Here is a 72,089-nt window from a genome sequence, read left to right as displayed (position 1 = left end):
CAGCACACACAAATGTCATTCAACTGCAGGAAGAATAAACAAATTACGGTATATCCATACAATGAAATACAACCCAGTAGCAAAAAGAAACGTACTTCTGATACATGCAACAATATAAATGAATCTCTACAGCATTGTTAAGCAGAGGAAGCCAGGCTCAAAAGTAAACATACTGTATGATTCCAATTATATGACATTCTGGAAAGGGAAAAAAATAATAAAGCAACTAGAGGAAAAGCAAAACATAACAGTGAGTGCCAAAAGCTAAGGATAGAAAGAGGACATAAGAGAACTGTTTTTGAGTGATGGAAATAGTCTATATTTGGGGTATAATGGGAGCTACATGACTATACACATTTGTCAAAATTCATAAAAGGAACACAAAACGTTAATTTTATTGTTTGTAAATTATAGCTCAATAAACCTGACTGGAAAAGGAAAAAAACAATACAACCTTGGTGATTAGGAAAAAGGAGCTGGAGATACACAAGGAAACACTGTTCATTTGGCTCTGGGAAGAAAGGTGAATGTGCCTCATCGCAATTATTTCTGAATTGGTAAGCTCTGGTGAAGGTCATTGATTTCTAAATATATGCATATTGTTTCCTTCAAATTTGTACAAACTCAGATCCTAGGTTCCTGATGTAGGGTGGGGTTACTTCCCAGTGGAAGCACAGGCATTAGGGCTTAATTCAACATGGTCGTCGCTGCCATCCACAACCTCCTTGAAGTTATTGCTTGAGACTACCAAACTCCATGGAGCACAGTTTGAAAGCGCCAGGCCTAGCTGGGACTATCCCAGAGTGTGTTCTGTACGATACCAGGCCCTTGGAATGCTCCATGGATGAGAGGGTTCTGTAATGCTAAGTAACATGTGACAACTCTACCTATCACATCCCTGTCCTGGAGATACGCAATGCACACTAGCATCTAAGAGCTCTGAAAAGGACTGCAGGAAAGAAACCTGCTTCTGCTTCCTTTAATCTACTGTCCCCCTCACTTATTTGACTTTGTTACATAAAAACTATAACACTCAGGTTAACCTCTGGGAAACTGCTTATGACTCACTTTGTAGAAGGGAATAGAGTAGCATCTCAGGTGGATCTGCTGTAAAGTCAAGCCTGCTTAGGTACTTTCTATTTATTATCCTATTCCATCTTTTCCATGATGAGATGAGGTGGATACAACTATTTTTGAAGAAGATATTGAGACTTAGAGACACGAAGTAATGTGTTCAAGACTACACAGCTAGTGAGTCATCTGTCTCCAATATCTGAACTTCAAGGTTTTGTGCATGGTCAAATAGGATGAACTTAGCAAAAACAGGACTGCAAGTGGCTCAGGAGAGCACAGGGGATTTCTGGGACATGCACTTCTTCCTGGTCCTGCGTTTTCAAATTGTACTCTTCTACTGGTGGATCTCACTTATCATGCAATTGGTGTCTTAGGCATCTTTTGGTTGCAGAAAGAAAAACCCACCTAATCTAGAAAATATAAAGAAATATATGGAGACACATAGAACATATAAAAAAATAAGGAGTATTTCATGAACCTATGAGTAGAGCAGGTGACTGGGCCTCATGAGGATCAGGAACCAGGAATGGAAAGAAAGCTTTCAGGATCTAAGGAGATCTCTCTAGATCTCTCTCCTTCTCTCCTCCTTCTCCTTCCCTGTTTCTTTTCATGGCATCTTCTCTCCCCTCAGTGGGTCTGCTCCAGGTTTTCATTCCCTTTTTGTCCCAGTGTCACCATGCAACGGGATAAACATGGCCATCCCGAATCTACTTTACATGTTCTTTTTACAAAGGATACCACCTGCTGCCAACTGGCTCCCCTTCCAATACCCCAGGTGGGAGAATGAGATTGGTCGGGCAAGATTAGGTAGGTGTCTGCCACTGCGCATGGGGGAATGAGTTTCAACTGACCACTCTTGCGAGAAATTGACCAGCCTTTCAGAAACAGTGCTTGATCCAGCCCCTAGACTATAGCCCAATATTTCCAAAATCTCTCCATGATGGTGAGGATCACCCAGAGCACTTGCATACATTCCCCACAGCCCCAAAGCAGACCTGCTGAATTACAATCCTGACGTGGTACTCAAGCCTGACTGCACACAGGAATCACCCAGGGAGCTTTAAAGCTACTGATGCCTGGATCCCACACCCCAAGCTTCTCATAGAATTGGTCTGGAAGACAGCTTGGTCATCAGCAGTTTTAAGAGTTCCCCAGATGAATCTAATGTGCAACCGAGGTTTAGATCCACACAAAGGACCTGGGAGGCTGTGTGCTTAGTAAGCATCCCAGGTGATTCTTATGATCAGAGGAGTTTGAAAACTCTGTAGGGGTAAGGTGGGGGGGGAGCACGCTGACAGGTTCTTTAAGAAGATGTGGAGAGAAGCCAGTGTTAGCCTAGTGGTTGCCTAAAACCAGGCTCACCTGTGTCACTTGAGTATTTTCTAGGAAATGGAATTTTGAGTGGTGGGATGAAGAGAGAAAGAAATAGCCAGAATCTTGGAACCACTTACCGCTAATTCTGTCATCCCCTTATGTAATCAGTTCTTTATCCTTTTCCACACTTATTGGTCATCTATTACATACCAGGAGCCATACTAGTACAGGGCCTGGGGACCCCGTGATGAATAATAATATGGACACACTAGGATCTTGTAATATTTAAAATGCCTTTGGCAGGCTTAAACAACTAGGGGAGGTTTTGACTGAACTGAAATAAAATAAACAAGACAGGATATTTGCATCTTGGCCCTTTTCATCCTACTTATTCTTTCTCAAGAGAAAGCTCACATATAATGGTAGCAATATTCATTGAAATCCTGATTTAGAAACATTTCGCTACACTTGTCAACCAGCCGCATGCTATTTTTAGCATCTTACAAGAATAAAAACAAACAAACAAACAAGCAAAATCTCACAATGGGGCAATCTTTCCCGAGGGAAAATTATAGCTTTCTGACCAAATTGTATGGATGGATTTCTAACTGCCCATTGGCTGCAGGAACATAAGTTCCAAATCACCCCTGGAAAAGAGGAGTTTGGTGGATTTAGAAGGTGGCCTTCCATTCCAGCTCCTGGAAATGGAATAACACTTTCCTCCCACCTCTGGCTTTCCTTTCTCCCTTTGGCCCCACCTTCCTCTGTCCTCCGAAGGTTCAGTGCTCTTACTTTGCTCCTTAGTCCTTCTAGACGCTTCGCCTTGGTCCTTATGGAGATTTGTGTAACCTCGTAGGGCAGCATCCCTGTGTTCTCCAGGAGACTGGAAGCTTCCTGAAGTCATCACTTGCTCCAAACATAGAGTGATGTTCAACCTCAGCATGTCCAGCTTCTGATCCTTTCTGGTGGTGCTTTTATGTCGTGCAAATGGAAAAACTAAGCAGCACTTTTCCAAACCAAGCTTTTCTTTTTTTTTTTTTTTAAGACTTTATTTATTTGACAGAGAGAGACACAGCGAGAGAGGAAACACAAGCAGGGGGAGTGGGAGAGGCAGAAGCAGGCTTCTTGCAGAGCGGGGAGCCCGATGTGGGGCTTGATCCCAGGACCCTGGGATCATGACCGGAGCCGAAGGCAGATTTTTAACGACTGAGCCACCCAGGTGCCCCCCAAACCAAGCTTTTCTTTACCAGATAATTCCTGAGCTCCTGGTTTCACCTCAAATGCAGGCGATTTAATTTTCTCCCTTGACATCACCCAAGTCCAGACCTTAACAATTTCCCAGATGGCCAAACTCTGTTCTACCCAAAAAACGCTGCCGGACCGGGGTTGTGCAGCCTCCAGAGCACAGGGGAGGCCCACACTCTGCGCTAGCCAGAACTCCAGGCGTCCTGCAAGATTCAACTCTGTTCGTGTCTTTCAACCTCCCACCGTTCTGTGAGCTGGTATTATGCCTCCATTTTATAGATGCGGAAACGGAATCTTCAGGGATTTTCATCTCAGGGCTTGGGAGAGAGTTTTGGATGACAGGAGGCAGCTAACCTAAGTAATCAGTTTTACTTACATTTGTAAGAGGATTGTTGGGGTTTGCTTTCAGGTTTGTGTGATTTGGTGGGCAGGGTACAAACCAAACCGAAGCTCCTCGCAGACCCCTTAACATCTCTGCCGTCTGGAACTGCTTGGTGTGGGGCACATAAAAGACTTGTTTCACAGCAGAGCTTTGCCTTTCCTTTTTCCTAAGTGTCCTGTAGGGACAGATATGCCTGCTCCACGTCTTGGAAAGAGAAGCAAGTGTGACAAGACTGGCGGCTGCCGGACGCGGCTAGTTGCACAGAACTAACGGACACTGATCGTCCCCAGCAAGCTTGGGCATCTTTGCAGTACCCTGTTCACAAGGGCCTGTGCACTGTTTGCGGGTGTCTCATTCAGCAGGCATGGTCTGGGTTCGGAAAAGGACGTTATGTTTCTAGGAAGAAGCTAAAACAGGTCATTCAGATGCAGAGGGAGAGGGCTGCTACTACCTTTACTGGAGGGAGCATTTCAAACCAGGAGCTGTGTTTTACTGCATGTGTGTGGGGACAGGGAGGTGTGAAAACCCAACAGCACCATATTCAACCATATCACAAGAAATTGTCTCATTCCTCACAGGCCCTCCTCCCCTTCTTGGAAAAACAGTTGTTCCAACACTTTCTCTAAAAGGAAACCACTTTTTTTTTAGGGAGGTAGCATATGTATGATTTACAAAATTTCCACTAAAGTGGGTATTCCAAAGCTCCTTTCATGAGTGCTGATTTTATAGATATATATTATATATATATTTATGTGTGTTCATACACCTATATGGATATATACCCATATATATGACATTCCTATATATATATATATGATTGAATGAATTTCAGTCTTTGTTCTTCTTCATACTTCAAATTAAGCAGGAGGAGCTGTAATTTGCAGAACAGTAATAACAAATGGAAGTTTTGCACCTTGTGAATTTTGCGAATGTCCTTCGTGGTCCTCATCTCTCTCCTCCGCTCTCTCCCTCTTTTGTTTCTCCCCAAGCAGCGCCCCCATGGCCTATTCCGGCCCTTTCCTTCCTCGCTCTGCCCACACCAACTTGGACTTGAAGAGTCAATTTCTTTCCTTGCCTTTACTCCAACACCATAAACTTAAAACAAAACACATGGCCCAGGACAGGGTGCTGTGTTCAGTTTCCATTGCTTTCTTCTGATACTTTCTTGTTGGTTTTGGATTCTGTCCTCCAAAACCCCAAGAGCACACTTTCTAGGTATGGAGCAAAATAAGTTTTTTTTTTTTTAATTCCTCCACTCAGCAGAATCTTGCTGAGTGTGTGGGATGCACCAACTCAGTGGTGCCAGATTTGATTGGAAGCAGCTGACAAGCCCCAGCCATCTGGTAAGTGCACTCACCAAAGAGGCTGTCCCTTGTGGTTGCTTAACAAAAACATTTGTAGTCTCTGGGTCACCATTGCTTCTCCTTTGTTCTCCTAAATGCTGAACTGAGGCTTGCTTTTTCCCCATCGGCCTGGGATGAGGCATCTGAAGAAGGGCTGTGGGCTCCTGGGAGGGACCCCAGACCTATGTACCAGAATGACCCCAAATGGGAACCCCGGCCTTCTAGACCCTTCTCCTTGGTCCTTATGGGGATCTATATTTTCCCCCTGCCCTTCTCTGCTTAGTCTCTTGGTCCCCCTTATAGATTAAGACTTTGGTGTTACCTAGTACTGGGGCAGCCTCCCTGTCTTCTCCAGGAGCTTGGAAGCTTCCTGAAGTCGCTATTTACTCCACATATAGAGCCCAGCACAGAGTAACCACTTAACAACTATTGTTATAATACTTCATAGATGAGCATGGCCTCTTTCCTCTGCCTCTCTAACCCAGTGCTGGAGTCAAGAGGCATGGCAGAAGGACACACACTTGAAGAGAGGGTTGACTCTTTTCTTCCTAAAGAGCCCAGATTTGCTCTGGGGACCCTAAAGCTATGGATGTTTCCACTGTCCAAATGGGCTCCAGGGGGTAGAATGTGGACAGACCGAGGGAACGAACATGCAGAGGACCATCAGCTCGAATGCTCATCTTCTTGTGTTTGCGTGAATGTGGTCCCCCTTGGTCTGGGCATGATGGTGAGAACTTGTCACATACTCAGCAAGGCAGGCCTCTATTTGTTATATGCATTTTCAATATTTATTTTAAATTTATTTTTATAAATCTTTACTAATATAGTAGACTCTAAGAACCACTTTAGAAAAATAGAACAATTAAGCAGATATACAGTTTCCAAATGACCTGCATGCAGTTTCCCTATTAACATTGTACATCAGAATAACACATCTGTTACAATCAATGAACTGATATCTATGCATTATTATTAAGTAAAGTCCGTAATATATTCACATTTCCTTAGTTTTTACCTAATCTTTTTCTGTTCCAGGATCCCACATTATATTTAGGTGTCACTCTCCTTGGGCTCTTCTTGGCTATGGACCGTTTCTCAGACCTTTCTTTGTTTTTGATGACCTGAACAGTTTTTAGGAGGGCTGGTCAGGTATTTTGTAGAATATCCCTTGGTTGGGATTAGTCTGATGTTTTGTTTTTTTTTTTCATGATTACTTTGGGGTCATGGATTTGGGGGAGGAAGACCCCAGAGATAAAGTGCCATTTTCAGCATGTCGTATCACACCAAAGGCACATGACTTATGGCTGCTCACGTTGCCCTTGATGACCTGGCTGACGTTGTGTTTGTCAGCTTTCTGCATTGTACAGTTCCCCTACAGTTGACTTGTGCCCTTCTTTCCATACTGTACTCTTCAGAAGAGCATCCCTTGGGCATCTCTATTCTTGTTTTCCAACGTGAGTGTGGTGAAGCCCTTTCTCGAGGTTGTATACGGCAACAATAGTTCTGTGGTCCTAGGGGTATACATCTCCACACACAGAGAATAGATTCCCTGTATAACTACCTGGATGCTCTGTAAATTTTGTAAAACACAGAGAACATTACAAGAAGGATTTTGAAGTGTGTGTGTGTGTGTGTGTGTGTGTGTGTGTGTGTGTGTTGGGAGGTCAGAATTTTATGCAAGGAAAACTTAATAGATTTATTTCTGTAACATAAAAAAAGTGTAATCACCATATACAGGCCTTTTTTTTTTCTTTTTTCTTTCTTTTTCTTTTCTTTCTTCTTTTTTTTAGGAAGAGAGAGTATTTAGCTAAAGACAAGCTGGCTAAATTGGCAGGCGCCATATAACAATAACAGCACCCACTAGCACATATCAGGTATTCAGTAGGACCTGTCCCATACCAAGGATTTTACCGACATCTTATGTGATTTCCTATCAACCTCTGAGATAGCCATGTGGCCTCGGATAATTTACTTAACCTCTGTGTGCCTCCTTTTTCTCCTCTATTGTATGGAGAAATACCTATGTCATCAAATAGTACATGGAAGAAATGAGATCATATGTGTGTGGGTCTACGCGAGCTTCAGGACTTGCCCACGGTTACTCAGCTAATAAATGGCAGGGCCATGGCATGAATCCATGTGCAAGTCATGCCAAATCCATGTGTGCGACCACTAAACTATATGCTCTAAGTCTTCCCAGATAAGTGTCATCTGGTTTGAATTATTCTGGGGGGGGGGGGGAGGAGACGATGAGATGACAGCCAGAGGTGTGGCTTCCGGTCTCCTGTGGCCAGCTAATTTGCAGGTAGGGTTCCTTAGAGCATTAGAAGCCCCTGCTGAAAAGGCTTTTCATGCACTTTTTATCACTTCCCCAAGGAACACTGTAGAACATTCCAAGACACTGGCAATGAAGGTGCTTCAGTTTCGTCTCTACTAAAGGCTGGATGAACAGAGCTATGTGAGAGGACACTCATGTCTTGCTTCTCTTGCTTGATGAGCTGTTGGTCAACCTTCAAGGAGCCCACCATCCCTGCCTGTGCGGTGCGCCTCTCTCACTACTTTGCTTTTGGGAACTGCAACCACTGAGCATAAACATTCAGCAGATGTACTCTGAAATTAAAATTTTCAATAGAAGTTCCAAACTCCCACCACTGCTGCCTGGTTTGTGGAGTTATCATGTTGACTTATTTCAATTCCACTAAACTCCCTAGAGAGGGGGAAGAAACTCATTCTTTACCTTCTGCTGCTCAAAAGTATGCCACAGATTGTTTGAAGCTATAGCAAAAGAAAAGTATTTTGAGTAATTAGCTGAAAGGAGGGAAAATGCAAATGGTTAAGTTTGGGGTGAGCAGAAACAACAGTGATTATTGCAGAAGACTCTGGGAACGAAATTCCCCCTCAGAAGCCCCAAGGAGTAGGAGGCCTGACTCCTTCTGAGATGATGTCAAGGTGTCTTGAACTGTAAAAATAAACTGGTTTTAAATGGCCTCCTGAGTGGCCTGGCAACCCAAGACCAGAACTAGTCAAAGATCTGCATTCTGCCCGACCACAGGGAGGGAAACAAAGGCACGATCACTTGGGGCTTCGTCAGCAGGCAAAGCCAAGCCTTTTGTCTGCTGTATACCACAGTCAACAGAAAGTTATTGCTTAATTAACCCCTCTGAATGAATACCTGATAATTAATAAACCCATGAAGTATACCCTAAGGCTTTAAGTTGAAGACAACTCCTCTCTTCAAGTGGAAAAGAGAGAGAGAAGAAAACACACATACACACAGCCATGCTGAACTACTGGGAAAAAAACTCTGGTAGAAGGCAAAGCAATTAGGATTAGTGAATTCCATTTCATTTAAAGTTCCAAGATATAGAAGCCATTTATCTAACAAATTCATAATGGGAGTGACTTGCCTAATATAGTAACAAGTTCTTATATTTTATTAGTGGAAATCCAAACTGAGTAATTTAATGATAGACAAGCTTCCATATATATAATTTTTTTGTTATGCTTTTTAAAAAATATCACTGCACCAAGATAGTTTGAGATTTATGCATCCCTTCTAAATTAGTGCCCACTTCAGTTTGGAATGATACATTTAATATTATGGCTCTGTAGAAAGATCAATATTTTTTAGTGTTTTCTTTCATTTTAAAGAGCTTTATCATCTGGCTAATTGTGCCACCATAGAAAAGAGAGGGGTTGATAAGGTGCTTCGTGTTTCACAGGTATTATTAAATTTGCCGTAGACTATAAATGGCAAATAAATGGGGGGCTGTCGAATGGACCAAGGACAGTGTTAACTTTGGGCCACAAAACTGATCTTTCTCTCTAAATTGAGAAGAAATATGAGATACCTCCTCAAAAGTACTTATGGTAGTGATACCATGACAAAGATCCACTGTGCTGGTTTCTTATGGAGCCTCTGGGAGTTTGTGTGGGGACCGAGGAATGTGACCAGGCCTTAAGACTCTGTCCCCCTGACATTGTCTCTGAGGAAGGATCCATCCACCCATTCAGGAGACACTTAGTGAGTCCCTGCTCTATGCTGGTGTAGGATGCTAGTTCCTGCCATTTCCTCAAACCGATGGGGAAGCAACTAGAGTAGTCCTCACATGGGCCTTCGTGCTCAGAATTCTCTCTCTCACTTTGATTCTAGAGAAAAAGATGTGCCAAGGTGGTAAGGGACAGAAGCGACTAGCTGAGTTGACATGTGGTCTAAAAAAAGCAAAAACTTTAGAGAAAAGCAGACTGGCACCCCAGTTCCACCAGCCATGACCTTGTAGAGGTCTAAGCCTCAGTTTCAATGACTGGCAAATGGGAATGTAAATACGTTTTACATAGGCTAGTTATTGCATTGTAGGTTAAACTTCCGGCATATGGTGAACATCTAGGAATGCTAACAGCTTCTTCCATTTTTCTGCCTGTATGCCAAGTCTCAGAGGGATCCTAGAACATCAAATAATAATCATAATCATAGCCTACAGCAACACTAAGAATAAATACCATGCCAGGAATCCTGCACAGATTTTTCTACAATATTCCCAACAACCCTAAGAGAGCAATATCATTTAGTCCGTTTTAGAGATGCAGACACTAGGTTTTCTTCTCTCTCTCTGATATAATCTATTACTAAAAGTCTTGTTACTAATAATGAATGTGTATTGAGTATTTATGACCATATGCCAGGCACTTGACATTTTTATTTCGTTTATGCCTCATTCATTCATTCAACAAACATTTACTGAGTGCTAGGTATTCACGGTGGTCCAATCACTATATACCAGTCAAAAGGAGAGACATCACAAACCCAGTCAGGAGATAATATACAACAACCACGAAGCTGATACTGTTGTTATCTTTAGTTTATAGCTAAGGGAAAGGAGGGACCAAGATGTGGCTCATGAATGGCAAAGACTGGATTCAAATTCAGATATTTTTCACTTTTAACCTTGACACCATATTGCCTCTAAGAAAATCATGTGGGCTCAGAGGAATTGAGACATTGGGGAGGCGGTGGCCTAGATGAGCTGCCCTCCTCCAAGACTGTGAGTACTTGGCATAGATAGTCAGTGTGACTACAGGTCATTCCTTAACATCAGTCAGATAGCTACCAAGCCAGAGGACCCAGGTAAGTCCCAGGCTCTGATCCAGCAGCCTTGGTTTTTCTGTTTGCCACTAATAACCATGCTACCTTAGTAAAGCACTATCAGTCAAATGGAGAGAGCCACACTTGACTCGGGAGGAGCCCTAGAGAATAAAATGAAACTGTAATGCAAATGTGTTTTGAAAGCCAAAATACACAACATCCATTTAAGATACTCTTAATTTTAGCAAACAGTGGGAGAAATTTATTGTTTGGAATGAAATTGAAATGTATTTATTCATTTGCTAGTTACTCTACCTTGACATGCTCACTTTTGATTTTGCCCAGAGACTATTGATGACGAATATATAAAGGAAAAGTGCCAACTGAAATGGAAAATGGGAACTTTTGACAGGCACAATATGAAAGTTGTGGATTGTTCTGGGTGATCCTACATATCTTTGCCTGTTTATGCTGGCAATTAAACTAGTCCTCTACTGCTAAACTTTTCGGTGAAAACATCTTAGCCGACACATTCTTACCCCTGCCTAGTACATAAGCCTTCCTGCATGGGATGTCTCTGATATTTGTAAAAAGGAATCAAATGCATTTACCTAAATGCAAGCGTACTCAAAGATCAATTGTATTCAATAATATAATGAGTGTGTTTTTCATCTTTAAAATTCCTGCAAGAGTAGTTTTCCTTTGCAGGGTGAATTAGCCAAGTAGGAACAGATGAAGTCAGTTGTCAGTTGTTCAAATGCAGGTACATATTACAGAGACAGATCACAACCTTGGGGGCTGCTAATGTGGAAAGATAAATCCCTCCTCATAAAACGGGTATTAGTAGCAATCTGCACCAATGCATTTAATTTCGCATATCCTTGTAAATCTTCAGAGCTCGAATGAGGTCCTTACTTCCTATTACCTCTCTCAGATCAGAAGGCTCAGGATCATCCTAAGAAATCCCTCTTTATTTTCAAAAACGGCTTTGCTTCATTCTAAAGACTGTAGTGTCAACATTTAAGAGAACTAGTTAACAAGGGTTTTTAGAAAATGAAAGGCGCAGCCAAGTCTAGACATCCCCAAATAAGTGGATGGGGCATACATGCCTTTGGTCCAGTTGTTCTGGCCACCTTCTTAATGGACAATTTGGATCGCTGCACGGTCAATCCGTTTAATTGCCTCTGTGTTGGCCATTAAAACAAATTGAATGCGCTATGGCCAATTTGGTCATGTCATAAAGAAATGGCCTATAGGGCCCATCAAGAAGCAGAATTTCAGCCATTATTCGATTATATCTGATCAATGGAGACAGCCTGTATGGGGAATCCAGGAGCCAGAGTAGATCATATAGGAGCCCCCAGCCTACTCTGCTGACCACATTATTAGGATCAACTGTCAACAGCAATGAAATTAGCCAGGTGGTTGACAAAGCATCACCTTACTCCATCCCGGGAAGAGAAAAGTCAGTGCCTCATGACTTTGCCTAAAGTATCCAGTCAGCAAACCAACAGGTCATCTTTTCCACTTTGAGTCCTGAGTAATTTGAGGAGGAGAAAAAATCCTCTAATGTTGGTATAAAAATAGACCAGATGCTGCATTCATTGTGATTAATGCTGGGTAAAGGTAATTTAAACGGGCCTAATTTTCTTATTTTTCTAGATCTCATCTCATGTACTGTACCTTTCCCTGTCTTTGCTTATCAGAGAGGCCTCAGGATCTTTGTTTGGGGCCTCCACTGTTGGGGCTGTCATCTGAAGTCACCTTGGCCTTCAGCATCTTTGTGAAATTAGACAAGAGGAATGACCTTTAATGAGGTATTGCTGGATTATACTTTCAATTTTTAAGCCAAGGAGAAATAACTGTGGGCAATATTTACCGGACATTTGTTATCTGCTAGGTGCTAACCTCAGCATTTTAAATATATTGTCTCATTTAATTTTCAACTGACCCTGAGAGGTAGGTTCTGGTATCTCTACCATATAGATGAGGCAACTGTTATTTGGAGTTTAATAACTATCAAGGTCAAGGTCATCCAATAGTGTCAGGATCAGAATGTAACTCTTGGCCTGACTTCAAAGCTTGTACTCTCACATACCATATTGTTCTAAATACCACTGGCTGCTCTCAGCCAGGGGTTCCAGGTTCATGGGTTGCTTATCAATGTGATAGAAACCAAAACTAAATGACTGCCATAGCAGAGAGTGATTGTCACTATTCTAGTTGGGCTAGAGACCCCATGGGAATGTAAAATGCTGGACACTGGCCCATACCAGTAAGCAGTGGGTCATGGTGCATTGTGAGAAACCATACGGGCATAACTGGAACTACCTCTTTCTCACCAGCTATCTCCTAAGGGTCAGTGGCATGATTTAATTGGAAATGAAAAGAGCCATAGTGGCTCTAAAAGAGGAAAAGGAGAAGAAAAATTGGTGACACATGGCGAGAAATGGAGCCACTAGTATGGTGTCTGGGCTTAGTGGGGCAGGTGGAATAGGTCCGGGGTTGGAGAACTCACTTTGGGAAGAGGAAAAGGCAGAAAGGGAGATGGCAAGATAGACATATTAGGTGAATAGACATATGTAGACACCAAGAAAAGAACGATGGTTAGAGATTGAGTGGATCTAGAGACTAATGGGAGAGTGGATGTTGAATCAAGGATAGTGAACACAAATGTCTTAGTTCCAAGGCTGTCACAGTAACAACTTCTGCCACAATGACTACCACCATCACCACCATCATCACCACCACCATGAGCATCATCATCACCACCATGACTATCATCATCACCCTCACCCTCATCACCACCACCATCACCATCATCATCCCACCACCACCATGACCATCATCATCACCACCATGACTATCTTCATCACCCTCACCCTCATCACCACCACCATCACCACCACCACCATCACCACCATCATCATCACCACCATGACCATCATCATCACCCTCACCATCATCACCACCACTGCCACCACTGCCATCAGCACCATCACCATCATCACCATCACTACCATTACCATCATTATCACCACCACCATTAGCACCATCAGCACCACTCTCAGCACTACTACAACAGAAACCACAAGGGCATCCAAATTATGGTGTGCTTTCTGTGGACCAGAGGTAGTGCTTGATGTGTACTTATTTAATCCTCATACCAACCATTTGCTTTTTTTAAAGATGAGAGAAGGGAGGCTTAGAGAATTCTAGAGATTTTCTGAAGGAAACATAGTTACTAAAGTACAGAGTTATCCTTTTACCATTAATTTTAACTATTTCAGAGAAGACAGAGACAGAAAAATTGGGCAGAGCTAAAGAACTGAATAAAACTCAAGCCTTCACTATCTGGGTCAGTCCTTGGTGGAGCTGATCAGTCTTTGGAGTCCCATCCAGCAATCCTAACCAAATCTGACACTTCATGTGTTTTTCCCAGTGTTTGGGTCCTGGTGGCAAGCTACCAGCATCTGGGAAGTCAGTTGTCAGTGTGGAGTCAGCTTGTAAGCCAACACTCTACTGGGCATGGCCTGGGTCTGTCTTTGGGAAGACCACTCTTTCCTCCCCCAGAAGCAGCTCCTCCAAGTTGTCCATCACCTCCATCTGGAGTCAGGTCAAGTGTAGAAAGGGGATTATCTTTTAATGGCTGCTCTTTGCATGGATTCGTTGTTCCTCCCTGGGTATAGCTGAAGTCCTCAGTGAGGACTCCAATGAATGACATGCATATAGCTTGACATACTGGTCTGTGTAATAAACATTTTATAATGTCTTCAGTAATGTTTATTTTCTTTTCTCTTTCCTGGCTAGAATTCATTGTTTTCATGTGTTTGGAAAGGGGGACTCTCTTTGTCATTTTTAGATCAATGTTAGACTTCCACATATCCACAAACTCTGTCTTAGACAGCCTGGGGGATGGGAGAGCGTTTGATTTTCAGAAGCAGAAGCTAATGCATAGAGCTTTGTTTATATGAGAAAACTGAGACCCAAACATTTGGAATGCATAGACCTAACATTTGGAATGCAAGACCTGGAGATGAATTTTTTATTTATTTTTTATTTTTTTAAGATTTTATTTATTTACCTGAGCGAGAACGTGTGCATGTGTGAGAGAGGAGCATAAGAGAGAGAACATGAGCTGGGGGTGGGTAGCAGAGGAAGAGGGGGAGGGAGAAGCAGACTCCCCGCTGAGCCAGGAGTCTGACCCAGGGCTCGATCCCAGGACCCCCAGACCATGACATGAGCTGAAGGCAGAGGCTTAACCAACTGAGCCACTCAGGCGCCCCATGGAGGTGAATTTTTTAAAGAGTTTATGTTAAATATTTGATAGAGATTTAGAATCTTTACATCTCTTAATGTTTGGGGATTGATAAACCTCAAGTCAGAGATGCATCTGAGGAGGGGAAGGAAAAAAGAAATGGTCAACCCCTTTTAGTAGATGGGTGGTCACAACTTCCTTACAACTGAGGTTTAAAAAATTATAATTTGTAAATGGGTAAGTTACAAACAGACTATTCATTATATAAACCAAGATGCTGCAGAACTACTTTCTTTTTCTTTTTTTTTCATGATTTTATTTATTTGAGAGAGAGAGAGAGAGCAAGCACATGAGAGAGCACAAGCTGGAGGGAGGAGCAGAGGGAGAAGGAGAAGCAGACTCCCTACTGAGCAGGGAGCCTCATGCAGGGTGCTGGCTCCCAGGATGTCGAGATCATGACCCGAGCCGAAGGCAGACACTTAACCAACTGAGCCACCCAGGCGTCCCCAGAATTACTTTCAAGAGAAGTTCTGCTAATGAATTTTAAATCACATGGGATTTACCAATAACAATTACATGCAACTTTTCAGAAAAGTAATCACTATATAGAGCGAGAGATACCTGCAGGGTCACTACCTAGCACATCTTAGAAAGATTCTACCAACCGTATTTTCTTTGACCAAAACATTAAAAGATCAGCAATCTTCATTTCAAGCTGTGTCTGAGGCCCTTTTCAAGGGCAAGGATGTTATTATGGGCTCAGCTGTGTGTGTTTGTGTGTGTATGTGTGTTGTGTGTTTGGCATAGGTGGGGGTCAGAGGACCAGGATATTTTGAGAGGGATTCCTCCCTCTCTAAGCCAATACATGAACAGAGTATGGGCCTGTTCTTTTATTGTCCTGGAAAAAAAAAGGACATCATTCACCTTTCGATTTTTGGGAAGAGTAACACGGTCACAAAACAGGGATTGGAATCAAGAGACTGGTATTGGAGGCCTGTGCTCCATCCAACCAGCTAGTTGACCTTTCAGGGGTCCTTTGCCTTCACTGGGCCTTAAGTTTCCTTATCTGAAAATTAGGGATCATAAAACTGGATGCTGTTAGGATTAAATAAGATACAAATGTTCAAAATGATGTGAAAGTCTAACACAGTGCCCAACAAAATAAATACTTCATAAAATGACATAAAATAGACACTTAATAAGCATGCTGAAAAACATGGAGGTTTAACTACTTACATTAATTGGTGTAAGCCTTAAATCCAGAAAAAATCAGAAATGCAACATGTAATGAGGAATGCAGTTTATTTGCTAAGTGAATATTAAGACTTTAGAGAACCCCAAAGATTTTTTTTTTTTTATGCAAGCAAAATGGTTCTTCATTCCTGAAACCCACTACCCAGAGGCTCCCCCAGGCGGGGGTGTGGTTTCTCCTTGGTCGGATTTTTCTTGCCAAATGAGATGATGGAGCACATTATCAAAATGACCTGTGTTGGTGCTTAGGTGGTGTCATTTCCCTCAAGAGAAGGGCGGATAGACATATCAAGACTTGGGGACCCACAGGCTTGGCTATATGACAGTGGATCCCCAGCACCCAGACTGGCTAGACCGGTTTCAGAGGAATTAACTGATCTGAGAAAGCCAATGCCCACATGGGAGTCTGGGCACAGCTGTGGGCTGCTTGAGCTCCTCTCCTGCTGGATTAGTTGTTCAGAACCAGCTTGGGCACCCTGCCTGTCAGTCCTCTCTGCAAAACCTGCCATGGGCTACCAGAACCCCCACAAAACTACTCACCCTGCAGTTCAAGGCCTTCCTGCAGAGGCTCAAGGCTTCACCTTCTTGCCAATGCATGGCTTCTGCACCCAGCTAGCCTTTCTCTTCAGTGTCCTCTGACCTCCCCAGTGTGAACATCACTGCTAGAGATCCTTATTTGGAACTGTTCCTCAGTTGCCACCCCTTCCTCTCCCTGCCACAATCCCATATAGCCATCACACACTGCTTTGAACACCCCCTTATTCTAAGAAGATGTTAGGCATCCAAGTTCCATTGATCTACTTTACGACTCCATCTCCATTCTTAGGGACCTCATCCGTACATTGGGGATAATAATGCCAATGTCATTGGATCGTTGCTCCCCAAGGCAGGGACCATGGCTGACTCATCTCTGAATCCCGGGCACCTGGTAGAATACGTGGCGTGGAGGAAACATTCAGTCCCTGAGGAGCAACTGGAGGCAGGGAGGGACTTCCCCCCCCTTCTCCCATCCCCGTTGTGTGTTTCCCATTTATCTTTGGAATTCTTTGAAACGTGTTGGGATTCCTGCACAGAGTATTCCCCTTTATCACTTTAGGTGAAGGCTATCCAGCCACGTGAAGGTGTCCAAACCATATCAACCCTTTGTATTAGTCTCCCTGAGGCTGCCCTAACAAATTCCCACAAAGTCGCTTAAAACAACTAAAACTTATTCCCTCACAGTTCTGGGGGCTGAAAGTCCAAGTCAGGCTGTTGGCAGAGCCCTGCTCTCGCTGAAGGCTTGAGGGGAGGATCTGTCCCATGCCTTTCTCGTAGCTTCTACTGTTGCTGGCAAGGCATTCCTTGGTTTTCCTTGTAATTTCTGCCTCCACGGTCACATGGCATTCTCCCTGCGTGTCTTCACATCGTCTCCCCTCTGTGGGAGTCTGTGTCTTCAGGTGGCATGTGTTTGTCTGTCTGTCTCTGTGTCTCTTCTCCTTTTTCTTATGAGGACACCAGTCATATTAGATTAAGGGCCAACTCCACTCCATCATCTTACCTTGCATCTTAATTACATTTGCAAAGATCCTTTTTCCAAATAAGGTCACATTCACAGGTACTGGAGTCAGGACTTCCACATCCCTTTTGGAGACACAGCTCAACCCACAACAGCCTTGGACTAGCTACTCCCCCTTCCGAGGCTCAATTTCCGCATCCGTAAAAGGGGGATAATCTTGCCCACCTCACTGAGGTCCAGTGGGGATGAGATGAGATAAGGCTTAGTGCCTTGTACACGGGAAGGCTTACCTATGACCTGTCTTCCTCTTCCTTCTAGCCCAGTCGCCTCCAGTATCATGTATGGACAATAAAGGAAGTTCTAGTAGGTGGATTTGGGTCCACAGGGCAAACAGAAGCACAACACTCTATCCATTCTGGCAGAACCACTTCCTCCTAACTAGGGGACTTTTCTTTGTGGTTAGATTATCTGCTAAACTTACTCTTCTCTATGTAGGACACAGGGGCCAGACTTGGTCAACTGACTCTAATAAAAGTTTCGGGTGATCCTAGGACACAAGGCCGAGATGTGTGTGTTTGGCTGGCTACCCCTGTCATGAGTGGTTATTTTTTCATGATCAAAACAAATAAATACATAAAAAGTGCCTAAAACCTATAGGGAATCAAGTTTCTAAACTATGTTCTTGCGGCTGACTTCTGAATCACAGTTTAGTAATTAAAAGAAGAAAACACCAAGTTGCACTTGGCAATGAAACATAAATTGTACCTTTGTAAAGGTCAAATACTAGTTGTGATTAACCAGACGAGTCACACTTTATCCTGGTTAAAACATACTGAATTTTGAGACTATTTATAGGATTCCACACCCCTTATCCGACCCTCTCCCTCGCAGAAGTTCACCGTTGGAATCTGAAGTGGGGTTTTATTATTTTTTTTCTTTCAGTTTGTGGGATGATTTCCATATACTGTGGTTTGGCAGTCTGCACTTGAGCGATACTGTAGCATTATCAGGGTGCCGACAGCTGCTCTAGAATAAACAAGCAGTGATGCATTGAGCTGGCAAGTCCATATGGTTTGGAAAATAAAATAAAAACATTTGTTATCATTTTTGGAGTTTTTGAACACAACCAGCTTCAGCACCACGCTAGTGCCTCGCATGACTTTCTTAAAAAAAATAAATAAAATAAATAAATAAATAATTATAAACGGGAACATTTTGTTTTGCTAGGAAGAGTGGTTTACTGTGTGGATGGGGCGAGAAGCCTCGATTTCTAGCAGATGTTGCTCATCTCTGGTTCAGGGTCCCGTGATAGCTCTGATTTGGCTAAAGCCCAATGGCTGGATTGGGGGAGCCAATGAGATCTCCTCCTGCTTATCATCCCAGCCGCTGCAGAGCAGTGATACTCCCTGAAAACCCTGGCTCTCCAACCCCCTGGAGTAGGAAATCCCCTCCCCGCCCCCGCTGCCCTGGGAGACTGTCCTAAGCGTGGAGAGGGGCCGGGGACACCTGAAAAGTTACAGGAGCTCTTTCTCCCAGAAAGGGAAGTCCAGGATTGTGTTTGGTATTATAAGGTCATATGCTTTCATTTTTAAATGGAGTAGTAATAGTAACACTAAAGACTAACAATCCTGGCAATTAAGGCCGGCTTTTGTAAAGCCCTTCCCTATTTACAAAGCACCTGGGACTACATAGTCCCATTTGGGGTCCCTGGCATCAAGGTCTACTCTTATCCCATTTCCTAAAGCTGTAACCTTGCCTCTGCCAGTTCACCTCTGGGCTTTCTCAAACATAACGGGGGAACCAGAACTCCTACTCCAGGTGTTTACTTAAGATGCTTTCTGATAATCAGTGATACAAATGGAAATCAAACCTACAATAAGATGCTTCCTCCTCCCAGTGCCACATACAATGGCTTTGCTTTTGGGGAGAGGACATTAGTTCACTGTAACCACACTTCTTATTTCAACTGATCTGAAGCTCCGATACACTGGTTCACATGCCTTGAAATCTTTTATAAAAGTGGGAAATGAATAATCATATAATACACGCAGATTTAAAAGTGGAAGGAATGTAAACTCGGTGAGGGCAGAGACTTGGCTGTCTATTGCTCCCCCATCCCCAGCGCTGGGCAGAGGGCTGGTACTGAGTGTTTCTGCATAAATCAGCTCACTTCTCTGACTTTCAGTTTTCACACAGATAAAATGGAAACTGGATTTCCTACTCCAGAGTGCTGGCACATAATAAGAGCTCAATAAATATGGGTTGGATGAATAAATAAATAAATGGGTATGCAATCTGGGGAGAGAGAATGGATAATAGTGTGGTATTCGGCATCAGTGTGCTGACAAATTAAAAAAAAAAAATGAAGTCCTGATTTGTAGCAATTAGCAGTTTTCCTGGTGAAAATGTTCCCGCCATGGCTGATTTCACGCTGAGTTGGGAAGAAATGTGTCCCATCAGCCCCAGGGAGCGGGGCCCTCCAGCTCCAGTGTACCTTTGGCTCCGGGGTAAAATGGCTGGAAACCAGTCTCATTTCCTGTTTGTTTTCAGGAAGCTTCTTGCAACTGGGCAGGAAGGTTTGGGGACTTCCAGATTGCTTAAGTTTACACAATCCTAATTCTCCAGGCTACGTCCAGACATTTCCCTTTATTTTGGCAGAGGAGGGAGAAGGGCATGAGCTGCCAGGTAGTAGGTGTGGTTGGAAGACCTGGTGGGCCCATTGGTTGACCAATGGTTGTAGTTATCCTGCAGAAAAAGTGCGTCCTATTACAGTTCACTGCTGTTGTAGGTGTGGGAAACCCTCCTTCCTTGCTCCCTGATGTCTGCAGTGATTAACCCAGGCCCTTCTGAGTGGGCCACCCCAGGTGGCACCTTTGTGATTCCTGGCATTTCCTAGGCTTTACAAAGGCCCCAGATGTTTTGTTTTCTTCCCAAGAATCATTTCCTACCACTTAGAGCTACTGCTTCCCATCCTCTCGTGCAAAATTGCAAGGAGAGGCATCAGCACATCTCTGTACAGCAGGCGAATATATTTGGAATGCTTATTTCTGAGGGCTGTTGAAGACGAGGACAAATTTTACACCACGCAGAAGGACCGACAATAAATTCAGGAGTGGCAAATGGAACCACTGTTCTGTTTCCCTCTCGGTAAATAAATAGCTGCAAAACCTGTACTCCACTACCGGAGCGTCAAATCCATGGCGCCCCGTTGATTAACAATGAAAACGTCTTTGTGAAAACAATACATCTAGAAGAGTCCTAGGGCTCGCACCAGAAGCTGACTCGGAAGGTTTATTTTAATGTAGCACAAATCAGAGCGAACTATGTGAAAAGAGTTCTGTTTCTCCCGAAGACGCCACTTGTTTCTCCACTCGGGGAAGCGTTTTCCAATTCACCAAATGTGCAAGCTGAGCCAGATCCACTGTGGCTGGGATGCCCACCTGAAGACCCCAGGGCCCACCAGGAGCCCATGGAGGGCTTGGGTGCTGTGCAAGGGCGGGGCCGTGGAGCCTGTTCTTAAGTGATTTGCAACATAGTGAGGAGTCCCCCGGGGCTTTTTCTTTTCTTTCACACCACTGAACCCCCCTGTCTAGAGACGGAAGTTTGGAAGGAAAGCATACAGCACTTAGGGGATTTGGGAGCCCATTTCTAGCCTGGGGAATGGTAGCTATTCAATATGAGCAGCACATAGATTGATACACACAGTAACCACACTAGAAGGAAAACAAGAAGAGTATTAGAAGGAGACGAAGAAGGGGAGAAAAAGACTGGGGGAGGAAGGGAAGAGACTGAGAAAGGGAAGAGAAGAAAGGTTATGCTAGAAAGTTTTGCTGCCCTTTGTAAACATGTGTTTGCACATGCTGTTCCCTTGTTTAAGAATGCCATTCCTCCCTTTCTCCATCTGGCTAACTCCAACTCAACCTTTGGACCTTCAGGGATACCTTCCATGAACCACAAGACCGGGCCAGGTCCCCGTGTTATGGGGTCTGACAAAGCCCTCTTCTTTTCTTTGTGAGCTCTCTCATGACTGTAATGATTGTAATTCTATCCTCGTTACATGCCTGACTCCCCCCACATACCTGAAGTTCTAAACTAGTGAGATCCCAAAAGCCTGTGGCCATCCTTACCTCTGAACGGGGGGGGGGGGGGGTCAAGATACCCATTGAGTAGATGAGTGATGAATGGACAGATATTTATGATAAAAATATATTTTATTATCTGAACCTTGCTGCCTCTGCTTTGCATAGCCCTGTCCACAGGCAGGCACTTCAGGCCAGCCCAATAAGATAACCAGGAAAGGGGTTCGGTACCCCCCCAACTTTACATGCCGTTTCTCGGGTCCTAAGAGTATCACCAACTTGCCAAGGAGTGTCACCAACAGATGGGAGGCAGACATTGGACAAGATGTCAGAATCCAGTCTTTCACCATCGGGGTCCCTCCTACAGCCCCCACCGCCCAGTGGGTAGGTCTCTCTGCAGAAGGGGAAGGGGATGGTTGTGAGTTTCAGGAGAGGGCAATAGAAAGGCAGAAAGAGTAATCATGACGGAAAAGACTTACTCCTGCCTCCTTCTCCTTTCTTCTTGCATTAAGGACAAGCATCGCCTGAACATGTAAGCACAAATGGGAACATGATGAGGCATCACTTTTTCCAGGGCTGTGACTAACTCCTCAGGGGAGCGGGAGAAGCTGTCCCTCTGAGTTAGCCCTTGACGATTCCCTCAAATTCCCAGCTGCAGGAAAGCCCTGCCAATCAACCCTGGGCTTCCGCTGTGAGCTGTGTTCATTCATTCACTCCACAAATATTTTTCAAGGGTCGACCATGTGCCAGGCATCGAGCTAGGAATGATACATGTGGATTGAGTGAGGCTTGTAGGCTCATCAGCTGTCCCAAGTTCCAGGGGTGAGGGACTCTCTGTGTGCAAACCCAGATAGCTGGCCACCCTATTTTGGATGTGAGCTTAGGATGTAGAGTAACTTATTGTATAGAGTGTAGTTCCCAAGAACCACTTACATCGAGCTGGACATGTTAGCTAAAATGCAAATTCCTAGGCCCTGTTCCACACCAGTGGTTCAGAACCTTCTGGGGGCAGGTCTAAGAATTTGCATTTGATGGACCCCCCCAGTTTTTATTATGCCTATTTAAGTTTGAGAATAGCTGAGCTAGTGCATAAGGGCATAGACTTTGAAGTCACTCGGACTTGAATTCAAACCCCTCTTCTGCCAATGAAGACCTATGTGAATTTTCATGAATAATATAATCAATATGGGTTTCAGTTTCCTTACTTGTAGAATGGGTCTGATAATACTATCTTTATAGTGTTCTTAAGGGGACTGAATGTTAAAAATGGATTAAAGTCTAATATGATATCTGCAATAGAATTAACGGTGCATCAAATTATCATTATCAAGGCTGAGACCATTGCCCTGGTAGCTGGAGTCACGGGCTTCCTGCCCCTGGATTTGGGATGGTTCTATCCTTTTTGACACCACAGGCAAAAACAAGACTTCGCTGGGCTCGTTACAGAAATGCACTTGCTACAGAAATACCTCTTTCCTTTCTGCCATCCTTCCAAGTGCACCAAGAGCTTCTTCCGGCTCCTAGCAGAGGTCATGCTCTTTCACACATTTAGACCCTCATTTAATGTTGTTTGTGTCTGAAATGTGTTCTTTCCTTAGCCTGGTGATTTATTACTCATTCTTCAAAACTCAGCTAAAGTTTGTCCTCTTTTAAGAAGCTGTCACAGCTCTTCCTGCTTCTTCCTGCTTCTTCACTCTCTCTTTTATCTACTTAGGACACAACAAATGATGGCCAGAAAATATGATGTTGTCCCCAATTAATATGGGCTCTAGCCAACTCATGTACACCAGGGATTGCAAATTATGGCCCGAGGCCGAATCCAGTTTGCTATGTATATTTATAAATAAAGCTTTATTGGAACAGTCACCTTCATCTGTTCGAGTATCCTCTATGCCTGCTTTTGCACTACAAAATGACAAAATGACAATGACAGAATTGAGGAGTTGTGACGGAGATCTTACGGCCCACAGTTTAAACTACTCATTTTCCAGACTTTTACTGAAAATATTTGCGGATCACTGACCTATGCAATGGCTTCAGAGTCCAGCATATGACCTACCAAAGAGTAGATGCTCAATAAGTATTTTGGATAGACGGATCAGTACATCAGTGGGTAGATTATGACTCTGTCACTGGCAGGACAGATTGTCTTCTCTAAATGCATTCTTATTAAATCAAGGAGAGTTATAGTCACACCTGGCCCCTTGTGTTTCAGTCCACAAAATGGCAGAGAACACCCAGGCCAAAGGGGCGTCAAGGAGGCTCAGCTACTTTTACCTGCTTCCTTTCCCCCATTTTATTTTCTAAGCAAATATCAACAGGTAGCTGCAATCAGGCCTCCAAGAAATTTTTCTCAGGCTTACCCACCCAGCCCCTGCCTTCCCAGTGTGCCTTGTCTAGGAGGGTGGTGAAGCGCATGGCAAGAGCAACTATAGTGACTGCTTTTCAACTTGACCTTCACCTTCACAGGGTCCCTCTCTCTTTCACTAGATCACTCTGCTTATTTTAGAGTGTCTGGGACAATTCTGTATACAGAGTGGACAATCTACCAACTCCTAATGATTGAGAAGCAGCGAATCCACAGGAGATGGTGAGGGGATGAGGGTATAAATCATTTTTCAACTAAAAGTAAAATAGAAAGTCCAAGGTGCATGTGGCACTTGCCAGAAGAATCACTTGTCAGCCATCAGAGAGCACTGAGCTTGGTCCAGGAACGAATGTGCTGTTGTTTCCTCACAGCAGCTCAGAGACCTGCGCCTGAGCTCAGACTGGGGGCCACAAGTGGACTCAAGTCTCAGCATAATATCTGGAATAGAATTCATTGGGCACTAAATTATCATGATCAAGGCTGAGACTGTTCCTGGTAGCCGGTTCCATCCCTGGTTCCTGCCTCTTGTTGACGTCTGGCTAAGGCCGGGCAAGTGAAGGGTGGGACAGTGGGGGTGATTACATTGTAATAAAGAATCATCTTAAATATAGAGAAAGTCAATATCCTACTGAAAAGCAAAGTTCTCTATCAAAGTGACCATGAGTTTCTTTGGATACTGAGATGTCTGCAGGGAAGAGAAGAGCAAAGAAGAAAGGCCTGTGGCCAGCAGGGCCAGACAGAATTGGGAACCAGTTTTCATTCTGAGACACCAGATCGCTTCCTGTTGGAGATAACACAGCCGTGAGAGGGTGGGGAGCAACAGCAGGTTGGAGCTGGGCCAGACCACAGGAAAACTCTTCTCTAAGCCCCTGGTTTTTACCTGAGGACATGGAGACCCAGAGACCTGGAAGAATTTGCATCACACCTCAGTGACAGCCCCAAGCCTGGCGCCCAGATGGCCTGTCCCAAATAGCATATTTACTTCTTTGTTGGTTTGCTTACCCTTTTTTTCCTTTCCTTTTTTTTTTTTTTTTTTTGCCATGGTGCTACTCACACAGACTTTCAAGGGCTCATCCCCAATTAGAGAATTTCTGGAAAACATAAATTTTGTGCTAGGCCTATGGGGGATGTAGAGGAAATGTTTGTTGGCAATAGCGCTGGAAAAAGAGGGGGCAGGCTTTGAGCTGTGTAAAGAAAATGCTTTATAGGTAAGCATTTCACAGTCTTACACAGTCAACCAAATGTTGATCAAATATTTAGCATTGGTTTACTTGCAACAGGCCCCAAAGAACTGTGGTGTATGGCTTTTACCCCCCACAAAGGCTCAGAGCATGGATGTCAAAGGCACGCGGACCTGAGCTCAAGTGCTGATGGCCACTCATTAGATGTGTGAGCAGGGGCGAGTCCCACAGCATCGCTGAGCCCTCGCTCCCTCTCCTCTGCAGAGCAGGTGTAGCAACAACACTCACCCCACGCATTTATCATGAGCACCCAGTGAGATAATACACGGACACAGTGAGGACAAGGGGTATCCAGGTGCTCCACTTACTATTTCAATATTCCTTTTCCTACTGAGTGATCAGTTCCTCCCTTAGCCCATCACCACGGCCCTCAGTAACTTCTGCCGCAGGCTCCCAAGTGGTTGTGTGCTGAATATGGATGTTCCCCCCACATTCATGTCCACCTGGAACCTCAGAATATGACCTTACTTGAAAACAGGGTCTTTGCAGATGTAATTCGTTTAGGGTCTTGAGATGAGATCATACTTGATAAGAATGGGCCCTATGTCCAATGAAGGTGTCCTTATCAAAGAAGAGAGGACACAGAGGACACACACAGGGAGGAACCCATGTAAAGATGGGGGCAGAGAATGAAGTTATATGGCCACAAGCCAAAAGATGCCAGGAGCACCAGAAGAGGCAAGGAAGGACCCTCCCCTAGAACCTTCCGAAGGAGCACGGCCTGCTGACCCTTTAATGCCAGCTCATGTCATAAGGTCCCCAGTTGGTGGTAATTTGTCATGGCAGCCCTAGGAAATGAATGCACGAGTCCAGCCCTGACTTCATCACCCACTGCTCCATACACACCCTTGCAGACTCCTGACAGGTCGCAAGTACCCATTTTTTCAGGCCTGCATGTCAAGACCTTGTGTACTGTAAGTAATGGAGAGGCTGACCTATCCTTGAAAATCTTGTAGGCCCAGATAATAGCAAAGTTCTGTTAAAAGAAAAAAACCCACACAACTAAACCAGACATGCAAGAGAAAAATGAAGCAACCAAAATGCATAGCTGTTTCTACTTTTCCCCAAAGGTATGGCCAGCATTTTGTAGGTAGTTCAGTGGCATTTTGCGGCCATGTTTTACAAGTCTGTTTTGGCGGCAATCGGGTCCCTTCCTTTTGTATGTGATTGTTGGGGCTCAGGGCTGCTTCTGTGCTCTTCTTTCTCTGTCTGGCACAAGTCCCAGCCCCTTGGCCTGTTTTCTTTCCTCTCCGGGGCGGCCACCACCGACTCTACATCTCAGGGTCCCTCTTCCCCTCAGTTGGGAGGCCTCTGTATTCATTGCCTTGGAATAAGATAATTTCACTGTCTAAGGGCTTCAGTGTTCATCAGTATGAGAAGACAAGAGAATCAGAAAAGTAGCAGAGATCTAATGGCCAACATTTATGGAAGGCTTCTAACAGATCCAGGGTTTACATCTATAGTCTCATTTCATCCTCACGAGATTCACACAGGCAGATGCTACTGTTATTATTATATTGTCCTCACTTTAAAGATCAAGATTGTGAGGCTGTAGGAAGTGAAGAGAGTTGCCTAACATCACACCATTGTTAATAAGAAAGAGGGACTTAGATGTTATTCTAATGACTCCACAGCTCAGGTCAGGAACCAAGGTCCTGCCTACGACTTTATCAAGGTCATGATTGGTCTCCTTCCTAGACTTTTGACTTAGTTTCTGAGAGATTAATTTAGATGGTGTTATAGACTGAATGTGTGTGTTCCCCTAAAATTCGTATGTTGAAACCTAATTCCCAAGGTGATGGTATTAGGTGGTGGGGCCTTTGGGAAGTGATTAGGTATGAGGGAGCAGACCTCATGAATGGGATCAATGCCCTTATAGAAGACACCCCAGAGAGCTCCCACACCCCTTCTGCCATGTGAGGACACAGCAAGAAGATGACCATCTATGAACCAACAAGTGGGCCCCCACCAGACCCCGAATCTGCCAGCACCTTGATCTTGGATTTCTCAGCCTCCCAAACTGTGAGGAATAAATGCTTGTTGGTTAAGCCTTCCAGTCTGTGGTATTTTGTTATAGCAGCTCAAAAGGACCAAGACAGATGGCCATGACGAAAAGTCCAGACCTTCTTTTGTGCTTGTGAAAGTGATTCTATTCCAGCCTCTCAGCTCTTTTTTCTGAAAATCTGATCAATGTTAAATAATTATGGCCCACTAGATTCTATTCAGCAGGACTTCTATTTGGGAGATATATCTGAGGACTTGCAGATCGAGAGGAAATGTGCTCCTGGGCCTCTGCAACAGTGGATGCTGTTTTGTTGGCTGGTTATTTCCTAGAACACATTCCAGGCAATAGGTGCTCCTTGCGGGGGGGCGGAGGGGATGTTTCCATGAGAAAAGACTTTCAGAAAACCGTGAGATGAAGGTTTTGTGACTTTAGAAGATTTGTTTGCTGATGTACTTTAGGAACCTCTAAAATGGGGCAATAATATGCATCCATTATTTGGTAACAGCCCTCTTTTCGTGGAAGGTTCTACAGTGCACACTTTGGGAAACACTACCTTGGCTCCTTCCCTTACATTGGGTATTTTCTTCTTTGTGACCTAGGGAGGCATGTCCACTCTATATTTCCTGGAAGTTCATTACTTTCAAAGCCTGATCTACGTAAATATCAAGTCACTTACAAGACATGGCAGGCCTTCCTGGTGATGAAATCTACAACTTCATCTTTTCCATAATCACTCAAATGAGTCCTGAAGTGTGGGCCTTTGGCTGCTGGAAAATAGGAAACAGAGTCAAGCCTGGCTCTATCTCGAATTGTATGTGACAGCTCCAGCTCAGTTTCAGTAACAAGAAATGTGTTGAGCTAAAAATATTCTAAGCAGATGTAAATCTGGGAGACGTGACTACAATACACCCAGCTTGCCATTCGTTCTGCTTCAAACGTCTCCCAATGCGCCGTTGCCACAACTCCAGGCAACCACAGTACCCCATACATTTTGTTGTGTAAGTGCACTTCTGATTCACCCTGAGATGGTTTGGTGGAGAACACCCCAGCATCAGCCAGGCACCATGGCTCCTGGCAGCCCCAGAGTGGGCAGGCAAAAACCAATTCCACTGCAAGAGAGGTGTTAACTTCTCGTAAGCAAATGTGTATGCACTGCTCTCTTTTTTCCAGTATTCCACTCTATTATCAAGAGCTTGATTCCATCCTGTGGGCCAAAGACACACTACCCCCAAGATTCCATGGGAGACTTGGGCTTCCACTTGGCCCAAGAGAACCATCAGCCTATGAGTAATGGTAGAATCTCCCCCTTCATGCACAACAGTGGCATGTGGGACGCCTTTGGGGGTTATGGTCTTGTTTGGAAGCTGAATCCTTGTAAGAAGTCTCTTAGCACATCTATAAGAGATGAAAACTAATGCCCATCTTTTACAGAATGAGAATAAAAACAACTACTATAGTTCATTGAATACATCCTATATGTTAAGCGTGATAGCCAATAGTAGCTACTCTCATTTATTGGCCTCGGTCATCAAGCTTCAACCAATATGGCACCCTAGTGAACTGGAATGTGTGTTCACATTTTGGTAGAGACAATATAAGATTTCACATCTTTTCATCTTGGGGTCTTCTAGGAATCTGATAGTATGTGTGAGACATAACCTGAGGAAACGGAATTATTCTGACTCCAAGTTTTCCTGCGGGTTGCTCCTCATGTGGTCAGCTTCCTTGGAAAAAAGGGCCACCATGAACTTACAACCCTTTCCAAATGGATAGGATATGTGGGCTGGGGGTTGGGAGCTGGCAAGTAGGATCCCTGGTTTGATCCAGACATAGCCCTTTTGAAGAGAGCACTCAGATCATTCTTGAGGAGAGCCTGAGCATAGAGCCCAGTCATAGCCAATTGAAAGTCAGACTCTCAAATACTCTACCAGATTCCACTGGGGAAGCCCAGACTTGGGAATCAGGCATGAAAGAATGTGATTTCCAGCTCTGTCACTTATAAGGTTGACTTCAATCCTATAAGCCTTCTTCCCTTCCTCTCTAAAATGGGGATGATCATGTCTAGACAGTCAGAGTAGGTGTGAGGTCATAGTGACACACTGCACATAAACACTTAGCTCATAGTGGAGGCTAAACACTTGAGAGCTTCCATTGCTGTTGACAATGGCAAGACTTGCCGTGAGAATCATCAACCTATCTTTTATGTTCTGATTGAGTTCATGGCCCTTTTTGTCTCTGAGTGTTAAAGGCTTTGCCAGGAAGAGTGGCAACATCTCAGACTAAAGCAGGGACTCAGCCACACTGCGTTCCCGGAGCTGGGCCTGGACCTGTGAGTCACACGGCCTTCTCCATGTGGACACCACAGCAAATCACTTTTCCCATTATGAACAACCAGACACACTCCACTGTGGTGACCGAAAGCAATTATGAATGTAAATGATCTAACCAGACACGGATTCCACCAAGGTTTAACCCCTGGTTTCCTTTTTAACACAGTAAGCACACACTGTCCCGTGGCAGCCCGCTGAGGGAGAATCATTACAGAGAATTATGTGATCCATCTGCCCATTGAACCACAGGCTGGGGTTCAGACTGGGGCATGGCACATCTGGCTTTACTTTGGTTCCTGGTGACACCAGGAACATGGATAAATGTCCTGCCTTAAATATGGGGTATTCCAGATCCAGGAACAAATGTCTTGCAGGCTGTGTTCTCCTTTTTCCAAGCCAAGCTCAGAGGTTTCCATTTTGATGTGGATATGGCCACAGTATCATTACTACTCACAGCACTCATATTTCCCCCCTTGCCCCTCCTCAATGCCTTCCCCTCAAAACCCAGCAATCTAAGCTATGGTCTGGACAGACCAATGTGACTCTAGTTATAATATTACTACCTTTGTGATTGCTCTTCCTACTATTACAACCACTACTTCTAATACTACTAATATGATGACTAGTCACCCTTTACACTGTGCCAAGCACTGAGCTACTCACATATATTTTCTCATTCGATCCCTATGAGGTCACACTAGTATTATTCCTACTTCCTAGGTAAATAGACGGAAACTCGAAGAGGTTAAGATAATGTGTCCAATACTGTATCACACAGCTAATACACAGCAAAGCCAGTTCCCATGGCTCCTGAGTTCAAGCTCATACTACTCTATGGCAATTGTCCTCTGAGCTGAGAGGTCCACATGACAAACATCAGAGTAGTTGAACTGACTTTATTAATATGATACCTCGAAAACCCACCCAAAGATACTTATTGATATTTTAAAAGAAATAAGAAGATTATGCTAATGAATAAAGAGGGAGACAAATTTTTGTTAAAAAGTAATAAATAAGTATATAGTTAGAGAATCCTGACATTTGTTGCCATTTAATTTTTTTAAATGAAGAATAATATACATACAGTAAAGTATGTAAAGTACACTAATCTTATGTCCATGGCTTGATGACATGTACTACCTAGGCACTCCCCACTGGAAACCAGATAGATGGTAAGCATCTCCAGATCTCCAGAAGGCTCCCCTATATCCCTTCTCAGCATAGTCTTCTGTCCCCATTCACTCTTCACACTTCCACCATCATTGATTAGTTTTGCCTGTTTTTCATCTTTCTGTAACTGAAATCACACAGTATATGCTCTTTTGTGTCTGCTTTGTCTCACTCACCAAAATAACTGTGAGGTCATTCCAGACTAATTTGAAGTGGATGGTACTATTGTACCAGCAATTTGTTCTTTTTAACTGCTATATGGTATTCCATCAAATGGAGAAAACATATCTATTTATCTTCTCACTAAGGTGAGTACATCTTCTAGAAACATTCTTGTGTATGTCTGTTTTGGACATAAGCTGCTATTTTTAGTGGGTAATATTCCTAGGAATATAGTTCCTGGATTACAGGGCAGGTGTGTGCTTTGTTTTCATAGAAACTGCAAACAGATTTCCAAAGTAGCTTTACTATCGCATATCCTCACCATCAGTGGGTGAGAGCTCCTTCCACATCCTTGCCAGCACTTAGTAATGTTCAGCCACTGATTTCTGATGAGCCCCTTATGCTTTTTCCACCTTATAAAAGAAAACCTGAGTTGTGTCTATGAAATGAATCACATGCCATTTAATGCCTTTTTTTTTTTTCTGTTTCAAGAAAAAAATCAACAAGAGGGTCTGCTGGCATTTACAGGTCTGTCCCTGAGGAGGGGTGAGATGAGAAGATAGGGAATGAAGACAAGAGGCTTCAGGGAAAAGGACCTTCAAGTCAGGATGGAACAGAGATGAAGAGAATCATTATGGAAAGCCTACAACCAAAGTTTTATTTATTGCATGCATAATCCTGGGTTTATTACAGCCCCCAAATCGTATTTTACAAAGAGACAAGTTCAATGACTGATTCTTTGCCATATACTTAATGAGCTGATGCATATATCCCGATTTACCCAAGTCATCAGATGGCAAATGTTTTATTTAGCCTGAACTATTAAATATTTATTGAGCCACTCCGTGGGTTTACTCATTTATTCATTCCTTCATTCATTCACAAAACAAACATTTATTAAGCACCCAGAGTGTGCCAGGCACTGTGTTCAGCCTGGGGATATGACACCATGTAAAACCAGCATATAGGCACTGCCTGGAAAGACATGACATTAAGTCAGCAAATAGAGTATGGCTTGCTATGTTCAACAACGGGGGAAGGCAGTGTTCTATTATCCATTGCTCCAGTAAGCACCTAATGAATGATTCCCATTCATGTGTACACAATGCTTGAGTTCTGTATGCTGGGATAAGGGAAAGGCATGAGCCCTTTAGCTGCTCCTAAAAGCCTGTAGTCCAGAAGGTGAAGGGAGACAGGCCTCAATCTATGCTCAGAGGTGGCCACAGAATGGCATGAAGCATTATGAAGGTACAGACATCGGCATTAGGCCCCCACACCAAGGGCCCCCTTCTCAGGAACAGCCAGGTGGGGTGTGCTGCTCCTGGACCCCCTTACCACACTTTCAAAGGCTGTCAAGCCAGAGATCCTGGATATGAGTTCATGACAAGGCTGGGCAGGGAGACAGGACCTTGCTGGATTCGCTGTGTGCTAGCCATTGGACTTGCCACTTACACAGACAGCCCTGCTTATTTTACACCCTACCTGATCCCAGGCTATAATATAATTATAAAATATAAAATATATAATTATTTCTTTGTTAATGTAGAAACCGAGATTCAGTCAGTTTTAACATATGCGCTGATGCATTTGAATATAAAGAACTCAGGCTTTCAACATCCTGGCATTTTTTTATCCCAATGTCTAGGATCTTTGTACTTTTCAACGTGTGTGGATTTTCATATCAGGATCATTACAGTAGCAAAGGGGTGGCCAGTCGAGATATTTAGGAAATCTCTCCTTATAATGACGATGGTGCTGTGATCATAATGAGTGTAACATCACGTAGTCTGTGCCAGAAATTGCACAAACCCTGACAATAATCCATTCCTATCCCATTTTACAGATGAGCGAAGGGGGTTCAGAAAAGTTCTTGTGCAAAGCCATCTCTGGGTAACAAGTAGAAGCAAACTCTGAGTGGGCAGCCTGACACCAGGGGCCCCTGTTCTGAAGCCACTAGGTTGTATTACCTTCTGAAGAAAAAGAAGGCTAATTTGAGCTGGACAAACCCATAATTCGCGTCAAATGTTTCACGTGCTGTAGGGTGATGAAATTATTTACCGTATCCTCAATGATACTTGAAAACTCATGGGCTACGTTCAGATTTAGGTAAGGTACAAAGGCACTTTTCAACTCTGCTCTCCCTTAAGCCCCTCACATTCCAGAATAATGAGGTTGTCTCTATTTTATGTGATGTCAGGATTTCCCTGCTGGGCCGCGTCCACTCTGATGAGGCCCCTTTGTCCTGGGAATCAAATGACTTGGTCTCTTTAGACAAGCTGGGCAGGGAGCCCTGGTTCTCACGTGGCCTCTGGACATGTGAAGTCAGAGAGCCAGGAGACCCCAATGCCATCCCCACTCCTGCAGTGGGGTGGCATTCTGTCCTGCAGGCGTTCTCTGTGAGATGGGGGAAAACTATCTTTCGGGAGTATTTCGAAACTGAGCACTCACAACCCTGGTATTAAATGTGCCCTTTCTGTCAAAGTGATCGCCGGTGTCTTTTTTTTTTTTTTTTTTTTTCAGCTGACTGTGTATCTAACACGCATCACCCTGTAAAGAATGCTGCTGACTTCCTGCAGTTTGGTACCTTCAGCAGGGAATGGTAACTTCTCTCAAATATTGAACTTTCTCTTTTTTTTCAGAAGTGACATGGAGGTTACTAAAAATAAACATGTGCTTGGAAAGGCTACGAACTTTTAGATGTTAAAACATATTTTTTGTTTTGTTTTGTTTCCTACCGTTCTTTTTTTCTTCCTCTCCCTCACTGATAATTTGAGAACCACCCCCTCTGGGATTAGAAATCAACTCTTTTCAAGGCTTTCTGAGTATCTCTTGATCTAGAGAGCAAGCCCCAGTGAAAAGGACAGTCTCCATGATGACTCTCAGCCCTCCCAATCCCTCCTCTTTGTGGTGAGCCTATGAGAGCTGGCTTCTCGTAGCTGCAACCCTGAAAAACAAAATGCAAACCAAACAAATAATCCATTTCCAAGGTTTGCTTACAGAGAGAGGGATCTATTTATGAAACATATATCGTTCAGTTTCAGGGGAAAATCATATAATCATTGCAAGAGAAGAAGCATGGAAAGTGCTTTATTTTGCATAAAAATCTCCTTGCTCTATGATTTATGTGGCTGAGAGTTTCAGGCTGGGAGACCACGGATCTCAGTATCCTACCAAAGGAAAATGGAATTTAAAATGCAGAAAGAATCACTGGTCACAACAAAACATTGGCGTTTATTAAACTGAGCTGGGCTGGGGATGGTGGGTGGGGGAGGGGGAGTCATGGATGAAATAGAAATATAAAAATGTATTTTGCTTTGGGGAGATCTTAGAGAATAAAGATTGACCTGCGGCTGTAGGCAGTATTACTACCTAGGGCAGACAAATCATTTCCTGCAATTAATATCTGAGGACTCGGTGAGGCTCTGCCGAACTTATACGGGGTGTACGGGCCATCAACATTGATTTAATTTACCCGTTACATAGCTGCTGAGAAGCAGCCGCGTCTTTCCCCTCCCTGGTGGAGAATGCTTTATGCAGTCAGCTTGTGTTTATGAAGCACCCTCCAGGCATATCTACTGCTTAAAAGGTATAGCCTCCTAGGACATCTGGGCTAGAAGGAAACTAACAAGTTTTTCAGCCCAAACATCTTTCCAGAGCTCCTAACACATGCTAGAAAGGCAGTTAGTAAGTTTCTGCTTCAACACTTTTGGAGATGGGGAGCAGAAACCTCCCTGCGGTCTCTTCTATTGTCAGCTGACTGGGGCTGTGATCTCTTTATGTTGAGCCAAAACTTGTGTCTCTTTTACCTCCTAGTTTTGTTCCTTCTGCCCAAAGACTACACTTTAGATTTAACCCCTCTGTGTGGCATGAAGTGTGTGTGAATTGGAGCCGGGCTCATTAGAATTCATATCACAGATCCACCACTGACTGAATATAGGATTTTAGATAAATTATTTCTCATTTGAAATACCAAGATACTATTTACTATCGTATCAGTCAGGGCGAGCTTTGTCTTGCTGCAGTAACAAACAGCCCCACATCTCAGTAGCTTTAGATAACGAAGGTTTAATTTTTCCAGTGGCTGTGTGGGGCCTGTAGTCTAGCTACGGACAGGGTCTGACCTGTACTGTCTTGATTCAGCGACCCAGCTGATAGGTCTGATGGGTCTGACCCAGCTGGTATATACTTCCACCCAGAAATTATATATATCATTTACACTCACACATCAGTGGCAAAAGAAAGTTACATGGCTATGCCTGATTTTGAGGTATAATCCTTCCATGTCCCTCAAAGATAGAGAGCCAGAAAAAATTGGTGAACATAGTGAGCCCACGTCTCTCACAGGCTTGCCCTGCCTGGCGCCTGACAAATTTCATTCTGCCAGGAGTTGGCAAATCACTGAAGGTGCTCTCTAGGTTAGACATTCTTAGCTCCTTCCACTGTTCATTGGGCTATATTATCTTTACTATTTTCCTGATTTGTGTCCTCTAAAAATCCTACCCAAATATCCCTATTAGTATGTGATCCACTAAAAACAAACATAATATTCCAGTAGAGTAAAGAATTCAGAAAGAGAACAAAACAATCTCCTTCCTTCTTCTAGATAACACATCCTTAAATCATACTTTTCTATCTTTCCTTTTTGGAAATCATGGTGTACTGTTGAATTTACAGTCAGTGAAATGTCCTCCTTCTCATCTACATAATTGTCCTGTGAAGTCATTTCTCTCTAATCCCATACACGTGCCATTAGCTTGCCAGTCACAAAGAAGAAGTTTCACATTGTTCCCCATTAAATAGCATGTGTTTAATTTGGCCTATTCTTCTGACCCAGTTATAGTTACTTCAGATCAATATCTTTCTCATCTAACTTTCAGACAAACACTGGATTGGGAGGTTGTAAGAATATCCCTCCCTACCAGGGATTGTGAGGAATGGCCAAGCCTTGGAAACAACTATCTCACCATTTGGAGGACATCTTTTTACTTCATTTTTAACAGCTTTATTGAGATACAATTGCTATGCAATAAACTGCATATATTTAAAGAATATATTTCGATGTTTTGACATTTGTATACACCTATTAAGTCATGACCACAACCAAGACAATGAACATATATCCATCACTCCCAGAAGTTTCCTTGGGCCTCTTTCTAATCCTTCCTTCTTGCCTGGGAGACATCTTTAACCACTCATTCTATTCTAGTGATGTCTATGGAAACTAGCACAGGGTTGAGCACAAAACGGGTGATTAATACATATTTGTTGGTGTACCAAAGAGGTGTCCAGGACACCTGAATGTTTGCTATGCCTATACATAATCACACAAGGTTGGTCCTTGGCAGAAGTTGTCATTTGACGCCTTGTGTCTCAGTCATAAGGCCACAGATGATTAGACAAGAAAAAAAATCCCACAACCAAAGGTGGCCAAGCTATGGATGATGCAGGGGGTTCTTTGGAGTAGCCTTGTGTGAGATGTCTATGCAGATAAGACAGCAGTGCCTAACTGAACCAGCCCAATCCTCTTTGGGAAAATGCATGTTATCAGAATCAGCCCATGCAGAAGGGGAGACACACATTATCATTTTGTAGGGCTTTCATCCAATCCCAAATATATATTCAGGCCATTCAACAATTATTTACTGAGTGTCTAATATGTATCAGGCATTATTGTAGGCACTGGGCATTTAGCGGTGGAAAAATCTGATGAGAACCTAGGAGAACAGTCTCTGAATATAGATCAAGAGTAAGATGCTGCAGAGATGATTCAGAAAGGGGACACAGAAGAGGTGGAAAGTAAGGAGCAGAGAAGACCAGACCATTTGGGGGAACTCCAACTGTGCTTTACAAGAGCAACCTTCTCAGGTTTATTATCCTGGTGCACTTTTGATTTGCTTTTGTTTGGTCAAAGAGTATGCTATCTCCTGTCCTTTTTCCACTTGAACTTGCCCTGCCCATGCAGCAATTGGAGCACATGTTCTAGCAATGTGTCTGGAAAACAAATCCTCATCAATTAATTAATAACTGTTGTCTGGAGCTCTGAGGTGGTGTCCTGGACACAGAGGGCATAATCTTGAAATGAGGAGGCATTGCTGTTTCTTTGGCATCAAGCAAGGTAACTGAGCTTGCCTGCTATCACAGCGGGACTAACCTCATAGAAGGACTGTCTTCTCTGTGAGACAGCAAAGGAAAACGATTTGGAGAAATCCAAATTCTATCGACCCACACTGCACAAGCCCTGCATTATTCAGCTTCAAGAGCTAATGTATGATGCATGCTATTACCATCAAACTTGTGTTGCAAATAATTCATGCTTGGAACTTTTAAAAGATATATTATTAACATTATCACCAGCAGAATTGGACTGGGTGAAATTCTTGGAATTTGATGGAAATGATCACTCCAGTATTCAAGATCCTCTTTAAGTGTTTAAGTGTTTGAGTCCCTGTAAGGAGAGACAATATAATAAGGTAAAATTTGGCTCTTTAACATCAAATAAGCCTTATTTCTTTCTTTCCAACTTCATCTTGAAAACCCTTTTGAATCACCATTTGAAATAGGCAGCAATTCTCTTTACAAATAACACTTTGATGCATCCAGATGGGATTTGAAATCAGAAAGAAAACAACAACTTCTTAGGTGCCTTGTTGGGATCTTTGGACAAATAGGTATCATGCATGGTCAATTATATAAATTATCAAAGATATTTTTGTTGAGTCACCACATGCTTCAAAAGATTCACTAACCCCAGAACATCCTGTTCATGGAAGCCTAGTATTAACTTGATGAATGGGCTGGTGTCTTCTGAGATGACACTGCTTAATTTCCTGGAGCTATTGTGAAGTTCAAGTTCATTAGAGCTCTAGGCTCAGCAGTAAAGCACTCTTCCACGGAAGGTACAAGTGGCAATGATAAATCGACCTTGTAAAGTGATCACAGTGATACTAAGTAGAGTACTACATATACTTTCATTTCTTGATGACCAATTAAGAAAATACCCCAATTAATCAGAGGGTTTGCAGGTGATCTTTGCTCTTGGGCTGTGTCATACTCACCCAGCAAGGGTGGAGCTGGCTTGCTTATTTCCATTGAATCATAGTCCTCTTCTCAAGTAGGAAATCTGATTTGTTCCTATTTCAGTTTTCCAGCAAATTGTTGGAAAATAGAGCCTTTGGCAAGAGCTGTCTATTTCTGATGCTTTTCTGGAAAAGAAGGTCTGTAAGATGCTTTTGAAATGTGTCCATTTGTCTTGGTGTTCCTCAGAGTTCCCTTGAAGATCTTCTCTAGGCAAGAGACCCTGGCACAGACATTGCTAAGCAGATATTCATTTTGAAATATTTACAGTATAAACAAAAGCCAAATGCAGCCATTCTGCTGCTGCTCATAAAAAAAGTCTTCAGTATTTAATACACAACTCTAAGATTTGCCTGTAGTAGTAGTGATCACTTTTAGAAAACAAAAGGCTATTAATTTGTGTCTTCTAGTGAATATTTCTGGAAGGCAGTGAAAATGCCCTTTCCTTTCAGAAACATTTATAGGGTCCCTACGGCACTTGAGATAAAACGCCAGGGAAACAAAGATTAGTAATAACATCCTCATTCTTGAAGAAGTCTCCCATAGTCTACTGGGTGATGCAAGGCTCATCAACAATCATGACACAATCATGACAGGAGCCTACCTATGACAGGGTGAAACGGGGAAAACGTAACCAAGATGGTGTTCCATGTATGGGCTCTGCAAGCATGCTAGTGTGTTCACCACGTGAGGGAAAAGAAATGCCACTGGGGCAAAGGGAACAGCAGGTGCAAAGGTACAATAGAAAGAAAGAGTGTGGCTAGTTGAGGAATCCATGTGAGGATCTATGTTATGGAAACAGGGACCTCAATGAGGAAGGACAGAGAGTGTGGGGTCTACCCTGTGACCATGGGAGGATTTGTGCAAAAGAACGAGATGATCCATTTTGTGATTTAAGGCTCTCATCACGGCAGAGGCTGGAGAGGGAGGGTCCAGCGGCAGAAGTGACGGAGCCAGCTGGGAGGCTGCTGTGGAAAAGAGGGATGGTGAGGGCTTGCGGGCAGCCAGTAAGCCAATGGGGAGGAGGGGAGGAGCAGGACCCAGAAGATACCTCAGCAGCAGACTCATTCATTTATTCCAGTTAGCATACACTTTTGTATTCCTGGCAAAGCAGGCCCTAGAGATGCAAGACAGATGAGACACAGTCTTTGTCCTTATTTTATTGTCCTCACTTACAGAGAGCACTTCTTGTGGGGCCCACCCTGACATGCTATATATGCTAGGGCCCTTGCTAAGTGTCCCCATGGCACATGATCATCCAAGCACCCTTCTCTGTTTTGCATTGCATTTTTTTTACAATCGAGTATTTAATTGAATGTCTGCATGTAATATTCATTAGGACAGAGACTACTGTATCTGTCTCATTGACCATTGTGTTCATCAAGCACATAGTAGGTGCTCAGTAAATATTAGTTCAATGAACGGCAGAAAAATAGAGCTCATCAAATACTAGAAAGCCATAGATGGATAGGTTAAAAGTAAGTGTGACCCAGTAAGTGCTATCAGTAAGCACACAGATAGACATGCAGATAGACATGGTGGGTGCGAACAAATCTTCTTTGGGCCAAAGGTGAACAATACTTTGTGACTGAGACCACTGTGAGCTGAGTCATGGGTTACTGGCTTGGTGAATCCATTTCTGGCAATGGAGTCTTCCTCACACAGGACAAACAGAATAATCTGGAGAGAATTATGACTCCCTCCTACACGGAAGCTTCAGAGAAGCTGCTCCAACCAAAAACGTCATGAAAGCATCCCCAAGAGGCAGCTCTGTATTGGGAGGCTGGGCTGCCAGCAAGGAGAAGGCTGCAGTTTCTTGGACAATGGTATGCCAGAATGTGGGGGCCAGGAAGGTTGAGGCGGCAAAGGGGACGTGAACAAAACAGAAACACATTTGTGCAGCCAACAACACCTCTGACCTACCTACAGAGATAGCTTATGCAAAAACTCAGAGGGAGTCTGAGTGTCCAGCTTTTCCTTTCTCTTTTCCTCTGTCTCTGGTATGTGGTGAGGCTTCAAAAAGGAAGGCCATCTTGATGTTTATTCCAGCCAGAAAACTGAACTGAAATCATAGACTCACAAACTGTTGGAACTTAGAAGAAATTTTAAAATCTTAATATTGAGTTGTCTACCTCCTTAAATAAAATTATATATATAATTTTATGATAAATATATATTAAATATAGTATGTAATAAATATATGGGAAAGGGAGGAGGTGGTCTGGGGTGAGTGGGTGAGAAGGGGATGCAATGCAGATTCACTGATCTTGACTCCTCTTCTTTCAGGTTTCACATTAGATAGCTTTTCCTTCCGTAAATCTTCCGATTCCCCCAAAGCTGGATGTGGAGACCATCCTAGAGTATCTGACACTTCTGAGAAGTATCATAATACCTTCCATATCCACCCCCACCGCCAACTAGAACATAGTCCCCACGAAGATAACACTTCATTCATGAGCTATTCAGCGAGCCAGGCTCTGTGGATATCCAGATGTTCAAGAACGACATGATCCCTTCCTTCAAGGAGCTTACACTCTGGAAATTTTACCATGTCCATGATTTGATACTTCAGCCAAGCAGTCATAATCAGAGCCCTCTATATATCTGTTGAATGAATGAATCAAACAGCAATAAAAGGAGTCTGGGATTAATATTGTTATTTATTGCACCACAAATACATTTTCTAAAATTGGACCACAGCCGCGTTGAGAATAGCCCATACTGATTTTTAGAGTCTAGATAAATAATTCAATCTGTCTCTGCTCAGACGATTTATCAATGGGAAACAGGCTTTAAAAACATTTGCTTTTGGGAGATGGGGCTAGCCCTTTAAATAGAGATGCTGGCAGAATAAAGAGGCCACTCAGTTTAACACCATTAAAGAGGGTGTGGTCACTGCACTTTTCATGGCTTCTATAAGACTGATTGGAAAGAACTACCTGCATTTGTGAGGAATATCAGTTCAATGTATCAGCCTCTGTGGCACACACTAGTTGTGGCACGCTCCATTCTCTCCTTCCTTGCCAACAGACCCTGAGCTTCTTTGGGACAGCAGTATCCTCAGTCCCATGCAAGAGGTTACCTATGCCAGATCCCTTATGGGGTCATATTTCCGGCCAGACATATGGAAGTGGAGGTTTTCTCGGGGTTCTGGGAAGGCATTTCTTTTCCCAACAAATCGAAGAGACACAGCTATGGCAGCCATCTTTTCTACCATGCCACATTACCATGTCTCAAATGAGGGTGTGGCTCAGCAGCTAATTTGAGACCATGAGGTGAAGGCCAAGAGAAATGCAGAGATGGGCCTTGATATCATTCACTACGCGATCCAGAGTTTTCGTCCTCAGGACTATTGACATTTGAGGCCAGATAATTCTTTGTTGTGGGAGCTGACCTGTTCATTGTGGAATGCTTAGCAGCATCACTGACCTTTACCCACTAGATGCCAGCAGCATTTAGTGACAATAAAAAACAGGTTTCCCCGTTGTCACAACCCAGAATACATCCAGACATTGCCAAATGCTCCTATGGGGGGGGGGGTAACAGTGCACAAAACCTAGTTGAGAACCACTGTATTCAACTAATTCCAGAAACTTCTTACCACCAGATTTCGTGCAATAAGAGTAAACTAAGTTCTTATTTGTTTAAGCCTCTGGAGTCAGGTTTTCTGTTACTTGCACACAAAAGCATTCCTCATTTTATATACATTTAGTTGGAAATGTACACTTTCACTACCACCATGCCAGAGTATTGAATAATGGGGCACTCCAACGATAGCCTATCTGGGACTGGACATTTCTTCAAAGGCTACCTCCAAGACGACCCCAGCTCCTCTCCACACCTCCTTAGCATGTGTGTGTTCTGTGTATTTTATTCTTATTGACGTGAAAACTTAGGACAGTGCCTGGCTCTCAGTACTATTTGCTCTAGTTAATGGCTAAGAGTTCTGAATCTGGAGTGAAAGTCCTTGGGTTCCCATTTGGATTCATAGAAGCTGAGGCAGGTGACCTGAAGAACATGTCTTAGCATCTCTGAGCCCCATTACTCTCATCCGTAAACAAGAGATCATCCGCCTCCAAGTCCCTTCAAAGGATTAAATATATTGATTCAAGTAGTGCATACATTTTTAAAACTGAGGCACTACAAAGATGGGGAAAGAGCATAGTTGGGCCCCTTGTAGAGTATAAATCAAGGGAGAGAAGCTGCACTGAAGCTCTGGAAGGAGTGAATGTGAGATTCCTCTGGGCGCTCTACTTTCGTGCAGGACTTCTCCATTTCCAGTGAAAAGAGTATTGAAGTGAGTGGAATTGGCACTCTATTTTGTGCTGCAAATATCGAACCACAGATTCATACTTTTTATTTTTATTTCCAAAATAGTTTGGCTTTGTCACAAAGCTACAGCCCAGAAAAATTGGTAAATGCCTCTGAAGGTCATCAGCTTCATCCTTCAGCCTCCAGGGAGAATATCCTTCTGTAGAACACGGCCATCCATTACATGTATAAAGACATTCCCAAAGTGGAGACACTCGTAGACAATCCCCTCATTGATTTCTGCCTTGTGCTGTGAAGAAACTCTTCCTTCTATGTAACTCACATTTCTCATGGTGCCCGGGAAGACCACGTTCTCTTAAACTGTCCTCTCAGAAAACAAATTACAGCCCAAGAGAGTTGAGTGCCTCAAAATCACATTTAGGATGTTAGATATATCTGGATCTTTGGGAAACAATCTGTTGTGTTTGCAAGCTTCATATTCTCCACTCAACCAAGGGTCTCCATCTTCATTAATGGAGACCCAGTGCATACTCTTTGAGAATATGATACAGCCCACAATGAAAGATTCCCACGGGGATAATACAAACCATTGGTCATGTCTTGAAGAAGCGCAATCTCTTAAGAGAAGCAGAGTGGTTTTTCTCATCTTTCTCTTTTCCTGGCTACAGGAATCAGAGTGGAATCTCTAATAGCTGAAGTTTGTAATAATTACAACTTGAGCCTTGCCATCATTTTGGTCTGGCTGAGTGTTAAAAATGGGATTTCTTAATTTGAATTATTGATCAGTATGTTTGCTCAGGCAGCCATTCTCCCCCTCAAATAGGTAGTAAATCCCAGCTGTCATAGACTCATATTTTGAAAAATATTAACAAACTCTGAAGCTTCGAATACAGTCATAGGCTTTCTCTCTCAAGCTGTGGGCTATCTTCCCTAAGACATTCTTCATAGAGTATGGGTAAAATCCAACTGATGAAGACACCAGTACAGGACTGGATGATTTTTATGGCAATAGGCATTGCCCTGGTGGTCTTCTACAACAGTGCTTCACAAATTATGTGCACATCAGTCACCTGGGTATTTTGTCAAAGTGCAGATTTGGATTCAGTAAGTCTGGGGGGGGTTGCTGAGGCTATGCATTTCTAGCAATTCTCAGGTGACGTTGCTGCTGCTGGTCCTTGGTGCACCCTCTGAGTAAGGTTCTAGCACATATGATGCTTTGAACAGACCAACTACAGGGCTGACTCTATCATTAAGCATACTGCTTCCCTCCAAATCCTACAACCCTCCATTCCCTGAGTGGTAAATTTGGACAATTGTATCCTGTGCTAGAATGTTCTTAAGCAGTGTGATCCAGTGAGATGGTTATCTCAGGGGAACTTGGCAATGTCAATTGCATATACTTGGCCAACTTTTCCAAGAGATTAAAGCATGATCTCTATGAAGTGAGGCCTCAAAGCAGACCTACAAGTGCTCAAGGAATAAATGACAAAACAATAGAAGCAGATGAGAAATGATATGACCAAACTCAGGAAAGCTGTGATGATAAGTAGGGTGAACAGAGAAGCCATGGGGTTATGCAAATGTATCAAGGGGGCCATCCAAGCATTCAGAAGAGTTAGGGAAATTTCCCAGGAGGATGTGGGGCTGATGTTGAGACTGGAAGGTTGTGTGAGATGCATAGGGGTTCATCCTCTGAAGAATGCAAGAGTATTTTTCAGGAACAAAGGTAGCTTATGTGAATTGGGCAGGAGTTCAGAAAACTTGAACAACTAAAAGATCAGTGGTCTAGGGGTGCCTGGGTGGCTCAGTCATTAAGCGTCTGCCTTCAGCTCAGGTCATGGTCCCAGGGTCCTGGGATCGAGCCCCGCATCGGGCTCCCTGCTCTGCGGGAAGCCTGCTTCTCCCTCTCCCACTCCCCCTGCTTGTGTACCCTCTCTCACTGTGTCTCTCTCTGTCAAATAAACAAATAAAATCTTAAAAAAAAAAAAAGATCAGTGAACTAAATTGTCACGAACGAAGGTGGGAGGAAGGCACTAGAGGATGCTAAAGAGAGAAATGGAATCAGACCATGCATGGTCTTTAATGTCTTTTTGAGAAGCTGACGTCAATGACTTGGGCAAATACAGACATTTCTTCATAATGGGATGACAACACGAGTCTAGGACTCCTCGGTAAGTTATTGCAACAGCCTTCTGGCTGGCCTCTCTGCCTCCATCCTCTCCCAGCCCTTCAGCCTTACAAATAATTCTTAACAAATTATGCTGCTGCTCAGAATGGGTCAGAGGCTCCATGTTGCCAAGAGGATAGAGTCTAGATCCCATCCTCTGGTAACAGATCTTCCATGACCCAGTCAACCTTTCCCACCCTGCTTTACTTTTGTTCCCAACATTCACAGCCCACTCCAGCCAGACATATGTATTTACCAAGTATAGTCTTGGTTTGTTCATAATTGCCTTTGCTGAGTTGCCAGCAAGCTTTCCCTTTTCTCTGAGTTTCAAAAACTCTGGCATGTGTCCAAACAATAGCATCCAGTGGAAAGATGATTGTTGGTATTGCACAGTGATTCGGACTCTGTCTTGCTACTTACTAGCTATATCACCTTTGGCAAGACCCTTCATCTCATCATGCTTCCATTTCCCCATTATAAAAAATGTGGGAAATAATAGTTGCTATAACCATATAAAATCATAGATTTTGTTAGAGTTAAATAATATCTCTCCTTCTGTCTCTGTAGACAAACACACACATACACACACACACACAAACACACACACACACACACACACACATCATGTATCATATATCTCAGGTCTGTTCCTTACTGGAGGCTGAAATAATAGTAGTTACTATTTGTTTTACTTCTACTGCTAAAAGTTGTACTTCTGTGATGACTACAACTACTCCTACTGATACTTTCAAGTCCTGTTGTTTCTGTTAAAACTTCTAGGGTCATTAAATTTCACAAGAAATCCCCTCCATTTAAAGGTGTTGTCACTGAACTCACTTAACATCAGTTACATAATGCCGTTTACATAGTTAATTCCATATCCTGTGTAAGAATGTAGCAATTCTTGTTTTTACCAGGGCATTGTGAATGTGATAGCAATTCTAATCTACCAGCTGATGTTAAACACCAAATGGTAAGTAGGCTCATCCACCCATCAGTCCCTGGAAGCTTTTTACCTAATTAGAATTAAGACAAGAATTTTCAACCAGGACTTCTCACTTGATTTCCTATGTGGGTCTGGACATTGAGGAAACTGGTAAGGCATGATGAGTTTCCACAGCTTCCTCTCAGATTGATGTCATAACTAATGGCCTCTCATTCAAGCCTTTCCTCTCCTTTGGGCTCTTGATTGAAAGAGCATTGGTACTAACATCTCAGAAGACCTCTGAATTAGTGGCATATTGCCTTGGTGCCATGGCTATTCCTTGTTTCCCCCATTCTTTCCCCAACTTAGTCAATTTTTTTCTTGTGATAAGAACTTTCTAGGCTCATACCATACTTCTTGTGGGCATCTACGACCTTTATGCATTCTTCCATCCGTTCATCCACAAATATTGAGTGAGGATCTTTCATATGCCAGGCCCTGCGGTACACACCAGAGATGCCGACATAAGTGGATCCAATACCATTCTTACTCTTATGGAGCTTTCAGGGCTTACAGTGTAGTGGAAGACCCTTGTACAACCTTCATTGATCACAATTTCATGGGCTGCTTTTTTTTTTTTTTTTCTGTTGCAAAGATCAATAGTACATTCTAGGGTGTATCTTTTTACTGAATGAACATCCTATACCCTTGTATGGCTTCTGGGTTTCCAACACTTCTAGTTTCCTTTATAAAGACTCTTCCAATGTAGTTAATTGTTTAAAGTTAATTTCCCCCAGACCACATTCCAGAGGTCAAGGAACTAATGTGATCTGACCACCAATCTATGACCAGCACCTTGAACAGCACCAGGCAAATAGTAGGTACACAGTAAATACTTATTCAGTGATTACCTAGGTATGCCAGCATAGCTGTCCCTATTGTCCAAAAGAAGATCCCTTGATTCCTTGGCACAGTGTATGGTAGTTTAGGGACCAACCTGGATTCAGATCCAAGGGTGAATCTCACTTTCACCACTTGTGAGATAAATGACCTTAGGAAAGTTACTTAACCTCCCCAAGGCTGGTTTTGATCATACACAAATGGGATAACAACAGTACCAAGCTCATGAAGTAAAGAATGCCTAGCAGGCACTCAGCACAGTACCTGCCTCACAGTAAACAATATGTGTTGCCTTCTTATTATCGATCCTTCTCTTTGCCATTTGTGATGGAGTATCTGGGCAGGGCTGTGCATTCTCATTTTAGGTAAAGATAGCTGTTTGACTTGTCCTTTTCTTCCTCTTCCTCCTCCTCCCCACACCCTGGTGACAATAGAGGGAGATGCTCACATATGCCATGTGTGCCATTGAGCTCTGTTTCTCCCCAGACGTTTTTGAACATTTTTTTCCCCAAAGGAGAGAAAATGCTGTGCATGTTGTTCTGTTCCATATATGTCTTTCTGGGTGAGCCACTCATTCCCTAGAGATGAGTCATCGATGACTTCAAGTGCCCCAGAATATCCTTCATGTGTAACATACAGCTGGGAAGGACCATGTGTCAGGGAACACATACAAGGCAGGCACAGATGGAAAACACAGACTGACTCATTGCCCAGGACTGTGGGCAGAAGCCCTGATGGCTTTCCAGAACTTTCCATGATATTAGCTCTTTTCAGATTCCAGAGCAGGGGATCTTGACTTCATTTGGGGGGATAGGGATCTATTGCAAACCCCATTTGAAAATATGATACAAAACCTGAGATACTGACCATATCTATAACTAACCAGTCAGATCTGACTAATCAGAATGGACATGTGCTACAAACAACTGGAACAATGATATTAGTTCATGCCAAATGAATACCAATCCTGCACTCTGCAAACAATGGGGTTAATGGGGTTCATGGAACCCTGCTCCCCATATATTAATTTCAATGATGAGCATTATTTCTTAAGTGCATACTCTCTGTCAGGCCCCCAGCAATGCCCTGAATGCCCTGGGATTACAGCAGTGAATACTCTGTGCTTGGTCCCTCAAGCTTATACCGTGGTTGAGGAGACAGAGGTTAAACCAATAATCACATCAGTTCCTACATAATTAGAATTGTGATAAATGCTATGTCAGGCAGGAGAAGGGGCTGTAAGCACAAATACCAGAGGGGCCTTACCCAGCTTGGACACGAGGATTGAAGACAGAGCACATTTTGAAAAACTCACTTAAAAAAAGCCACAGTGAAGTTCATCCCCAAAGGATGAATCAGGCAGGAGAATGTGGGAGAATAATATGCCCAAGACACTGTAGGCAAGGAGACTTTGAAGATGTACAGGAGCAAAGGTCCTGCTGGTGAGTCTGAAGCACAGATGAAAAGACAGCCAGTGGTGAGAAATGAGGCTGAGAAATAGGCAGAGCAGAGCTGGCACAGCCAAGAAGGCCACGTTGAGGGGGTACATAGAACTTACCAGAGGTGAAGTCAGTTAGCAACTAAAGAAGGTCTGGATTCATAATTAATTCATTGTCACTGTTGATTTTATGAGCCACATTCAGCTGCTGGATCTCACAACCAACCAGTCAAAAATGTTCTAGGTAGCTGAGGTCAGAGATTCACCTTTCCAGTCCCAGATGATTCATTCATCCATCATATCCACCCATCCATCTATCTATCCACATACCTACTCACCTATCCACCCATGCATCCATCCATGCAGTGATTTATTCATGCATTCGCCAAGTATTCATTCAGTTCTCCAGGGACAGCATTGCGCTGATTGGTGAAGTAATATGGCAAATAGGGCACCACCTCTGCCTTAAAAAAGCTTGCAGTCAAATAAGAGAAACTAATAGGAAAGGATAACACAGGGAACTCCGGGTTGGGATAGGAGTCAGCAGTAAGTATTAAGAGAGCACAAAGGAGTGGGGCACACCTTGCACAAGGCTTTCTAGAAGTGGTCTGAGCGGAGACATGAAGCCTGAAGACAGTGTGGGACAGAAGGGCATGAAGGGCAAAGGCCACAGGTGAAGGAGATGGAGATTTTTTTTTAATTTATTTATTTGACAGAGAGAGAGATAGTGAGAGAGGGAACACAAGCCGAGGGAGTGGGAGAGGGAGAAGCAGGCTTCCTGCCGAGCAGGGAGCCCAATGTGGGGCTTGATCCCAGTACCCTGGGATCATGACCTGAGCTGAAGGCAGCCGCTTAACCGACTGAGCCACCCAGGCACCTGGAGATGAAGATGTTTAAGAAGCGACTCACTTCAGGTGGCTGCATGAGAGGATGGGATGGGGAGAAATGGTGAGAGATGGCATTGGAGAGGTAAGTAGGGGTCTTATATTTATACAAGAGTCAATGCATAGCCATTAAACATTTTGCTCTATTTTGCTCTGATAGTTCTGTTTATTATTTTAGTTTCATTTTGTTGTTTTGTTGGTTGGTTGGATGGATTGTTTGTTGGTCGGTTTTTAGCAGAGATAATATATGAAAAATATAGTTTAATAAATTCTGGACTTGGGCAGAGGCCATTTGATAAATACATAAAACATGTTTTTTAGGAACCATATAAACAATGGAATAAAATCAATAAACATTGGTTGAGTGCCTACTGTATGCAAGGCACTTTACCTAAATTGGCTCCTTTTAATTTCTTACCCCCTCTTATGGCCAAGGATGCAATTGGGGCCCAAGGGAAAGAGGTTCTCTGCAAGGCCACACAGCTTGTGAGGTGCAGAGCCAGGCACAGACCCAGGGCTGTCTGATTATGCCACCTTTCCATTACACCATCCTACTGCTCCATTTCTCCCCAAACTGATCATTTCCAATTGTGTGGACCAGTGATTTTCAAGACTGACTTGAGGACACCCTAAATTATCCAATTATACCAGGGGATGATGTAGAGTTGTCAAACTTTCTCTCAAAGCAAGTTAGTCTTAAATGGTTTGAACTGGAAAGAAAAAAGTCTTACATATTAACTACCTAGAGTGTATTGAGTATTTATTATGGACCAAGCAGTGTGCTGAATGCTTTAGCTCCCTTATTAGGTGGGTGCTGTCATGGTCTCCATTCTATGGAGGGAGCAAAGGACTCTTAGATAAAGTATCTTGCCCACGTGTGCTTGGCAATGGTGGAGGTGGGATTTGAACCCAGGCAGTCTGACCTCAGAAGTTCCACCTGTAACCATGAGACTCCATCACGCATACACATACCCACATAATGCAACACATCACTCAGCCCGCTTCCACCCAAAGGAACTCTTAGGAAAGAAGTGGAGGTTGCTTATAAAACTGATCAATACACATAGAACTTCAGAAGAGCTGGAAGTCAGTTAAGTACACACATGCTCAGTGTATCCCAGAAAATAGCTGTGGTAAAAAACCTTGAACCACAGGAGTGCCAGTGGTTGACCTTCAGGCTTTAGCTATGGCTCTCTTGCTTGTCTTTACTGAGGACAGAACTTTCCTTTCTGTTAAAATGCTTTTCCTTTAATCTTTCCTGTAGAAGAAAACCCAGAACAAGCTTTACGGGGTTCACTTCAATCTGTTGTGAATTTTCTGTGAGCACGAACGGCTTTATTGTTATACCAAATGACAGTCCTCTTTTCTTCCTTCCTTCCTTCCTCCCTCTCTCTCTCTCTCTTTCTTTCTTCTTCCTTTCTCTACTTTTCTCCCCCGTGTGCAGTTTATGTAGAACATCTGGTTTTAAAAGTGTCGCAATTTTTAAACATATTATAATGCTCATGGGATCTGAATATCAACAGCTGTCTATTGCGGTGAACCACACGTCTGGAAAACATTCCTTGAAACTGAGTTCTTAAATAAACATAAAGCATCTATAACACACGATGCTGAACAACATCCATTTGTAAACTGAATATTTAGACCAGATGAGGTGCAAGCGATGGTTTTCTGGGTCTGGCTGTCAAAGTGGGAAGGGAATCTTAATTTTTTTAGCCCTGGGAGACCCTGGGCCTTTGAGCTGAGTCGGGCATCTGGGGGTCTTCACTAAAATACCTGCCTTTGTCTTCTTTCTTTCTCATTTCTGTCAGGATCTGCTGGTTTTGACTTGACTCCCTGACTGTTTTCTTATTACTGGAAATACTTATTTTTTCTCCCTATATCAAGGTCTCTGGAAAAGTAGATGATACTTGACTTTAGTCTACAGCTACTCCTTTCTCTCTCTTCTCTCTGGCTCCTTAAATCTCCAGAAAAGAATTCTATATCAACGTGTGTGTGTGTTGGGGGGGGTGTGTGCAGGTGTGAATTCTGAACATTTGCTGAGCCCTTATTTGTGCCATGTACCATTCTAAGGTCTTTCCATGCTTGCAGTGAATTAATCCTCCAAATTAACTCATGGTGGAAATGCTATTATTATTCCCAACTTACAGAGAGGCAAACTTGGGCACAGAGAGGTTAAGTAACTTGAACAAAATCATGCAGCTTGCATATGGTGGTAGATTAAGAATCATATATCATTAAGGCTTAGAACCATTTTTGCATGGTATGATCTGGATTCTATTTGGGGCATTAGGAGAGGTAGAGTACCATATTTTTGGTAAACCAAACCAAGATACATAATTTTACAAGTACAAGTATCTTTATGACCTCACTGGGATAGGGTATTTGAAGAGCTCTTGACAAAGTTATGTACTTTCTTCATTGAATCATTTGAAAGGTGCAGGAGTCTCCAGGTCAGTGTCAGTTGGGAGTAGAATTGTCTCATGAATAGCTGAGAAAAAACTTGTATAAGTTATCTAGATGTGAGTATAGCTACTTAATTTTGCCCCCTTTTTATGGCCTGTCAATAAAATGGGGCAGAGAGAGAGAGAGGGAAGGGCAAATTGTGAATTTCATTAACTTGCTTTAAAATGCACTTCACAGTGGGGCACCTGGGTGGCTTAGTTGGTTGAGTGTCCAGCTCTTGATTTCGGCTCTGGTCACGATCTCAGGATCATAAGATCGAGGCTACGTGCTCAGTGGGGAGTCTGGTTGAGATTCTTTCCCATTCCCCCTGCTCTCTCTCTCTCCAAAATGAATAAATAAATCTTTAAAAAATAAAACAAAATGCACTTCATATGTATCTACCACAGTCCAGCTAAAACAAAGTAATGTGAAGTGGGGGGATCTGATTCAAAGTGCTTTATGTTCGATACATGATTAAGCTTTATTTACAGTGTATATATTTTTATTCCATTTCTTCATAGTAGACAAAGCTCCTGAACAATGAAAAGAGATGTGAATAGTTCTTAAACATGCCCTTTTAATCCTATTTATCATTAATTCCAAAGGGTCATGGGAAGCGCCCCCACGGCATCCGGTCAGTATGCATACCAGTCTCTGTGCAACCCTTCAGCATTTTGATTTCCTTGACCTAAAGTTTGGTGTTGTGGCCTCAGGAAGAATATAGCCCTAAATCGGGCCATGTTTTCCCCCTGTGGGGTACAAGGCGACTTGTAAATAAATGGCTCCGAATACTCAAACTGGGCTCACACAGCCCTGCTTAGGGAAACGGGGCATCTATCTCAAGCTCATATTTTCACGTTGGTGTTAATTCTATGCCAGGAAGGCTCTCACCTCCCTCCCCAGTGTAAAGTCAAAATCTACATTTAAATGGAGACATTGCCGGCAGTACAGTCCTGGAAAGCTAGTGAACACAAACCTCACTGCAATTTAACTGGAAATAAGGTCTGATAAGTTAAAAAAAAAAAAAAAAAGAAAGAAAGAAAAGAAAAGAAAGAAAGAAACAAGTGAGAGAAATGGCACGTGACATGGTCCATGAATTTCTGTTGGAGAAGGTGGAAAATCAAACTAAGCAGAAACAAAAGGACGCTGATTTGGAAAAACTCCAACTTGCAGAATCTTTTCTACCATCGGGTATTTAACTGTAATAAGGCCGTATTCAAGGTACAAAATATGATGGGCTTATCTTTGTATTAAAACAACAACAGAGAGAGCAAGGGCAGATATGAGGGTGTTTTTTATACTCATATTTCCAAACCTCATAAAATATTAGTAGCTGCATCAGCTATAAAAATTAATGGCTCCAGATTCTATTGTGTTACCCTCTTCAATTTCATTTTATCTCCATTCTTTCCCCCCCTTCTTCTCTTTCAGTTTTTGTCTTTCTATCTCCCTAAGTTGTTTGGGGTTCCAGTGTTTATGAGCTTTATAAGCTTGATAAGACTCGGAGGGCAGAATCTCTAACAAAAAAGGGTCAAACAAAAGCTCGCCTGATTCCTTACATCAGAGCTTCTATGGCACAGTTAGGTTGTGATAACAGATCACGATAACATTGTCCAAAAAGGAAAGAAAAAGAAAATTCTGGCCTTCATTACTGAGTTTCTTGCAAACTCACTTTTTCTTTCTTTCATTTTTTTTTTTCTTTTTTCACAGCAATGACTAAAACTTCAATTTCCTCAGGCCTACCCTGGCCTTTTAAAATGTTTTCAGGCGTCTGTGAACACCAAATTCAATTCTGGATTTGCATTTACATAATATAATTTTTACCATCAATTAATCGATCACATTTAAATTCCTAAAAGTATCCAGTGAGTAATAACTACCCCCCGGGTGCTGTAAAAATTTAATTTCCAAACACAAAGGCCACTCTGACTTTCAAAAAGCTGAGTTGAGTTTCCCAATTGAGTCAAACCAAAAAAAAAAAAAAAAAAAAGGCTGTTTTCTTTTTGTTTTTTTTTAATGATCGTCTAGTAGATTATTCCAGAGAGATATTTCCTTCAAACAATAAAGGAAAACATCAAGGTTTTGAGGCCAGGAAAGTGACTGGAGTGGACTGTGAAGAGCTGGCTCTGGAAGATGCTGCTGTCCTAACTGGATTCATCATGATGCTACCAGGTGCAGAATGGCCACTCACCTACAGTCATAAAATGACTGGTCAGGTGACCCAGATGACCCATATCTGGAGACTGGAATTATGCTGTCCAATCATAAAGTGAATCCAAAGCCAAATGTACCATAGATGTTCAGTACATAGTTGAGGTAGCATGATGAACCAGGTGGGACAGAGAACGAGAAGGCATGGATTAGAGACCCCTGTTCTATCACTAACTAGCTGGGTGGCCTTGGGCAAGTCACCTAACTCTCCCTAGATGGCAATGCCAATCATCAGAGGTTACTGCCACAAGGTAATTTTGTTGTGGATGTGGAAGTGCTCCGTGAAGCTGGGGGCAGACGGAGGTTGTGTTACTGGGCTAGATACAGGTGCATCAGGGACATGCTTTCGGTCCTTTGTTTGTTGACTTTGTTTTAACTAGAATGGGTCAAGTACACAAATGCTACTACCACTTCTATTCATCATCCCGAGTTTAGCCTTATAAACACCTGACTGGTTGTTTCAACCTTAGTTGTAGATAAGCAGTAACTGATAGCTCAGTAACAGACTCTCAGGCAATACAACCTGGTATTTGTAATAATCAAAATAACGAAGCTATTAGGAAATGAATTAATTTGGGATCCATCATAGATTCTGGCTTGGGTTTTACATATTTCCATGTCCATCTCGCCAACAAAACTAAACTCAAGGACAGAAATCAGGACTTATTCATTCTTGGATATTCTCCTTCTCTTCCTCTCCCCAAGCACCTAGCACTGGGCCTGGCTGTAGTTGGTGCTCAATAAATGTTTGGTGAATGAATGGACAAACGATGGGAGAAACATAAAACCAATGAGGTGGAATCTAATTCCACAGCCTGCAAATCAAAATCAGACTGCAAATGGAGGTCATTTTCACAGGGATATATCTCCACGTCATGTGCAGTTAATCAGAACACGGCAATTTTTTTTTTCATAAGCACAAGACCGATTATATATTTTTTTCACATGGCCCCTAAATAGCATCCTCTTCAACTAATTTCAAAACCAAATGGGATGCTTGAAACACCAAATCGAATGCTGATGTGGGTTGGTGTGTGGATAATTCACAAGGGCTGAATCTTCACAGCCACGACAAAATCAGGCATGTCCAAAAGAGTCAGTGGAATTGATAGGGTGTCCTTGTGGCTATAAAACTGCCCCAAATTTTCCAGCAAATTGCTCTAGCCAGGGTGCCTTGAACTGGACAGCCCCAAACACAATTCTTCTCCAGGTGGACCTGACTTGAGGCATCACCCAGGTGGCAGAATGCACAGCAGACAGGGCGCTAAAAGTCAGTCTATTTACCAGTTTCATAACCCAGTCAATGTCATCCGAGCACAGTCTAAGGCAGACCTGTGTATAACTTTAGCTTCCCTGTAATTCTTTGGTCCTGAGTCAAACATACTAGTAGTACTCTTCATGCAGCACAACTTTATTAAGCTGACACAGCCTCTAAGGTTGTCCCATTTGGAGGGCTCTGGGGAGGCACAGTCCAGTGGATAAGCTCAGAGCCAGTGTCTGGCCCCAGGCTGCCTGAGTGAAAACCTGAGCTCTGTTACCTACCAGCTGTGTGACCTTGAGCAAGTGACCTAGCAACCCTGGGGTTAGTATTGCATCTATAACATGTAGATGCTCTTAATAGCACCTATCTCTAAAGAATGCTGAAGGGTTATATGGGTTGATGTAGAAGAAGCACCTAGAACATTCCCTAGCGCACAGTGAACACTATCTAAGAGTTTGCTCCTATATACTGAGACTGCATTGATGACTATATATTAAGACTGCACTGAAAGCCACACTTGTACAAAACTATTGAACTTACATTTGCTTTTTGAAAAACAAAAACAAAAACGCCTCTTCCACTCAAATTGCTTTTATCTTTTTTAAAAAAAGATTTACTTATTTGAGAGAGAGAAAGAGCGTGGAGGGGAGGGGCAGAGGGAGAGGGAGAGAGTCTCAAGCAGACTCCCCACTAAGCATGGAGCCTGACTGGGGCTCGATCCCACGACCCTGAGATCATGACCTGAGCTGAAATCAAGAGTCGGACACTTAACTGACCTAGCCACGCAATTGCTTTTAAATCTCAAATTAAGACCTAAATGCTATTGAATATCTGCTGCAAAGCTGCTTCCCCAGATGACACAGGCTGCTATTTCCCAGGGATGTATGATGATGTTTCAAAGGGTACTCGGAATCATACACATAACATGTGTGTTTTATTCAGAGACTCAAACTAAAAACTCACTGTGCATCTTCTTGGCGCTAAAATTTTACTTGACAACTTGAATGAATATAAACAAAACAGCAAACTGAGGTTTATATTAAAACAAAAGTGGATATATTGTAGAATGAAGTGAAACTTCTGCCAATTTTCAGGTTACAGGAGCCCTTACAGAAATTCCACAGCTGAATGTGCGTATCAGGCTCGTCTGCTCCCTGCTCCTGCAGCTCCGCCCAACAGCTGTCTTGGCAGTGCCGGCCAGGTTCCCTGGGTCACTGCTTCCCAAACTCTATGAGAAGAGCAGGGGTTTTTTCAGGCTAATACTTTGATAAAATACAACAGAAATGGATGATTGGAAAAATGAAAAAAGGAATGAACAATGCAAGCCCCATTTTTTTAAACTATTAGATGAAACAAACAAGGTTACTGTGTTGGACTGCTATAAAATTTCTTCAATGCAGACTCGCCATCTCTACCTTCATGGCTGTGAACTGTAAGTTGCTGCTTGACTGTCCAGGCCACACTGGAGTAGCTGCCCTGGGTGACGTGAGGGTGGGATTTGGAGCCCTGCTGAGTGTGAAATGGGGTTCTGCGGGGCCACAGGGTCCAGGCTTCTCACTAATTAATGTTGAATCATGTGAAAGACCAGCAGTCTGACTCTGAGTCTCTGTTGATGGCTCAGACAGGGGCTAGAGCACCCCTGAGCAGGATGCACTGGGGTCTTTGGCATCCCCCAGGCCCTGGCCTCAGATTCACAAATTATGGGATCTGAGAGACACAACTTGCCCACATTTCCTTGTTGGAGGTGAGAAGTTATCAGAAAATGAGCGAGGAATACAGGTGGTTAATTGTGTGATTTGGGAGTTCATTCAGTGCAGTGGATCTCAACATATCTGAGAATCCATGGGAAGCTGAAGCCCTTCCCACTATGAAATTCCAGCGGCCAGGCCCACCTGCATGTGCATAAGTAAAGGGGTTCAGTGGTCACCTGAACCCCATGCAGATGTCCCAGCATATAACCCCCAACTTTAGGGTTAGTGTAGACCTGCCAGGAAGTATTTCCATCTTGTCCTGATACTTTGCCTCGATATTAACCACAACTCTCTTGTTTCTCATGCCCTGTGGCCAGCCAGAGAGATCAACAAGGTGCTTGAAGTCACAGAGCCGGTAAGCGGCACAGGCATGTTTTTGGATGCCAGCGTTCTGGCTCCCAAGTCCAAGCTGTTAGTCACTGAAGGCAAATCCCATTCCCAGCTCTGGAGGCATGTCTCGATTAGTTAAGCCAATCAGAGTACAGCATTTCCTGTTAACTGGTATTGGTCCTGGCCAGACACATGACCTGACAGGGACGCATCAGATGGAAGGAAGGACCATAGCCTGCAGCTGTGGGACAGATGCAGTGGCCCCGTAAAGTGTATCTGGATGAAGCACCAGCAAAATCTACAGCTCCTGCCAATACACGCTATTCCTTTGTCTGGAAAACCCTTCCCCAACCTTTCCATCCCCTCACAAAGGCGCACACATCTCCTCTATGACTCTCTCTCCCCCACTCTCCTGTGATCTCCTCAAGGATATGGCCTGTATCTTATTTCTCTTAACGTCAACATCCCAGAACTGCACACACCCGTCATGTCCCTCCCCTGGCCCGGCACCCAGCAGATGCCTGGCACAGAGGAGAGGCTTCAATAAATGTTTGTGGGATGCATGAATGGAGAAATGAATGGATTTCATGAATCCACACGCTGCTAATTTGGAATTTCTGATACTTTGGAGACAGGATATTTACTGAGTAAAAGTTTGGAAAAAATACTCTAACTTGGGCTTTTACTGCTTATGTAGTTCATTACTAAGGAATGCAAGTCTCTTGTCCTCCTCCCTCCCACCCCATTACTTTCCACATTTTATAATATGTAGAATAATTACAACTCAAGAAACTGCTTTTTTTTAAAGAAACAGCCAATCTCTGCTATAATTAGACCTCTAAGGTTAATTTGGAAGAATTTTTTCACCCCCTGAACTTCTCTCCCATCCCCTATTCCTTAATCCCCCAAAAAGTTTCCCAAGACTTGGTTAATGAGAATTTCAATTTCAGTTCAACTTATATATAGTACTTGAAGAATTATAAAACACAGATGATTCCAAGTTAAGTTGGTTCTCGCAGCAAAACACAAGAAGAAAAATGACAATCATAGTTTGTCATTGTTTCAACTTGTCTTCCACCTGATGATGGAAATGTCTTCCATTTCATATCCAGAAATTTAGGAAAGGGATGGATTATGCACTGGTGAGGATTTTTGCCCCTGCTCTCTGGGAATGAGGGAAGGGGTGCTGGGAACTTGGAGAAAGAAGTGTACTTAGGATGACGTTTCTCTAACATGAGCAGCATCAGCATCACCTGCCAGCTTATTGGAAATGCACATCCACCTCCTGAATCAGGAATTCTGGAATGAGGTCCAGTAACACGCATTTTAATAAGCCCTCCAGGTAATTCTGATGCTGCTTAAGTTTGAGAACTACTTACTGGTTAAGCGTCCCGCAGACCTTGTTTAAATCCTCACCTACCGTTATGGGCCTATAAATAATTGCCCTCATACTCACTCCCCTATTTGTAAAATGTGGATAATATGGTGTCCCTGTGTGAATTAATGAGTCCATAGGTGTCAAGCTCTCAACACAGCACCAGGCACAGATTGCTTTCTCTATCTCTCCCCGATTATGTGTGGAAAAAAGAGAGACGTGGAGAATAGGGTAAGTCCTAACATCCTCTCTGTGACTGGCTCAGGAGGTCAGAATAGGGGAGTAAAAAGGGCTTGGAACAATAGGGAAAGGTTAGAGTCTATGCTCCAGGATGGAAGGAGAAGGGAGAGATTCCTGGGCAGTCCGGAGGAGCCATTCATCTGACAAGTGTGCTCTGAACCTTATTCAGAGCTCTTTGCAGAGTTAGGGCTGGGGATCAGAGGTGACCAAGATGGGCACAGGTCCCCAGCCCTCGGAAGGACCAACAGATGGAGTGAGAATTGTGTTTGCCAAAGCCAGCATCCCATAGAGAGTTATCATGGAAGGGGGCACCCACGTCATTTCTTTGAAAGAGGAGATCTATAGTTTCTGATGAACAGACACTCCAGCCAGAAGACTTCTATGGGTGTATGTGAGGGGATGTGGGGTCCCATGAAGGCACCCATCACCTTTCCTTGCCAGGGGGCCTTTCTTCAGGGGGACTTGTTAGGAGAATGTTTCTCCTCTCTTCCCGGTGGCACTAAGGCCCCTCTCCCTTATTCCCCAGATCATCATTCCCAGCCTCTCCCCGCAAGCCCTTGACTCAGAGAGTTCATCCCAAAACATCGTGGAGATGTTCAAGTTCAGCCCACCAGAGAAGGAGCCCTAAGACTAGCAGTGACAAGAACAGCAGCTCCTGTCCACCGCGTGCCCCATCCTGCATGCCGGGCATGGGCTGTGCCCTCAAAGGCTACACAGTAGTTAACCTCATCAGAGACCCAGGGGCTAACAGTGATGGGTTTTGCCATTTTACAGATGAGAAAACAGAGACTCCAAGAGACTGACAACTTGTCATGGTACAGAGCTGCAGAGTGACCTTTCTGTGCAAGCCCCAGTTTACACCTTGGGAAACTGAGCCCAGAGCAACCTAGGGCGGGGGCTCATCTCAGGGACTCATAGGCCCCCAAGGACCTTAGTGAGGACTGAAGCCCCTAACGTATGTACTTTCCTCTACGGCAAACCCCAATGCATAACAGGTTCGTGGCAGATGGTTAAAGCCCCTCCAAGAAAAGAAAAAGATTATTGAGGCTACCGGTAGCATTAGCTGAACAGTCCCAGAATCTAAAATTTGCCTTAGCCGATTTGCACAACCACTGCACCCGGGTTTATATGGAAAACGCATGGCATATGCTTTGATTGCCACGACTAATAAATCCACACAGCCCTCCCTCTTCCCTGCAACAGAAATCCTTTTCTTCCCTGGCTTTTTAATATGCAAGGCAGAGTGGAACATTAGCAGCGCGAAAGGGTAAATAATCTGGTAATTGATCTGGGATTTGTAGATTTTTACCTCAAACTTCTGTTTATGGTTGAAGGTCGTAAGCCATCCAAACCTCTATTGATCAGAGTCTTTTGTTTAAACAGAACCTACTGTATTTATTTGTACTGCTCCTCCGAAGTCAAACAAAAGGGCACAGACCGAGCTGAACGGCATGGCGCTGTGGCCATGTGGCCCGTTCACTCGCTCTACAGCTGCTTTCAATCTGCACTGTCTCTTTCATATCCACGTGAGATGAAGCAGCCTTCACTTAGCCTGGGAGACAGGCCAGCAAGGGAAGATAGGCATTTAACCCTTCACAGACATCTCTCCTGCTCCCCGTGACACTGCCAGGTGATTCTTGGGAGCAGGATGTTTCCCTAGAGATGCAGCCCGGGCACTCAGGGTTGCCTGTCTGTAACCGCTCGATGCTTCTAGAGAACAAGAACCCCTTCTTCATTCTCTCCCACCTCCACTCCCTAGCCTCGACGAGCCTACCCCTGACAGTTCCTCAAAGATGTGAGCCTCTTGAGAGAGATTTTGGGCAGGAGGATGGTTTCCTCAGAAGTCTCTAGTTGTTTCAAACTATCCTGCATAAAGGGAGGCACAGGATTCTCTAAGAGCCAGGCTGGCCAGAGCCTGGGCCTAGAATACAGGCATGCTGCTGTTGATAGGAACCCCTTTCCTACAGTGGACTTAGCTCTCTCCCATTTGTCTCCTTAATGCCAAACTTGGCCCAAGTATTCTCAACCATGTCAGGGTTGGGGCCCAGGAATTCTTTGTGGGGAGAGGGGTTCTATCCTATCCCTTGTGGGGTGTCTAACAGCATCGCCGGCCTCTGCCCACCAGACGCCAGCCAGCAGCAACTCTTAACCCTGGTTGTGACAACCAAAAATGTCTCCAGGCATTATTAATGTCTCTGTCAGTTGAGAAACCCTTGAAGAGATGGAATACTTGTCCATGGTGGGAGCTCTGGAGCAGGCAGGAGCTCTTAAACTCTTCTCGCCTCTTGAAGAGTTCCCACCTGGACCAAACATCTTGCCCTCTCGGGGCCCAGGTTCCAGTGAGGAGCCCATGGAAGGCCCTAACTTGCAGGGCTGCACTATGGCTCCAGTGGGATGTGGGGTGGCCAGCACCTCACCCGGGCCTGGACCGAGGGGCCTCTGATGCATGGCCCTCACCACCGTCACTGGGAACAGAGCTGGACTACAGCCTGGAGGACTGCAGAGCAAAAGCAGCTAAGGCGAGACCCACCCCAATCAAGCACCATTGGATTTTTAATGTCCTTTACCAATGGTAACAACTCTTGAATTTTGGAGGGAGCTATGTGGCTTGGCAAGCAGAATCAGAATGGATTTGCTTTTTCCTTCCATCCCTGGCTTCACTGAAATACAGACATTTGCCCTCACTCTTCAGAGCTTCAGCCCAAGGCCGGTGGCTTGCAAGTGCTTAGAAATTAATTGCTCTGAGTAGGTGTGTGTGTTAAATAAATGGAAGCCCTTCATAAAATAGGGTTTTTTCAGCTTGGCTGTTACCTTTTCCTGGCTGCTAAATGCTTGGAAAATACTATATCAGGACCTGGATATAATATGAGTGGCTTTAATCTCCAGACTGACCCCGGTTCTGATCTTATTAACACAGCCACTTCCTAACTGTTGCGTGTTCTTGGGCAAATTGCTTTACATGCCCCCCAAACCCTATTGGTAAATGGATAATGGTACTGACCTCAAAATATTGTCTGAAAATAAGTAGGGTGCCATATGTGAGTCCATCGGTGTGTGTGACATGCTGTTGACATTGCTGAATGGTAGCTCCCATGACTATCATCATCATCATCATCATCATCATTACCACCCACCATCACCATTATTATTATTATTAAGGTGTTCCTTATTGGGTATCTAATTCATATACAAACTCAAAGTAACATTAAGTCCATAATCCAATTAGGATATTTGGTGTTATAGGTTCAGTCATAATGTTTGAGGGTAACACTACTTCTGTGTCCTTCAAACTCAGAAGGTGTTTCTACATATGGCGAAGGGCAACCTGTATGAAGTGGAAAGTAGGGTGAGCACAATGGAGCTAGGCTCTTTATAGGCAGAGTAAGCGAGCCATGATTCTGGGTTTAGGAGCACATATGGGCACAGCATTTCACAGCCCACCATGTGCTCTCGTGTGTACTCTGCCCACACGGCCCCCATTACTGAAAGGCACGAAGGCCTCTACCTCTCAGAGTAGAAATAGGACCCTGGAGGTTTGACTCTGCCTGGGGTCCCTCTCCTGCCAGTGTATTGGCCAGCATGAAAGTGGGCGAGCCTTACATCCTGGAGCAGGGGCCCTTCCTGTTTTCTCCTTTGTGCATGGGTCCTTTAGAAGCGTATCTCAGAGGGTATAGGAAGAGGAGATAGTAGCTGAAAGTATCTTATGGACACAGGAGAAATAAAATCAAGACCCACAGACACTTATTTTCATATCATCCCTGCTTTTAGTATTTTTCTCCACTTTCTGCTTCTTCCTTGTCCCCCCTGGGCACCTCTCCCTCCCCCAACACACCACACTGCTTGCATTTTCTGTGAAGTTCACCTTTGCTGTTTTTGACTGAATGAAGCAGTTGGCCTTTGGGTCATTAGTGCTAGGCAGCTTCTCTCTGGAAATACGTATTTTTGAGACATGCAACATTATATATGTCCTCTATATGTTAGCCATGAAATGATGACAAAATGCCTGTAAAACAATGTATTCAGAGCCATAGACCAGTGTTGGTGTATCCTCCTTCCCAAGGCCCTCTCTTTCCCTTATCAAAGCACCACTATCCTGAATTTTATGTTTATTAGTCTCTTGTTTTCCTTTAAAGTTTACTTATGCAAGTATGCTTCAACTATGTGTGTGTATGCCTTGTTTTTCAGCTTTGTAAAAACATCACTTTGAGCTATCGTATCTTACTTCCTTTGATTTTTCCTCTTGACATTACATTTCCAAGATGTTGGTGTCTGTAGCTATACGTAGTTCATTTTTTCCCCTACTATTCTATCTATACTACTCTATCCCCTATCATGTTCTATTCTATTTGTTTATTCTTCTGTGGATGGAGAATGGGGTAATTTTCAATTACCTGGCTTTTGTGTCATGTTTTTTCTTTTAGAAGTATGACCCTATGACATTTGTGTATGTTTTCTGATGCACATGAAGAAGAGCTTTTCCAGAGTACACACCCGAGAGTTGAACTGATGAGGAGGTAAGGGTCCGTAGAGCTACTCCATGGTGAACTGTCTGATTGTCAAAAGATTCTCATTAGTCTGCTCTAAAGCAGCCACACTGTTATTTCTGCAGAATTTATTTTCCAAAGGTGAGTTTCCACTTCATGACTTTCTGAAAAATGGCGGCCCAGTCAAGGTTCACCTCTCTCTCACTCACACAGTGGGGGTCATTTGAGAAGAGAGCCCTTGCTGGAATCCTGCTTCTTCCATTTACTAATAATGACTTTGGGTCAATCTTGTCTACCCCACAGGTTTGCCCTGAGTGTCCAAGTAGCTATACTGAATGGCCATTACACTAGAATTGACTTCAGGACTATGACATCTGAAGAAACAGAACTAGAAGAATATTCTAGACTCATTAGTATGCTGCAAAGGGCAAGAAAATAGGGGAATCCAAAGGAATCTCTAAGCCTAACCAAAGGCATTCTCTGTGCATTTTATAATGACCTAGGTTGTCATCATTTCTGTATTTCAGATTGTCCTGGACTCAAAAATATAGTCACTGGAGTCAATGGAAAGGGGAGAAGAATCTCACTTAGAGGGTCTTATGAACTCCTCCAAGGGAAGGTAGATAAGTTCACCTTGTTCTTAATTCTTGCTTTTTATTAGAGAGGAGGAGGTTTCTCTCTACTCTCTTCCCAAATCTCAAAAATTGCATCTCCTAGCACATGTATGCAGACACACACACACACACAGTGTTCTATGGAAGCCAAATAATATATTTTATTTTCTTTATATTATGATTTGACATCTTTTTTTTTTTCTTTTTTTAAGATTTTATTTCTTTATTTGACAGAGACAGACAGCGAGAGAGGGAACTCAAGCAAGGAGAGTGGGAGAGGGAGAAGCAGGCTCCCCATCAAGCAGGGAGCCCAATGCGGGGCTCGATCCCAGGACCCTGGGATCACAACCTGAGCTGAAAGCTGACGCTTAATGACTGAGCCACCCAGGCGCCCCTGACATCTTTTAAAAACCTCTCTAGTTGGGGAGATACTGTCCCTCTCTAGACTAGCCAATTTTTTTTAAAGATTTTATTTATTTGACAGAGAGAGAGACAGCAAGAGCAGGAACACAAGCAGGGGAGTGGGAGAGGGAGAAGCAGGCTTCCTGCCAAGCAGGGAGCCCGATGCGAGGACCCTGGGATCATGATCTAAGCTGAAGGCAGACGCTTAATGACTGAGCCACCCAGGCACCCCTAGACTAGCCAATTTTTAAGGTAGCAAGGGACCAGAAGCATGCCACTGACATGCAAACTAACCAATCCAGAGCCAGACTTCCTCTATCTGGCCCCTGTACACCAGGAGCTAATATACTTCTACCTAATTGTCCTAGGGCCAGGTGCCAGGCAACTAGAGACCACCCCTGTAGCCCAAAGCCCATGAAAATTATCCCAACTAGCCAATCCTAAGCTATTTATCCTGGCCTGTTTTGCCTTTCCCTCAGTAACCCCAATAAAGACCATGACCTAAAGGCTCCCCCTGCTCCTGTCTTCTGCCTCCTGACCATCCAGTATCTTTCCCATGTGGCCCCATGTGCTGTCCCTCCTGTCTCTAGCACCGTTGATATAATAAACTTTGTTTTCCTGAACCTCACCGTGTCTCCTCTTGGAGCTGCACCTGGCTGACCATGACATAATAGAGTATAAAACCATTGTGATTTAGAATTTATCATGACCTCATGCCCTTCTGTTGTCAATGTGCACACAGGTTGGTGTGTGCTGCAGTAGCATCCTGATTCTTGAACCCCCTTTGCCTTTGTTATGGGTTGGACCATTTACACCCACCTGCTTTAAATGCCATGGAATGCAACCACTTTCCTTTGTGTATGAAGAAATATGAGCCCCTCCTAGGGGCAAGAGGAGACAGATCTGTATAGTCCATGGCAGTTCTTTGTTTGATGACATGCTAAGTCTTCCTGTGAGGCTCAAGGGCATTTGAGACAGGAGGGCCTTGGCTAATGTATGCCTTGGGTCTCCACATTCGGGATATCTCCCTCTGACCCAAAGCTTCAGCACCTTTACCTATCAAAGGGACATTATAGCAGGTAACTATTAAAAAAACGCAACAACCATTACAATTAATTATAGCTCTTACACCTGCTTTGGAGATTCAAGATGAAAGACACTTCATAAAGGTAGATATTGTGACAGGTGAGCAATAGAATTAATGAAACAATCTTATGCATGATCATGCACAGAGTGTTCTTCAGTCGCCGCGAGGCTGGGTCATGGCCGCTCCCAGGCCCCTCCCCTATGCTGAGGTTGAAGGGCATCTTTCATCTCTCTCCATTCAACTCATCACACCTAAGGCTCCCTGGGCTCACCCCTCCTCTATAAAACGAGGGCAACACCAGCATGCAGCTCACAGGCCTTTTGTGCACACAAAAGCACTGTGAGTTAATTAGCAGGCTTAGTGGAAAGTGTTTTATTTAAAGTCCCTGCTTTGAATTCTGACTCTTACTTAATAGCTTAGTTCTGGCAAATTGCTTCATCTCTCCTAGTCTCATTTTCCTCATCTGTAAAATGGGGTAATAATAGTACCTAACCCTTGGAGGTGGTCTTGTGCTGATTAAATAAGATATTAGCACAATGCCTGGCACACATGCACTTTTCACTCCATGAAAGGTAATATCAATATATTGCAAGTAATTGGCACTTTCTTGAACACAGTTAAGCGACTTGCCCAGGATTGTCTAGTACAGTCCGTTCTCTAGGCTGAAGGCAGATAGTTACTATATCTATCCCTATAAATAAGTTGAGCCTCTTTTGGGTACATAAAACTGGGGTGAATGGTTGTTCAACAAAATTGGATGGTGTGTTTAGATCTGGTTTAAAATACAGGCTAAGTAGTATATAGGAATTCCATGTATCCTGTACTTTAAAAAATAGGCAAGCATCTTCCAGAGTAGATCATACTAGATACTAGCATATGGTCCATGTGGCTCATTGATTAGTAAAATAGTTCATGATCTATGAAGATCAGAGCTGGGGACGGGGGTGGGGTAGAAAGAGAAAGAGAATAAAATTAAGGGTAGAGGTCTTTGGGGCCATGTATGGTCTGAGGAGATGCTGTTGCTAACAAGGACAACTTCATATGGCAAAGAAAGCAGCCATAGGACTTATTTATGTCATAATGATTAATGATTATTCTTAGCAGCTCGTTTAAAATAAACCTATAGGGAATATTCTAAGTAACAAGATTCCTCAATTTGGGTACTAGGTGACTTATGCTAAAGACTCAAGGAGACTGGTCTCCTGTGGAATGGACCCAGTGACAATCCCAACCCTACCCCATAGCAAGTGAAAGAAAATCAGGACACATGGAAGAATGGCAAGAAGAGCAAGGTCAATGATTAATGTCCCTACTCTTATATGGAAAACATTCGCAGCATTCTAGAGCACGGTCAATGCTCTAAAACTCCCACTTGAAGGCACACCCAGTTTGCAAAGCCCTTTTGGCCTTCACCTACCACCTGGTTCTTTCAGCAACCACATAAAGCAGACATTGCTACGTCCATTTCTTCTCCCCACTTTGACCAACACGAAAACTGAGGAGGCTAAGGCCCTTTCCCAGGGTTGCACAGGTGCCCTGACCTGTGCCTCATAGCCTCATAGGATGTGTCATTTCAAGAGTTGGGCCAATGGAACTGAAGGGACACTTGAGACCGGAGGAGAACAGGCCCTGGAAAGAAGGGTCTGGTGAGGCTGAGTGAGGCACCGAGGGTGCCGGCACTGTCGGCTGGCCTTGGGCAAGAGACAAGCAGACGAAATCACCTTTGCCTCCCTTCACCTTATCAGCAGACATAGCTGTCCCATCCCTGGTGTTCTGCTTATTAGTGGTCACTAACCGTGCTGCATGGCTGCAGAGAATGCTCTGGAGTCTGCAGGCCTGGGGCGGGTTGCCAAGGCCAGGCTCTGGGAGCACAGAAACAGGCCAGGGCCCCAGTGCCTGGGCTCCCGTGTGCACCTTGCAGGTTCCGGAGGAGACCACGGGGTCAGCGAGGCAGGAAGACCTGCCATCTGTAGGCTGGGATGGGTCGCCCAGTGGGCGCCCTGAACGGAAGGAAGCCAGCCACCGGGTCACAGACAGCAGGCCCTTTCTGTGTCTCACTTTATAGCAGTTCTAAGGGGCTCTGCTGCTCAACACTTTGTACATGCATTTTGTTTTTTCCACAGCTGTCAAATCAAATTGATTTTCAGTCATTTTAACCTGAGTAGGATCAGCAAACCAGGTCCCCCAGGTGAAAAGCTACTTTATCAAAGAAGTCATTTATCCAATTCTTGTGCGATAGGAATAGAATTTTTGAGTGGCTTCTGGTAAACGAATAACCAATTCCAAAGGGTGTTGGTAACAATAATCATAATTACCATTTATGAAGCACGTACTACATTTCTTTAATTTAGATCCCTTTTATACTTCTCCAACAATCCTTTGAGGTAGGTAATAGCTCAATTGATGAGTACTTACTTCTTATGCATTCTCTCATTAAGTCCTAACTACCCTATGCTGTGTGCATTATTATCCCAATTATTTAGCAGATGAAACCGAAGCTCTAGCAATGCATGTCACTCCCCCAAAGTCACACAGGCAGTGACAGAGCTGGATTCTGACTCAGGGCTGGGTGCTGCCACCCAAACTCTTTCTTCCTGGGCCTCTTGGACTGAGTCCTTTCTTCCTTATCACCTACCCTACTTGCCTTTGGATTCTGACTCACCTGGGATAGCAGGCACAGCCGGGTGCTCACTTTTGAGAAAGGGATATTGTAAAGGTTTGGAGAAAAAAGAGAGTGGCACGAAAATGCCCCGGTGAATGGTGATGTCTGTGCCAGCCGCTGAGTCCAGCTCTGTAGCTCGTGGCATCTGCACAGATGCAAATAGAAATGGAAATCCTACCCCTCAGATGAACGTAAATGGGTAGCACAGACCCTGGGATATACTTGGACCTCAGGACTGCCTGCTCTAGCACCAAGTTATAACCATGAGAATGATTTTTCTCTGTCCCTCTCTTGCCAGGGGATAAAATCACCCTGCCATGTGGCAGGATGGACACACTTCAGCCCTCCTAAGCTGGCGGCCTTCCTGGCAGAGGTGTGATGGGGTATGACTTCGGACCCCCAGGTCTCTTCCCTTTTCAGCCACTGAGGTCAGGTCTGAGTTGCCTGTCTAGGGTGGCCAGGCTTAGCCAATAAAAATACAAAAGGCACCGTTAAATTTGACTTTCACGTAAACAGCATGCACTCTTTTAGTCTGAATGTCTCAACGCCGGTGCTCCGCTCTGCATTCTGGGCATGCTTGCTGGGGGTTAGCTGTTCTCAGCAGAGGGCAAGCCCTGCAAGAGGCTCGGACCCCCAACATGGCTGGCACCACCCACTTGGGGCACTTGGACCTGGTCAGGAAAACACAAGCAGCCCCGGGAGGACAGGGTGTGGGCCCCTCCCCTTAGCAGGGACATACGGGGGAGTTAGAGACCCAAAGGTCGGCACAGATGACGGAGAACAGGCATTTCCTGGGAAAAGCTTAACGTGATGGCAAACGCTACCATACTGAGCCTTTCTGGAAGAAGCTGCTCCGAGGTGTGTCCTTCCCTCAATCTGCCCTTCGGGGCCCAGTCAGGGGAAGGTCCCTGCCTTGCAGCAGCAACACTGGCTCCTGAGGCCACGCTTGCTCTGTGGGCACATCCTTTTCTCTCTCCTCTTCCCCATTCTCCTGGCTTCTCTCCCCTCCTTCCTTCTTCGGAATATAAGGCAGCGAGCGGGTCTCAATCGGGCCAAATTGGCAACCCGAAGACATTTAGCAACGTCTACAGACATTTTAGGTTGTCGCTACTGAGGGAGGGAGGAAGGGCATTTGGCATCTGGTGGGTGGGAACCAGGGGCGTGCCCCACACCCTGCAGTACAGCAGACAGTCCCCCACAGCCCCAGACGACCCAGCCCCAAACAGCAACGGAGCCAAGACTGAGAGACCCGGCAATACCTTCTCTTGGCATGGACTCTCTATGACCGCAGGAGACTTTCCTCGCCTCTCCGGGCCTTAGTTTTCTCCCCTTTGCAAAGAGGTCTGAACGAGGTGGGCATGAGGAGCGGAGCACCGGCGCCATGAGCAACAGTGCCAACAAAGCTGTACTTCCCACAGGGGGTGTCAGCCGCCGTGCAGGCTCTGAGCGCCGGAGCCGGGAGCCCCTCGGTCCCCATGAAGTGTCTTTGCCTTCCTAGCCGTGAGGGCTCAGGAGGCCCAGCCCATCCCCACCCTTTTGGGACATTCCCCCCGGGCCCTGCGCTGGCACGGTCGCTGTCAGGATCGGCAGGCCCTCCCCCGGGGGCCTTGCCTGGATCCCGGCACACCTCGCCTCCATTGCCCAAGGACTGGCAGTGGATCAAAGAGCTCTGGGTGGAACAACATTTGGCAGCAGGAAGTGGATCAACAAAATGGCCCTGGCCCGGGTGCAGGAGAGGCTCGGCTTCCTAGAGTGTGGTGCGTGCAGCCTCTGCAGCCCTTGTCTGTGCCCGAGCCCAGGGCCTTTGCACCCCTTCCCCTGCTCCATCTCCCCCACTCATAGCCTAGGATCCCGGGCCTGGAGAACCCTCAGTGCATCCCGGCCATTGTGAGTTGGAGGCCAGCTTCCTGTCTCCTGCCCTGAAGTCAAATATCAGCAACCACAGCTACCATTTTCTGCCACACCTGGGTGTCCGGCTCTGAGCTGAGCGCTTCACGCATCACCTCATCTCATCCTCACCCTGACCGCCAAGGGCCATCTTAATCGCTGCGTCTCACGCAGTCCTTGAAGCTCTTGGCATTACATGACTTTCTATAGGCACGTGTAATCCTCACAGCCTTGCCATGAGGTTGTTCCTAGTCTGACAGCTGGGGAAACTGAGGCACAGAGAGTCAAGTAGTGGACATGGCATTCAGACCCAGATAATCTGGTTCCAGATTTGAAGCCCTTAACCATTCCGCAAATTGTCTCCCCGAATAAGCAGAAACAGGTTCAGAGGGGTTAATTAACTTACTTAAGGTCACAAAGCTATGATGTGTTAGAGTGAACAGTGGGAAGTGGGTTTGTTTATACATCGTCCCATTCTTATTTCTTAAGGCATAATGATACTATATTGTATATGATATAAACATAATATATTATAATATGTACATATGTAATTATTTTATATACATATTTTATATTTTTAAATAAGATATAAAATGTAGCACTAATAAATGAAAAACAAATAACTGAAGAATCTATCTTCCATTTACTTATGTATTTATCATTGAGATGGAGAGGATTTAAAAACATTTCTATGTACATATCTGTGATAATTTCATTAATAGTAAATATATTTAAAACAAACCAGTGTTAACAACCCACGATTGACTTTATAACATGCAGAATATTCCAAGAACCAGAAAATAAGCTGTCATGGTCCTCAAGGGGCTTAACGAGAGAAACTAGCCCCATGAACATATATTAGTTCTAATTTTAGAAATTCTTCAGAGCAGGTAGGTTTTCCATGCTGATAAAGAGTATGAAGCTCAAAAAGCTGTATCCCAACCCAGTCTTGCCTGACCCCAGGACTGTTCTTTACCATTAACCCATCTTTCCTCTTTCATGAACCCCAAATCTGAGGCAGGCCTTTGGGCGTGGGTTCAGAGAGCTCTGGGAGCAGGTGGCCGAAGCAGCAGGACTGAACTGTGACAGGCCCAAGAGCCCTGCCCCACAGAGAGTGGAAGATTTCATAGTGGTGCATTCCCTAGCAAGGCTCACAGGGCTTCATTCAATTGCAAAATACCCTAAAAACCCAGCATTTTATCATTCTTTACCTTAGCTTTTTGGCTTGCACATAAGTGTGCTGGCATGTGTGGAAGCCTAGCCTGGCAGCTCCCTGTTTGGATTGCACAAAGGAGCGCGAGGCCTGCTGTTGGCTTGGAGGCAGGTGCAGGCCAGCCACAATCCCGGGATCTGGAAACCTCCTTTTGTGTCCAAGGAGGGGCTGTAGTGGAGCCAGAGCTAGACTGCACCTTGTAGGAGGTTTGCTTCCTAAGAACCTTCTAGTCCATGATTACTGAGGAGCTTGCCGAAGAGAAGCCATAAATCGGCGGTGGAGGGGGCTCAGTGGCCGGGGCGGTGGGTCCCTTGTGCAGAGCAGCTGCAGGGAAAGGAGGAACGAAGACCTCCCGCCAGCTGCCTTCTTCACCTCCCCTCTTCCCTCCCTTCCCCTAAATGAACCCAGCTCCCCTTCCTGGTGGCTTGGCAGGTGTCTGCCATTCACACAGTGAAGCTGTCCCAGACCTGCCCGCGTAGGCACCATGCTGCCCCTCCCACTCGTCTGCTCCCAGGACAGCAGTTGTGCAAGAAGCCCCACACGTGAGCTGGCAGGAAGGACACAGCCAGAGTCTCCTTGCCTGGGACGCTGGGGCATTAGGCTCACAGGCAGCTCTGCCACTGGAGCAAGGTGACATAGGCGTGAAGCTTGAGAGCTGGCCTGATCAGATGACAAGAAGTGCCAGGTGAGAAGAGGCTTCTGTGGGAAGCAGGGCCGGCTACTAAGACCAACCGCCCTGCTCTGGGTGCTAGGAAGAGACACTTTCTGTAAGTGACCTCAGCAGAACATCACCCACAGGGGCCACACATCATGTACACCATGGTCTCACTGAGACCAGCCTCGCCTCTTCTCATGTGCCAAAGGAAAATAGTAATCCAACAGCTAAAGATGCGGTAAATGTAGACTTTACTGAAGCTCTCACCGGGGGAAATGGACGTGGACTTACTTCCAGCACCAGGGGTTTCCGATACCCTCTTGCCCCAGCTCCCCTGCAGCAGCTGCCCCTCCCTCTGGTCAGCTCCGGGAACCTCCCCCCCTGCAGTGTCTCCCGGTTTGGGGGCAGCTGGCTCTGTGTCTCACCTGTACTCACAAACCCTTCAGCTTGCATACCTGACTTTGCAGAGCAGAAGGGGTAAGACTTAGCAGTGCACCAGTCTAGTTAGCACACTTCAGATCATAGCAAGTAGCATAGCAAGGAAGCCTTACTTTCTCTCACAACATACCCATTAATTTTTACTTCATCAATTAACCTATTTCACATCTTACTCAAACAGAAAATGATATCCAACAACCTAACCTGAAAGATGTTAATATTTCACCCTATCTTTTCCTTCAGATCTCCCATTCTCCCCCACCTTTCTCTCTCTTTCTCTCTCTCTCTCTCTCTCTCTCTCTCTCTCACACACACACACACACACACACACACACACACACACAGACATTATACAGAAGGTAAAGCCCTATAGCCCATTTCTATTTTCTCCCTCTCTGGAAACATTCCCATGCATGTCTAGTGAGTGTCATTTGGTCTGAGTCCAGGATAGCACCGCGGTTATGCATTCAGACTTGGAAGCCAGACAGGCTGGCTGTGAGCTCCAACTCTGCACCAATGAGCTGGGTAAGCTGGGGCACATTGCTTACCTTTTCAATGCCTCAGTCAAATGAAG

The sequence above is a fragment of the Halichoerus grypus genome, chromosome 15, assembly GCF_964656455.1.
Source record: "Halichoerus grypus chromosome 15, mHalGry1.hap1.1, whole genome shotgun sequence".
Classification (NCBI taxonomy): Eukaryota; Metazoa; Chordata; class Mammalia; order Carnivora; family Phocidae; genus Halichoerus; species Halichoerus grypus.
Note: the sequence above shows the minus strand (reverse complement) of the source record.